The sequence below is a fragment of the Rana temporaria genome, chromosome 1 (genome assembly GCF_905171775.1).
Source record: "Rana temporaria chromosome 1, aRanTem1.1, whole genome shotgun sequence".
Classification (NCBI taxonomy): Eukaryota; Metazoa; Chordata; class Amphibia; order Anura; family Ranidae; genus Rana; species Rana temporaria.
The window spans coordinates 374,788,783-374,860,871 of record NC_053489.1 but is presented as its reverse complement, the minus strand read 5'-3'; the positions used below and the strand labels follow the sequence as shown (position 1 = coordinate 374,860,871).

Genomic DNA, 72,089 nt, shown 5'->3' with positions numbered 1-72,089 from the left:
ACCATTCCCCGGTACAGCTTTCCTTGGACTTGAATAAAGCATGTCTCCCTATGCATTGGAAATTGAACCCCTTTTGGTTCCAATTGTTTACTGATACAGAGAGCATGCGGATGCAGATCCAATACTTTTTGGACGATAATAAATCATCAGCTGCGCCTTGAGTGGTATGGGACACGCTAAAAGCCTTTATTAGGGGGATGTGCATAAAAGAGGAATAGGCAGTGGGCCCATGAGGCTGAGAGGGTGGTGGAGAAAGCAGAGGAGCTGTACTTGTTGGATCCCACGCCTGAACATGGGAGGAAATGGACAGATGCACAAAAACTTTATCGCACTATTCATTTACAGCAAGCTGACAACAAGAGATTTTTTACATCTCTTTGAGGAGGGGGAAAAAACTGGCCACATGTTGGCAATGATAGCAATGATAGCTAGGTCACAGCAGCCACCTCAAGTGGTACACAGTATTACGACATCAACACAACTGACTGTTATGGACACGCCCTCTATATTGAAGGAGTTTTACACCTTCTACCAAGACTTATATTCTTCTAAAGTGACATACCAAGTAGATGACATGACACGTTTTTTGGAGTCTATTACACTCCCCCAACTTAAGGAGACTGACAGGGAGCGTCTTAATGCACCTTTTACCCTTGAAGAATTCCAGATTGGGTTGGCCACCTTCCCAAATTCAAAAGCCCCGGGAAATGACGGATTGCCAATTGAATTCTACAAAAAGTTTGGTGGAGTGCTCCTACCGGAGCTACTACATACGCTTAAAAACGCACTTGACTTAGACTCCCTGCCTAGATCTATGTATGAAGCTGTAGTGGTAGTAATATTGAAACCAGGGAAGGAACCTGACAAGCCCGATTCATATAGACCTATCTCACTGTTAAACACAGATCTGAAACTCCTCACTAAAGTGATTGCCACACGTCTCTCGGCGGTAGTGACTGCACTGGTGCACTCGGACCAGTCCGGTTTCATACCAAACAGATCCACGGCAAATAACTTGCGACAACTTTTTCTTGATATGCAGATCCCTATCGACAACCCAGGACATAGAGATATACTCTCGTTAGACGCCGCTAAGGCTTTTGATAGCGTGGAGTGGGAGTATCTGTGGAAAGTGTTGGAGAAGTTAAATTTGGCTGAGGGTGTTATTTCTTGGATTAAATTACTGTATAAAGCACCAAAAGCGTGTATATGGATAAATAATACCCTTTCACCCACCTTTGATTTACATAGGGGAACGAGGCAGGGCTGCCCCCTGTCCCCCTTGCTTTTCGCCCTGGCCATAGAGCCCCTGGCGGTGGCTATAAGGGGGAACTTAGACATACAGGGGTTTAGGCGGGGAGAACTAGAAGATAAATTGTCACTATATGCAGACGATGCGCTGTTGTTTCTGGGCGACACGTCTGCATCTCTGACCCATCTTATGGAACTGGTTCATACCTCTGGAACTTTTTCCGGTTTTAAAATTAACTGGGATAAGTCTACTCTTCTTCCACTGGATCCGCTCCTGGGACCTTTGCCGCAGATTGCTGAACAGATTAAAGTGGTGGATAAATTTAAGTATTTAGGTATTATTCAGGAAAAAAACAACTAGTTGGATCAGGTTGCCGCTGTCCGGGCGCTGTAACTTGATCAAAATGATCTGGAACTCTCAGTTACTCTATGTGCTCCACAATGCCCCCACCTGGATTCCTGCCCAAGTATTTAAGAGATGTAATACCATATACAGTGCATTAATATAGAGGAAACAGGTCCCAATAATTAAATTAGAAACTTTACAGGAGATGAAGGATTCGGGAGGTCTAGCAGTACCGAACCCATTTTATTATTTTGTTGCGGCACAGCTACAACATCTGGCAGGATGGTTGTGTCCAGAGCCCTCGGACCCCATTAGAAATATAGGCCCAGATTCTCAAAGAAGTTACGCCGGCGTATCTCGAGATGCGCGGCGTAAGTGTATATATAAGCCGGCGTATCTATGCGCCGTACCCACAGAACCAGATACGCCTGAAAATAGGCTTCTTCCGTCCGATGTAACTTTTCTACGCCGGCGTAGCGTGGGCGCATATTTACGCTGGGCGCATCTGGCACTTACATTGATTTTGTATTCAAATATGCAAATGAGGGCGATACGCTGATTCCCGAACGTACGTACTCCCGACGCAGGCTACGCGCGGTGCGCGTAAGCTGTACGTCCGGCCTAAAGTTACTCCTCATAAAGCAGGGGTAACTTTGCACCAGACATGTGCAGGTCAGCTGGAGAGCAGCTTCAGAAGCACCGTTACGGACGAGCTGAGCAACCACACTTGCAGGACAACACATCCGTATGCCAACATGCCAGGGGCAGGCATGGTCATAGCACTACAAGTGTGTGCCCAGGCGCGTAGAAGGAGGAGGGCACAGGAGAGAATATACTGAACGCGCATGAACGTCTTTGGCATGGGGGATTCGGAGGTGTATCGCATCTTCGGATTCAACACTGATGCCATCCTGGAATTAGCCACAACCCTGCATGTTGACATCACCAGCCAGACACACCGCTCTCATGCAGTGCAGCCACTGGTCAAGGTACTGGCAACACTGCATTTCCTCGCCAGTGGATCTTATCAGCGTACAAGTGGAGTTGTGGCTGGGATGTCACAAACCAGCATGAGCAGATGTGTGCACCAGGTTGTCCCCGCAATCCTCAGATGCATGTCCCACCACATCATCAGACCCACCCAGGAGCACCTGCGGAATAAGGCAATGGCGGATTTTGTCAGAATTGCAGGATTCCCATGCACCGTGGGGGCCATTGATTGCACCCATGTGGCACTACGCCCCCCCCCCCCGTGCCACGAGCACATATACCGCAATCGGAAGCACTGGCATTCCATCAACGTACAGGTGATAGACGATGCCTCATATGGCACGTCCGTGGCCAAACACCCAGGGGCCAGCCACGACAGCTACATATACCGTCAAAGCACCATCCCAACAGAATTTGAACAGAACATGTACGGGGACAGCTGGCTGGTTGGTGAGTGACATGGGTGTCAGGCATGACTGTCCGACCCCATGATGCAGACATCACGAGGGGCACATGCATGACTAACATCCTCCTGTCTTTTCCCTTCCAGGTGACTCTGCATCTGCACTTGGACCCCATCTCATGACTCCATTCCGGAACCCCCAAACCAGAGGAGAGAGCAAATACAATGATGCACACATACGTACCGTGCAGTGGTGTAACGCACATTTGGCATCCTGAAGTCCCGTTTCCGATGCCTGGATAAGTCTCTGTTGTATTCCCCAAACTTTGTGTGCCAGATCATCGGTGCATGTTGCATTCTGCACAACTTTGCTGAGAGAAAGGGCCTGGAGATTGAGATACGTGATGACCTGACCCCCGAACCAGACATTCCCCCCCTGCCCGAGGCTACCCCGTCTGCTGAGGGAACAGCAGTCAGGAGAAGCCTCGTGGAACGCATCTTTGCACGTTAAAAACACACATTCATCATGGCACAAGGAGAATGCACGCATGCACACCACTGTGGTCCCTAGCTCACACACACCACATCCACATCACATTGGATTAGCCCAAGTCCACCATGCAGTACTTGGGAGCAGCAAGGCCACGCCAAGGCTCCAATTATGTGGCTGACCATTCATACCACATTCACACGGTCGTGGGGATAACTTCTCCCCAACGACCGAGGGTGACACCCCTTTGCTGGCATGTCACCCCCACATTCACACACCAGTCACACTATAATCTGCACACCTCACCGTGTACAGTAATTGTAAAATAAAAACTCATGACCTGAGGAAAAATAAACAAACCTCATGACCTGAGCAAAAATAAACAAAAACGCTCTTCACCAGAGCAAAAAAAAGGCAAAACCAAAAAATCAGTTGCCCTGTCATGGGCCAAGCCTGCTGCCATGGCCACGGCCACGGCTCCATAACTGCCTGGTAGAAGGCTCAGGTGGGGGGGCATCAGTAGGAGGAGCATCCCCTGGTCTCTCCCAGGCTGGAGGCCTGCCCTCTAAAGCCACGGCAATGCAGGTGAGGATTGAATTTGTCTCTGCCTGCACCAGCCGCGACTGCCTCCCCTCCACCTCAATGGCAGCTGTGTTGCCCTGTACGGCCTCAGTCAGGGACCTCACCTCTGCCACGAGGGTAGCCGTTGTGGCCTGCAGCTCCCCCAGGCAGGTGATCACAGCTGCAGTGTTGCCAGACACATCTTGCAGGGCGTCATTGATGTGGCCCGTGGAGGCCAGGCTGTCTACCACTCGCCTCATCTCCACGGCCATCTCACCCATATGGCGGGTCTGAGAGTCCTGGGCCCTGGTTAAATGTTCCGGAAGGAACTCAGGAACCCCCCTGGTCTTCCTGGTTGCCTTCCTGGGGCCAGGAGAGGCTTGAGGCCTGGCATAGGGGGAGGCACTTGAGGGAGTAGGTGTGATGGGGATGGATCCTGAGGGGCTGGATGAGATGGGGCTTAACGTCCGCAATGGATCAGCCGAGAGGGAGGACTCTTCCAAATACAGGCACACCTCCTCACCCATATGGAGCGCATCCTCCTCAACCACCTCTTCAGTGGAGGTCTGGGCACCACTCCCCTCCACCAATGCCTCTTGGCTTCCCAGGGGGTCAGGGGCATAATGCTCAGGGGATGAAGGTGTGGGACGGGCAGAGGCACCAGATGGCCCAGCTCCCTCCTGGACATCTGCAGATGACACAAAACATTCACATGTTGGTGGACCCACACACTTGTCACATGTTCCCTTGCACCCCCTCACATGCTACACACCAGATAGGAGAAAAAACACACTTACCCGTCCTCAAGGCCGTCTCAACTGAGTCATAGCCCTCCACTCCCTCCACTTGCTCCCTCTCAAGGCACAGGGCAACCACCTGCTCCTCAGGAGTCAGCCTAACAGTAGAGGCTGGTCCACCTCCAGTGGCGCTTTCATGCCTCCTCATCTTGCCCAGGTTCTTCCTTGACCTTCCTGCGCAGGTCATTCATTTTTTTGACAATGTCCTTGGGCCTCCTCACCTCATTCCCAAGGGCATTGACCTGGGTGGTTATCCGCATCAGGATCTCATCCCTCTTCCCCTTGCTGGTGTCCTTACTTTGTGCCCCATGGAGGCGAGCATCATATCTCTCCATGGCCGATATTATAATGGCTCTCTCCTCTGGGGAGAAGTTTTTCTTCCTACTACCACTACGACGAGCAGACATGGCACTCGACGGGCGCATGTCTGGGCGTATTTATGCCCTGGGCGTAAACGGTGGGCCGGCGTATCTCAGGGTTTACCCCGGGCCGAAGTTGTGAGCATGCGCAGAGGGGCGCGGGACATACGATCACGTCACGGCGCATGCACCGTTCGTTCGGCCCTTCATTTGCATGGGGTCGCGCTTCATTTAAATGGATCACGCCCACTTCCTTCCTACTTTGAATTACGCCGGCTTACGCCAACGAATTTACGCTACGCAGGCACAAAATTGGACGCATTTGCTATGAGAATACGGACCTTACCTCTCTATGTTATGTCGGCGTAACGCATATGAGATTCACTACGCCTCCATAAAAATGCGCCGATCTACGTGAATCTGGGCCATAGTGTGTACCCAGGTAACTGGAGATAACTTGGTGGAATGTATAGAGGCGGGGGAACTGGGGGCGATGGACCAGTACCCCACATTTATACTTATAGATAAGATTTGAAATAAAACTAAACAGCATCTGCAATACATGGGATACACTAGTTGGTCAGGTAATTGGAAGAACAGTACAGGCATACACCACTTTTAAGTACACAACGGGACCAGAGCATGTATGTAAAACGAAAATGTACTTAAAGTGAAACAATACCCTTTTTCACTTCTAGGGCGTAGTGGGGGGTCAGGGACTGTAGTGGGGGTGTCAAGAGCTGTAGTTGAGGTGTCAGGGGCACACTGGAACAGGGTGGGGTATGCTCTCGGAACTTCAGCTCCTTCTACTGCAGCTGCAAAATGTCCGTACAGTACTTGTAAGGCACTTTACATACCTCAGGGTTTACCCCGGGCGAAGTTGTGAGCATACGCAGGTATGTCCTTACTCGCGAGTGTATGTAAAGTGAGTGTACTTAAAGCGGGGTATGCCTGTAATTACCTAGAACTTACCAAACTACAACATTTTTCCAAAAGAGACGGGGAGTAAAGTATATTTCTCAATTATACTGTGGAGGTGTACTCAGGGATTTCCAGTCCCTGCGTGCGGAATTTGATTTGCCCAATACGTCTTTTTTTCAGTACTTACAACTACGACACGCTATTTTGGTGCAGGCTACAACGTCCACATGGGAGCTCACCAGACCGGTAATGCTTAAGAAGTTAACTATGGTGCCCTCCAGGAAAGGACAAATTTCGTCCTTGTATAGTTCCCTTCTTGGTCACGTCTCTCTAAGGCGATGACTTTGAAGTGTAGAGATGGCTGGGGGGACGACATAGGATATATTTCTGATGAGGAGTGGAATGCAATACTGGGTAATGTTCTCAAGGTAACGCTGTCATCAACTTAGCAGCTTACCCAGCTTTTTATTATTCACCGTACATATCGTACATCTGAAAAGTTGCATAAATGGCGCAGAAGAGATGACCCATTTTGCCCCCGCTGTCTAGTGGACAATGGGAATCTTGTGCATATCCTGTGGAGGTGTCCGAAGCTGCAGCGCTATTGGGCTGCGTTGGTGGCCACTGTCAATAGCATATGGAATCTTCAACTACAGTAGGTGTTTGTGATATTGTGTTTTTAGCACGACAGCATCGCGCTGATTCTCGGCGACGTGGTGCCGAGATCTCGCCGACATCTCGCACTCACTGGAATAGTGACAGCACATCCCAGCAAGCCCGTCATAGAAGCGACGGGAGATCCGACTTGGATTCCCGCCAATTCTACACGTGTGCGGCGTTTGTTATGAATCCTGAAGGGGAAGTCCCCGCCGGATTTTAAATAAAAATCCGGCATGGGTCCCCCCTCAGGAGCATACCGGGCCCTTAGGTCTGTTATGGGTTGTAAGGAGAGCCCCCCTTCGCCGAAAAAACGGCTAAGGGGTCCCCCTACAATCCATACCAGACCCGTATCCAAAGCACGCTACCCGGCCAGCCAGGAAGGGAGTGGGGACGAGCGAGCGCCCCCCCCCCCTCCTGAGCCGTACCAGGCTGCATGCCCTCAACATGGGGGGGTTGGGTGCTCTGGGGCAGGGGGGCGCACTGCGGCCCCCCCACCTCAGAGCACCCTGTCCCCATGTTGATGAGGACAGGGCCCCTTCCCGACAACCCTGGCCGTTGGTTGTCGGGGTATGCGGGCGGGAGGCTTATCGGAATCTGGGAGCCCCCTTTAATAAGGGGGCCCCCAGATACCGGCCCCCCACCCTAAGTGAATGAGTATGGGGTACATCGTACCCCTACCCATTCACCTGCAAGAAAAGTGGTAAAAACACAAATAAACCACACAGTGTATTAAAATATTTTATTTTTCTGCTCCGGAGGCCGCCCCCTGTCTTCTTTATTAGCTCTTTTACCAGGGGGAGCTTCTTCATTGACGTCTTCGGGTGGGTGGGGGCCGCCGTCTGGTTCTCTTCCACCGCCAGGGGGGGTGGCTTTTAAAAAAGCCCCCACCCCCCCGGCGGGTTTCCTCCGGCGTCTTCGGCGGGGCTCTTCTTCTTCCGCTATCCCGACGGGTCTTCTCCGCTATCCGGGGGGTCTCGCCGCTCTCCGCTGTTGACTCGGCGCACCCCGGTTCTTCGTCTCGCAGTCCGGTCCCTTCTTCCGTGCTGTACGTCTTCTTCCGTGCTGTGAGTTCTTCTTCCGCGCTGTGACGTCATGTTCTTCACTTCTCTTCTTCTCCCGATGTTGACACGCCGGTCCTCCTCGCTGAAATGACGGATGCGCGCCTTGCATCGGACCTATATAGGCCTCACAGTCCCATCATGCTCTGTACCTACCCATGTGATACCTACCCGCCGGGGGGGTGGGGGCTTTTTTAAAAGCCACCCCCCCCGGCGGTGGAAGAGAACCAGACGGCGGCCCCCACCCACCCGAAGACGTCAAAGAAGAAGCTCCCCCTGGTAAAAGAGCTAATAAAGAAGACAGGGGGCGGCCTCCGGAGCAGAAAAATAAAATATTTTAATACACTGTGTGGTTTATTTGTGTTTTTACCACTTTTCTTGCAGGTGAATGGGTAGGGGTACGATGTACCCCATACTCATTCACTTAGGGTGGGGGGCCGGTATCTGGGGGCCCCCTTATTAAAGGGGGCTCCCAGATTCCGATAAGCCTCCCGCCCGCATACCCCGACAACCAACGGCCAGGGTTGTCGGGAAGGGGCCCTGTCCTCATCAACATGGGGACAGGGTGCTCTGAGGTGGGGGGGCCGCAGTGCGCCCCCCTGCCCCAGAGCACCCAACCCCCCCATGTTGAGGGCATGCAGCCTGGTACGGCTCAGGAGGGGGGGGGGGCGCTCGCTCGTCCCCACTCCCTTCCTGGCTGGCCGTGTAGCGTGCTTTGGATACGGGTCTGGTATGGATTGTAGGGGGACCCCCTACGCCGTTTTTTCGCCGTAGGGGGGCTCTCCTTACAACCCATAACAGACCTAAGGGCCCGGTATGCTCCTGAGGGGGGACCCATGCCGGATTTTTATTTAAAATCCGGCGGGGACTTCCCCCTCAGGATTCATAACAAACGCCGCACACGTGTAGAATTGGCGGCAATCCAAGTCGGATCTCCCGTCGCTTCTATGACGGCTCTGTCTCCATCGCGGCAAGTCAGCTCGGCGCTGGCTCCCGCGATGGGGCTCGAAGGTGCTCAATCTCGCCGAGAAAGAGAGCGAGATTGACACAAAATCGGGTTCACCTACTGTACCTATAGATAGGGATGAGCCGAACATACCCGGGTTCGGTTCGCACCAGAATGTTCGAACAGACCGTCCGTTCGCACGAACATTTAGAACCCCATAGAAGTCTATGGGACTCGAATGTTCGAATTCAAAAGTGCTCATTTTAAAGTCCAATATGCAAGTTATTGATGGAACATGTCTTTGAGAACCCGGGTCTTGTCCCAGGGAACATGTATCAATGGAAAAAAAAGTTTTAAAAACTGAAGTTTTTTCTTGAGCAGCGATTTTAATGATGCTTAATGTGAAAAAAAAAAAAATCCTTTTAAATATGGTACCTGCTGGGTGTCTATAGTAGTGGCACGTGTTTAGAAATGTCCCTGCACAACATGAGATTACTCTCAGAAAAAAGTAATTTAATACTGCTAGCGGCTTTAATGTAATGGTTGGTCCCTGCAATATGGATAAAAATCATTGAAAAAAATAGCATGAGTTTCCCCGCCACCACTCCCACCCAGGTCATTACAAGACCCAGTGCCGATCCTGACCTCCCTGGGGCCCTAAGCAAAATGACATGGCACATTAAAAATGAGAATCGCTGACGACAGTGACATGTCACATTAAAGAAAGTTGAGAAGCAGGGGGAGGGGGTGTTCTGCTGTCGGAAATGACTCAGCCAGCGAGTTTAGAAGCGGGGTGAGGGGGCGAAAATGACTTCTCACCAGGCGGGGCCTCTAGTAATTTGGGGGGCCCTTTGCAGCTTTGCGGGACCCTAAGCGGCTTGCATAGTGAGCCTATAGCGAGGATCGGCCCTGACAAGACCGTTTGGCCCTATATACTTTGAACAGCAATATACAGGCATTGCAAACAAGATAAGGACTGTAGGTTTCTTAAGTAGAATCAGAACCATATCATACTTTGTCATACCTGCATATTGCACAATTTCCTAAAGAGACCCTCAACAAACTACATGACACTTGTGCCTGATGAGGCCACTGATGTTCCAGTGGTGGTGGCCCGTGAGACTGTCCATACAGGCTTGGCCCCCCAAAGTGCACGTGCTGTGTGGCAACAATATGTCAATTATTTTAGGGGTGGGTGGGGGTGACCATTACAATGCCAGATCTTGGCTCAATAAATTATTTTTTTGGGAAAGTAAAATTCTAGAAAAAAGGGGGGTTGCCATCTGGGGCCCCCTTTGAACAAATTCTGTGAATAACTCCTGTTCTCTGAAGGCCTCCATTATTTCTGCAAGTCAAAATTTTGCAAAAAAAAACTAATGTCAGTCAAGCCTTAGCTTTCTCTCCATATCTAACCCACAAACTCATCCACTGATCATAAAGTCCAAAAATCAAGTTTCGTATCGTCATATTGCACGATCGTTTTTCCGACGTTTTCTACTGACCGTGAATGACGTTCTCATTCACACAATATCCCTTTATACACTGCGCATGTGAGAAGCTCCGCACGTTGCCACGCCGATGACGATCGTTTGAGTGATTGACACGCCCCTTTTCAGTCGTTCAATGCAAGAGTCAAAAGAAATGATGGAGGGAAGACAGCAAGCTGCAACCAGGCAGGAGAGAGGCCAGGCACACCCCAGGAGGAGCAGGAGTTACAAAGCCACCAACATGAGCTTCGAAGAGATGGTAGAGATGGTGGCTGTTCTTAAAAAGGAGGACTACGACAGCAAAAAAGGGCCTTACAAGAACCCCAATAAAAAGAAGGCCCAGATCATGGAGAAGGTGCAGAGGACTCTCCATGCAAAATTCGGGGTGCAGAGGTCCAAGGAGCAGCTGCGGAAGCGATGGTCTGGTTTGCCAATTGCGTCGAGCCACCGCAGCTCCCCAATTGTTCATTGTATTTAAGATCTTCTTATGTGAGACCAATTTTTTATTGAATGTAGATGTGTTATTACCTAGATTTCAATAATCCGACTTAAGTCATTATACAGTAAAAAGAGAGTATGCTCAGCGCAGAAGTTGATTACACATATGGACTCAGTAGCACAATGGTTGGCATGGCCGATCCTCCCTATGCTATGCAAGCCGCTTAGGGCCCCGCAAAGCTGCGAAGGGCCCCCCAAATAACTAGAGGCCCCACCTAGTAAGAAGTAATTTTCGCCCCCTCACCCTGCTTCTCAACTTGCTGACTGCATGGGAGAAGAGGCAATAAGTCAGCACCCCTTGCTTCTCAATGTAATGTAAGATGTCATTTCCGACAGCACAACACCCCCTCCCCCCACTTCTCAACTTTCTTTAATGTGACATGTCACTGTTGTCGGCGCCCCCCGCTTCTCATTTTTAATGTGCCATGTCATTTAGCTTCGAGCCCCAGGGAGGTCATGATCGGCACTGAGTGTTGGTCACAAGAACAACCTAGTTAGCGTGTCACACAGAGGTGATCCAGTGTATACTTGTTGTTTTTCCATGTAGGAAACTTGTCCAAAGATAGAGAAATGCAGCAGCTTCGGTAATGGATAAAATCCAGTGTTAAGCTTAGAAGGATTGTAAAAGCAGACAATTGTACCACACTTTTTAAAAAGTGCTTTCAGGCCTCTAATCTTTTTGATTCATCTATCCCTTTTTTTTACAATCTCATAGGCCGCAATCAAGCTGCATCAATGGAGCAGACCAACCCCACACACAGCCAAGCCCCACCCTCGCCGGATGTACAGGAAGTGCAAAATGCCACCACAACAGGTCAGTGTCATACAGCACAGCTTCAGGTAATACATGTAGGCCTGCATAATTTTAATACATGTTTTTTCACTAATTTCAGGTGTACGAGCTGTTGGTGGTGACTTCCAGTGCCCAGGTGCTCATTGGGGAGATAATGTCCTGCAGGGCACAAATAGAGGACACAAACATCGCCCTGGAGAAGATCATAAGGAACAATAGGAAGGTGGACCAAAACCTCAAGAATATTCTTGATGTTCTGGGGAGGGTTTAAAAAATAAATAAATAAAATAAATAAATAAAATAAATAAATGGAAAATATATATATATATAAAGATATAAAAAATAAATAAAAAATGACACATTTTAAGTGTGATACAATAAATATTTTTGGATACTAAACAATGTCTGGCTTCTTATTATATCAATGCTGCCTAAAAGAACAAATCTAGATTTGTGGTGTTTCCATTGACAATGATGAGTATTTAGTAAAGGAAAATAAACATGACACTATGAGAACGTAGGAGAAAGCTAGAATGAACTCAAATTAGAAAAGAAGCAAACCAAGAAAATTACTAGAACAGGGGCAGAAAAATTGGGCCTTAGTCACTGGTGCCGGTGTCACAACACTGCAACCCCTCACAGATACTGTAATTGGAGCTCAGCAAAGAGACACATGCTAAGTATTGCATTTAAAATTGTTATTAGACGCCCCTGTTAAACAGGGTCAGAAACATTGGGCCTTAGTCACATCACAACACTGCAACCCCTCAGATACTTCAATTGGAGCGCATAAAAGAGCCACATGCAAAGTATTGCATTAAAAATTGTTATTAGATGCCCCTGTTAAACAGGGGCAGAAACATTGGGCCTTAGGCACTGGTGGCGGAGCCCAGAACCAAAAATGTTCTTAATAGCTATGAGCAAGATCAGTGAGGAGGAAAAGGATATTCAATCAGCAGCATAACAGGACAGTCACTCAGCATCAGTCTTGACCACTGGGCACTTAAACCCCCTTCCTAACCATATCAATTTTCAGCTTTCCGTGCTCTCACAATTTGAATGACAATTACATTTGAATGTCATATAACATTGTACCCGTCTGAAATTTTTGTCCTTTTTTTCACACAAATAGAGCTTTCTTTTGGTGGTATTTGATCACCTCTGCGTTTTTTATTTTTTGCGCTATAAATGAAAAAAGACTGAAAATTCTGTAAAAATAAAAAAAATATATAGTTTATGCGATATTAGCGGGTTATTTCTCACACACAGCATATGCATACTACAAATTACACCCCAAAACACATTCTGCTATTCCTCCTGAGTATGGCGATACCACACATGTGAGACTTTTACACAGCGTGGCCACATAGAAAAGCCCAACATGCAGGGAACACCATCAGGCGTTCTGGAGCACCCAGGCCAATTCTGACATTTCTCTCCTACATGTAAAAATCATCATTTACTTGCTAAAAAATTACATTGAACCCCCAAACATTATATATGCTTTTTTTTTTTTTTAAAGACCCTAGAGAATACAATGGCGGTTGTTGCAACTTTTTATCTTGCACGGTATTTTTGCAGCAATTTTTTGAACGCGTGTTTTTAAAAAAAAAATGTTTTGTGCTTAAAAAAAAAAGAAAAATCAGTAAAGATAGCCCAATGTTTTTGCATAGTATGAAAGATGAAGCTACGCTGAGTAAATAGATACCTAACATGTCACCCTTCAAAATTGCACACGCTCGTGGAATTGTACCAAACTTCACTACTTCAAAATCCCCATAGGTGACGTATTGCAAGGTATTGGGGTATTGTGGAGTATTGAGGTTATTGCGGATTATGGGGGGTATTGCACAATATGGGGGGTATTGCAGAGTGTGGGGGGGTATTGCAGAGTGTGGGGGGGTATTGCAGAGTGTAGGGGGTATTGCAGACAGTATTGCAGAGTGTGGTGGGGTATTGTAGAGTGTAGGGGGTATTGCAGACAGTATGGAGGGGGGGGGTATTGCAGAAGGTGGGGGGGTATTGCAGAGTGTGGGGGGGTATTGCAGAGTGTGGGGGGGGTATTGTAGAGTGTAGGGGGTATTGCAGACAGTATGGGGGATATTGCAGAGTATGGGGGGTAATATTGCAGAGTATTGTGCAGGGAGGGATGGCTGGATCTGTGACTGCATTTGTCACAGATCCAGCCCACAGTGCTGCTGCTGCCACCCGCTTCCCCCCTCTCTCCTCTCGCACTGTACCGATCGGTACAGAGAGGAGAGGGAGGAACCGGCGTCATTACATGACGCGGGTTTGTTTACAAGTGATCGCTCCGTCATTTGAAGGAGCGATCACGTGGTAAACGACCGCTATCAGCGGCAATTTAAAGCGATCCGTGATGCGCCGGGTCTTCTAGACCCAGCGATCACGGATGATTCCGGGAGCGCACCCCAGGGGGCGTGCGAGTGAAGGATTCTGGGAGGACATCCCAGGGACGTCCTCCCAGAATAACTCCACCGCGCTGTAGCAGTATTTTCGCTATGGCGCGGTGGGAAAGTGGTTAATGTAATGCTTGGTCCCTGCAATATGGATAAAAATCATTGAAAAAAATAGCATGAGTTTCCCCGCCACCACTCCCCCCAGGTCATTACACAAGACCCAGTGGCGATCCTTACCTCCCTGGGGCCCCAAGCAAAATCACATGGCACATTAAAAATGAGAATCGGGGGGGGGGGGGGGGCGCTGACGACAGTGACAGGTCACATTAAAGAAAGTTGAGAAGCAGGGGAAGGGGGTGTTCTGCTGTCGGAAATGACTTAGCCAGCGAGTTTAGAAGCGGGGTGAGGGGGCGAAAATGACTTCTTACTAGGCGGGGCCTCTAGTACTTTGGGGCCCTTCACGTCTCTGCGGGGCCCTAAGCGGCTTGCATAGTGAGCCTATAGTAAGAATTGGCCCTGACAAGACCCTTTTTCCCTATATACTTTGAACAGCAGTATACAGGCGGTGCAAACAAGATAGGGACTGCAGGTTTCTTAAGTAGAATCAGAGCCATGTCATACTTTGCTCCTGCATATTGCACAATTTCCTAAAGAGACCCTGAACAAACTACATGACACTTGTGCCTGATGAGGCCACTGATGTTCCATGGTGGTGGGCCGTGAGACTGTCCATACAGGCTTTGCCCTCCAAAGTGCACGTGCTGTGTGGCAACAATATGTCGATTATTTTAGGGGTGGGGGGGGGCATTACAATGCCAGATCTTGGCACAATAAATTATTTTTTTGGGAAAGTAAAATTACAGCGAAAAGGGGGGTTGCCATCCGTGGCCTCCTTTTAACAAATACTGTGAAGAACTCCTGTTCTATGAAGGCCTCCATTATTTCTGCTAGTCAAAATTTAGCCAAAAACAATAATGTCAGTCAAGCCTTAGCTTTCTACCCATATCTAACCCACAAACTCATCCAATGATCATAAAGTCCAAAAATCAAGTTTCGTATCGTAGTACTGCACGATCGTTTTCCCGACATATTCTACCGACTGCGAACGACGTTCTAACTCACCCAATATCCCTTTATACACTGCGCATGCGGGAAGCTCCGCATGTATCCCCACCTATGACGATCATTCTAGCAATTGGCACGCCCCTTTTCGGTCGCTCAATGCACTTCACTGAAGACATGATGGAGGAGACTCAGAGCCAGGAAGCTGCAACCTCAAGTGAGGAGAGAGGCCAGGCAGACACCAGCAGAAGGAGCAGTAAACCAGCCACCAGACTGAACTTTGAGGAGATGGTGGAGATGGTAGAAATTCTTGAGGAGTATGACTATGATGGCCAACTAGGGCCTTACAGCCAACCTAAGAAGGTAAAGGGCCAGATTATCGAGAAGGTGCGGAGGACTCTCCATGAGAAATTCGGGGTGCAGAGGTCAAGCGATCAGTTAAGAAAGAAGTGGTGTGACATGAAAAGGAGAAATCCAGAGCAGCTAGAGAGAATTCAAAAAGTCCTCATAAGACGTAAGTAATTTTCATGTGTACTCTGAGTATTTATTTTTATTATTTTGCGGCATTTGTGGTTTTTATTTCAGGTTGTGTATATATATGGTTCAAAAATAGATGTTTCAAGGTTCATGTTTGTGGGCATAATATTTGGTTGGTCATTCCATTTAAGTTCTTTTTATGTGACAACAATGTTTTATTGAATGTACAGTAGATGTGTTATTAACTAGATTTAAATAATCCAACTCACGTCAATATACAGTAAAAGGAGAGTATGCTCAGCGCAGAAGTTGATTACACATATAGACTCAGTAGCACAATGGTTGGCATGGCCAATCCGCCCTATAGGCTCACTATGCGAGCCGCTTAGGGCCCCTCAAAGCTGTGAAGTGCCCCCCAAATAACTAGTGTCCCAACCTGGTAAGAAGTCATTTTGGCCCCCTCACCCCTCTTCTCAACTCGCTGGCTGCATGGGAGAAGAGGCAATAAGTCAGCAACCCTTCCTTCTCAATTTAATGTAAGATGTCATTTCCGAAAGCAGAACACCCCCTCCCCCCCACTTCTCAACTTTCTTTAATGTGACATGTCACTGTCGTCAGCGGCCCCCGCTTCTCTTTTTTCATGTGCTATGTCATTTTGCTTCTGGCCCCAGGGAGGTCATGATTGGCACTGAGTGTTGGCCACAAGAACAACCCAGTTAGGGTGTCACACAGAGGTGATCCAGTGTATACTTGTTGTTTTTCCATGTAGGAAACTTGGCCAAAGATAGAGAAATGCAGCAGCTTTGGTAATGGATAAAACCCTAAATCATGGGTCTTCAAACTACGGCCCTCCAGTTGTTCAGGAACTACAATTCCCATCATGCCTAGTCATGTCTGTGAATGTCAGTGCATTACAAGGCCTCATGGGATGTGTAGTTCTACAACAGCGGGAGGGCCGTAGTTTGAGGATCCCTGCCCCAAATGATTATTTAGTTTGGGGTTTAGTAAAGGCAAAGCCACTCTGCAGTACAAGCGTAGTCACTGAAAATCAGAGAGGAAGCACTGATGGTTTTAACATCCAATCCTGTAGAAGCAAAGTTGTTTTGTTTTCTTCCTTGCTTGTCCACTTGTAGTGCAAAGTGGATTTGCCTTTAGTAAATGGACCCCAAAGTCCAAGATCCCTAATAAATTGGGGTGTACACAGCAAAATGCTAGAGTGCAATTTACATAATGGGAAACTATTTAGATTGATCTCTGTGTCCCCATGAAAAGATATTAGTAAGGATTTCCCCTCACTTCCTGTTTGGCTATGTGACAGGAAGTGAATGAATTTGAATTAGAAAGGGTGAAGACACCTCACAAATGTTGTCACTATCAGGGGTGCAGACATCCCCAAAAAATGAGCAGATAATACTTATTTGCAAATTACAAATTTTTTAGTTAACAACACACATTCATACATATTAGCAACGCTGTATCCTGGCCTATTGGCATGGTTATATTTTCTTAGGCCTCTCAATAAAACTCTCTGAAATTTGTGCTTAAACTAGAACTATAATCAACACTTTTTATTTTCTTTAATTTTGGATAGAGTGAGGGAGGGTTATAGGCCCTGTCAGTTTATTTTGTATTATCTGTGTCCAATTGGGGAGATTTGCCTTCACTTCCTGCCCCATAGCCAAACAGGAAGTGAGAGAAAAACTATGCAAATTAAGGCAATCCAGTAACCCCCTCCCCCCCAGAACTAGTGTGTGGGTCCCCTGAAAATTCCTGGGCGGGTCATACAAAAACAGGGTGTGGCCTTGACAAGAAGGAGTGGGTAATTTTTCTATTAGGAGGTGCAGAAATGTAGTCAGGCCTAGGGCAGCACAAATCCTAAATATACTACTGCATATTAGGGCTTATTTATACCGGATCCGATTTACAGCATGTTTTTATATTGTGCTGTAATACAGGGAGAACATGCAAACTCCAGGCAGATGGTGTCACGGGCAGGATTCGAACCAGCGACCCTTTTGCTGCTAGGTCAGAGTGCTATACACTTCACCACTGTGCTGAACGAACATGATTGCAGCTGAAAGCATGAGATTTTTTATTTTTTTTCCAATACCATGCTTTCCAGCCTTATTGACCCCGCCTCTCTCCATAAAGAGGACCTGTCACACACTAGTCCTATTACAAGGGATGTTTACATTCCTTGTAATAGGACTAAAAGTGATCCAAAATAAAAAAAAGGGACAGAAAAGTGCAAAAAGAAAAATATTAGGTAAAAAATAAATAAATAAATGTCCCTGTCCCTAGTAGCTCGCACTCAGAAGCGAATATGCATGTAAGTCCCGCCCACATATGTAAACACCATTCAAACCACACATGTGAGGTATTGACGCGTGCATTAGAGCGAGAGCAATAATTCTAGCCCTAGACCTCCTCTGTAACTCTGAACTGGTAACCTGTAAAAAAAAATCAAGCATCGCCTATGGATATTTTTATGTCCCGAAGTTTGGCGCCATTCCATGAGTGTGTGCAATATTAAAGCATGACAAGTTAGGTATCTATTTACTCGGTGTAACATCATCTTTCACATTATCCATAAAAATTGGGCTAACTTTACTGTTTTGTTATTTTTTAATTCATGAACCGTTTTTTGGGCCAAAAAAAAAAGGCGTTAGAAAAATTATTGCACAAATACCCTTGGAAATCAAATAAAAAATGACCGCCACTTTATTCCCTAGGGTGTCTGCTAAAAAATTATATATATAATGTTTGGGGGTCCTGAGTAATTTGCCAGGAACAAAATATAATTTTTACATGAAGGAGAGAAGTGCCAGAATAGGTGCGGTATGGAAGTGGTTAAAGTGAAATAATAAAAGTGAAATATTCCTTTAAATTTCATACAGGGGGGGAGGGGGGATACACGCATGTTTCCCGTGCTTAGAACTGTCCCTGTACAAGATGTCATTTCTGAAGTGAAAAAAAAAGTAATTTAAAAGTACTCATGGCTATAAAGAATACAGTCATTGCTCATTAAAAATAAAAAAATGTATGGGGGTCCCCCCAAATTAAATTACCAGGCCCTTCAGGTCTGGAATGGATATTAAGGGGAACCCCGCCGTAAAAACAAAAAAATGGTGTGGGGTCCCCCCAAATATCCATACCAGGCCCTTCAGGTCTGGTGTGGATTTTAAGGGGAACTCCACCCCAAATTAAAAAAAAATGGCGTGGAGTCCCCCTAAAAATCCACACCAGACCCTTATCCGAGCACGTTAACCTGGCCGGCTGCAGAAAAGAGGGGGGACAGAGTGCGCCCCCCCTCTCCTGAACCGCACCAGGCCACATGCCCTCAACATGGGGAGGATGTCCCCATGTTGATGGGGATAAGGGCCTCATCCCCACAACCCTTGCCCGGTGGTTGTGGGGGTCTGCGGGCGGAGGGCTTATCAGAATCTGGAAGACCCCTGTACCTCTACCATTTCACCCAAAAAAATTTACAGTAGCCGGTTTTTGACAAATCTTTTAATAAAATCTTCTTTCCACCGGTTCCTTCTTCTTCTTTCATTCGGGTTTCTTCCTCTGCTTCTTTCTTGGGTCTTCTCGTCCACATCTTGATCGACGTCTTCTCCCATCTTCTTCTCTGTCCGTCGACCTTCTCGTCCCGCATCTTCTTGATCTTCTGGGCGCTGAGCTTGAAATTGAAGAGCCCGCCGTGTTCCCGCTCCTGGGACCCGCCCCCCTCTGACGCCACAGGTAAACTCATATGAAAGTCTGCGTGTGGTATATGTGCGTCAGAGGGGGGCGGGGTCACATGAGCGTCACACGGCGGGAACTTCAATTGGAAGCTCGTCCGCATAGTGCGGTGGCTTCTTCTTCTCCGGACGGCGCGCTTGAAATTGAATTCCCCCGCCGTGTGACGCTCTGTGACCCCGCCCCCCTCTGACGCACATGACTTTCTAAGGAGTTTACTTGTGGCGTCAGAGGGGGGCGGGTCCCAGGAGCGGTCCCAGGAGCGGCTAATTTCAATTTCAAGCGCTGCGTCCGGGGAAGAAAAAGATGTGGACGAGAAGGCTGAAGGACGGACAGAGAAGACAGGAGAAGACACCGGGCAAGATGTGGACGAGAAGGCTGAAGGACGGACGGAGAAGATAGGAGAAGACGTCGGGCAAGATCCCAGGAGGAGAAGACCCAAGAAAGAAGCAGAGTAAGAAACCTGAATGAAAGAAGAAAAGAAGATTTTATTAAAAGATTTGTCAAAAACCGGCTACTGTCATTTTTAACACTTTAGAATCTTTTTTGGGGTGAAATGGTAGAGGTACAATGTACCCCATTACCATTTCACATAGGGGGGGGCAGGATCTGGGGGTCCCCTTTGTTAAAGGGGTCTTCCAGATTCTGATAAGCCCCCCAACCGCAGACCCCCACAACCACCGGTCAAGGGTTGTGGGGATGAGGCCCTTCCTCCCCATGTTGAGGGCATGTGGCCTGGTGCGGTTCAGGAGAGGGGGGCCGCACTCTGTCCCCCCCTCTTTTCTGCGGCCGGCCAGGTTAACGTGCTCGGATAAGGGTCTGGTGTGGATTTTTAGGGGGACTCCACGCCATTTTTTTTTAATTTGGGGTGGAGTTCCCCTTAAAATCCACACTAGACCTGAAGGGCCTGGTATGGATATTTGCGGGGAACCGCACGTCTTTTTTTTTTTGTTTTTACGGCGGGGTTCCCCTTAATATCCATTCCAGACCTGAAGGTCCCAGTAATTTAATTTGGGGGACCCCCTACACATTTTTTGTTTTTGTTTTATGAATGAATCCTCTCTGAATTGTCAGAGCCGACAATTCATTATAGCCACGTGTGAATTTTAAATGACTTTTTTTCCTTCTGAATGTCATTTTGTGCAGGGACAGTTCTAAGTGCGGGAAAAATGCGCTATTTCACATGCTGACTTTACACCCCCCCTAGGTACGAAATTTAAAGGAATATTTCACTTTTATTGTTTCACTTTAAGCATTAATAAATTCACTGCTCCTGAAAAAACAGCTGTTTTAAAAAATAAAAAAAGCATTGATACATGTTTCCTGGGGCAGGACTGAGGTCCCCAAACACTTTTTAGGACAAAACTTGCAGATTAGCCTTTAAAATTAACACGTTTGATTTCTCCCATAACTAATTAAGGCATGAACCAGCGCAGCGCACTGACAATAGTAAATCAGCCCCCGTGTCTCTATCTCTCTCTCTCTCTCTCTAACTGTCTGTCTAACTTGTCTTTAAAAAAGCCGGAACACACAACACGAGGCCGCCGTGCAGGCTGCCTTTTATAGTGTGGGGCGTGTACTAATCCCCCTGAGCCATAATTGGCCAAAGCCACCCTGGCTTTGGTCAATTATGGCTCTTCGTTTTTTGCGCGCTGTGATTGGCCAAGCATGCGGGACATACAGCATGCTTGGCCAATCATCAGCGCTGAACGCCGCAGTGAATTATGGGACGTTTTGCGTCACTCGAATTTGGCGCAAACGACCCGTTTTGTTCGAGTTTCGTCAAACGATCGAACGACCGATGTTCGAGTCGAACATACGTTCGTATCGAACACGAAGCTCATCCCTACCTATAGACCCTGAATGAATGAATAACTTATATAGCGCAGCACATGCGAACCAAATCGCCTCTGGGCGCTTACTAAACTTTGTTTGCTGGGGTGGTTAGATGAAGAACTGTATATGCCACACACCTCTACTGCTATTCTAAGGGCTTTGTTTTTGGCCATGAAACTTATTGCCAAGAAATGGTTGTCCGTAACGGCCCCCACACACACAGGGGCAGATTCAGATAGATTTGCGGATCTTTAGATCTGCGTAATCTATCTGATTTTCGACCCGCCGGTCCAATTTTGCGAGGCAAGTGCATGATTCACCAAGCACTTACCTCGAAAATTGCACAGTCGGATCGTAACTCCCCCGGCGGAATTCAAATCACCGTGTCGCCGGTGAAATTTGCCAGTGCGCATGCTCCAAATGACGTCGCTAGGACGTCAATGTTTTCGGCGGCTACGTAAATTCAGGCCATCTGTATTCCCGATCGACTTACGCAAACGACGTAAAAATTTGAATCTCGGCGCGGGAACGACGGCCATACTTAACATTAGCTACCCCTCATATAGTCATATAGCAGGGGTAACTATCTGCCGGAAAAAGCCGGACGCAAACGACGTTAAAAAAAAGCGACGGGCGGGCGTTCGGTTCTCCTCATTTGCATATCCGACGCGTAAAAAACTGCGACGACACCTAGCGAAGGGAGATCTATGCGGAACTGATTCTTATGAATCAGTCGCATAGATCCGACCATCATCCGATGGCGCAGAGATACGACGGCGGATCAGGAGATCCGCCGTCGTATCCCCTTGATGAATCTGCCCCATTGAGTGGATTGAGTGGATTATATTGGTAAATGATTCTCTCGTTAGGGAACAACTTACGTATAAGCTTCGGGGTAGCCCTGGGAAGTTTGAGAATATATGGGGTCCCTGGCTGGATACCCCAGGTTTGGCGCCATTGCGGCTGGCGCAAAATAGAATTCTCGGCGACAGAGTTGTAGCGGCTAATATGCTGGTTTAGAATGGGCAGGGGAGAAGGGAGGGAGCTACCTGTGTTTTCGAGTGGGATAGAAAAACATATGAAGAGGACACTTGATGATTGGATATAATGGAAGCACCAAATGTAGTGCTGAAGAATATACTGTAAATGTATTGTATTGAATTGTCTGTGTAGTCAAAGATACGTGAATTCTGTTTCGCAATATATTTTGTAACGCATTTTAAAGAGGGGGAAAAAAAAAAGTCTGAAGGTGTTTTCTATGTCTGAATTTCAATAAAAAAAAACTATCTGATTAAAAAAACTCCCTTTTGGTCCAACTTTGGATTCCACCCTTCATTTCTCCCCAATTCAATTCCTGAGATATCTGTTTCAGCCGTTCAGGAGCACATAACTTCCATTCAGTTGAATTTCCGGAAGCTTCAGGAGATGATGCAGCAGGCTCAGGAGGACCACAAGAAGTTTTACGACAAAGGGAGGAAGGAGTGCCCGGTTTTTGAAGTTTGGTTGTCAGCCACCAACCTCAGGTTGCACATTCCCTCACGGAAGTTGGGTCCGAGGTTCATTGGGCCTTTCAAAATTAAGCAGAAGATCAACGCTGTAGCCTTTGAATTAGCTCTGCCTAATTCTTATAGGAGTCACCCTGTCTTCCATGTTTCTTTGCTGAAGCCTGTTCCTCCCGATTCCTTCCAGGGAGAGAAGAACCTCCACCCTCACCAGTTGAGATTGAAGGAGAGTTGGAGTTTGAAGTGGAATCCATTCTGGGTTGCAGGAAAAGAGGGAGGCAACTCCAATACCTGATTAAATGGAAGGGGTACCCCCCTGGAAGACAATTCATGGGAACCCTCGAGAAATTGACATGCTCCACGGTTAATTCGAGCCTTCCATCAGGAACACCCAGAATTGATGTCCAGTTTGGGCGTCTGGAGTCCACCCCTTGGGGGGGGTGTCATAGGATTGGCATCTCTAACCGCCGAGAAGCGCTAAGGCGCATGCCCATGCGTGGGTCTGCGGGACGGCCAGTGCACGGGTGCGCGCACAAGCGCATCCACGTGCACCAATCAGAGCCCGGTCCTGCCTACTTAAACCAGCCCCAGTCTCATGACGGGTTGCTGGTTTGTTGTCAGCTCCTGGTTGTTGAACCTTCCTGAACCTGTACTTGATCTCATTGTGACCCGGATTGACCCGACAGCTCTGCTCTCTCCTGTACCCGACCCGGCTTGTCTCACTGGATCTGCTGCTATCTCCAACCCCTGACCTCTGGCTTGTACTCGGACTTTGTTACCTTCTCCTATCCCAGACCTCTGGCTTGCATCCCGGACCTGCTTACAGTCTCAGCCTTGAAACTTGCTCTCAGTGCCTGAAGCTTCTCTGATCCCTGATCCACAGCCTGTTCCAGTTACCTCCTATCTACTGAGCTTGCTAACCAACACCTCCTGATCTGCTATCAACTCTCAGCCTGTTGCTGGTAACCGGTGCCTCTTTGCGCCCTTCCCCGCTGTCTCACCTCCAGGGGGCGGAGTGTGCAGAGTCGCAAAGGTGAGCCACTCTCGGCATCTCGGTCTCGGTGAGTACTCTTCTGACAAAACCACATGGATGAGTTCTTGCTGGAAAAAAACTATTTAAGCAACAGACAGCATGGATTCTTGAAAGACAGAAGTTGTCAGACAAACCTGATTTCCTTTTATGAAGAGGTAAGTAAAACCCTGGACAGAGGCGTAGCTGTGGACGTGATATACTTGGATTTTGCAAAAGCGTTCGATACAGTTCCCCACACACGGCTCATGTGTAAGGTAAAGTCTACAGGATTGGATATATCAGCTTGTAAATGGATAGAAAACTGGCTGAAAGACAGAATTCAGAGAGTCGTGGTTAATGATTAATACTCTGAATGGTCAAAGGTTATCAGTGGTGTACCCCAAGGTTCAGTGCTGGGACCCTTACTTTTTAATATCTTTAAAAATGATATTGGGTCTGAGATCAAAAGTAACATTTCTGTCTTTGCAGATGACACCAAGCTATGCAGTGGAATAACGCCAATTTACAAGCCGACCTCAATGCTCTGTCTAATTGGGCGACTAAGTGGCAGATGAGGTTTAATGTTGATAAATGTAAAGTTATGCACTTGGGGGCTAAGAATATGCATGCATCATACATATTAGGGGGAGTACAACTGGGGGGATCCGTAGTGGAGAAGGATCTGGGGGTTTTAGTTGACCATAAGCTGGGGTTTCCAAAGCGAGCAAAGTCCTTTCTTGTATTAAGAGAGGTATGGACTCCAGAGAGAGAGAGATAATTTTGCCCCTGTACAAATCATTAGTAAGACCTCATCCGGAATATGCAGTCCAATTTTGGGCACCAGTTCTCAAAAAGGACACCAGGGAACTGGAGAAAGTGCAGAGAAGGGCAACCAAACTGATAAGAGGCATGGAGGAGCTCAGCTATGAGGAAAGATTAGAAGAACTAAATGTATTCACTCTTGAGAAGAGGAGAATTAGGGGGGATATGATCCACATGTACAAATATATAATAGGTCCATATAGTGAACTTGGTGTTGAGTAGGGATGAGCTTCGCGTTCGACTCAAACCCATGTTCGACTCGAACATTGGCTGTTCGATTGTTCGTCGAAATTCGAACAAAACAGGTCGTTCGCGCCAAATTCGAGTGACGCGTCAGGGCCCATAATTTACTGTGGCATTGCGCGCTGATGATTGGCCAAGCATGCACTATGACCCGCATGCTTGGCCAATCACAGCGCGCAAAAAACGGAGAGCCATAATTGGCCAATTGGCCAGGGTGGCTTTGGCCAATTATGGCTCAGGGCTTTTGCACACGCCCCACACTATAAAAGGCAGCCTGCAAGGCGGCCTTGTGTAGTGTGTTGCGGCATTGTTAATGAGAAGATCAGTCCTATAGAGAGAGAGAGAGACAGTGGCGCATATTTACGCGGGCGTAGCGTATTTTTTTTACACTACGCCGGCGCAGCGCGGAGAGGCATGCAGTGTATTCAGAAAGCCATTACTCCCCATGATGCGCCAGCGTAACGTATTTTCGAAGGCGTAGACGAGCGGAAGCTGTAGAAGATTGGGTGTCCTGTGTTAGCCAGTCAACTATGTTCTCAGAACTTTTCGAATTCAGGGTATGTGGCCTCTGAACCCTGGGCATTATTCTAGGGCCAAAGGGAATCACAGCACCACTGTAACGGATTATGGACTATTCTGCCTGGACATTGATAATAATTGCAGGATCTTGAGAGACTACAAGATGTTGGTTAATTGTGACCCCAACCAGTCAATATTCTATGACTCAGTCTAGTGACATGCTAATTGCGTCAGGGCCTGGGAGACAGTCCATTGTCCTTGTATAAAGGTGTTGTAATGGACAGGTGTTAATCCCAGGTCTGCTCTCAGAACTATAATTATGCATGCTAAAAACTGTTTATGTGTGATAACACTGTCTCTGTATGCGGAGACGAAACGTCTGCCTAAGAGACGGAGTGGGTGAAGGTTTTGTTGTTATTAATTAAAGAATGTTTAGTAATTAGCCTTAGTGTGTGATGAGGGGGGGAGTGTCATTTGTTTCTGTACAGTTGTAACCAGTTATAAGGAGGAAAAATGTGGAAAATAAAGTCAGTCTGCTTGACTCTGCAAACGTAGCACGTCTCGTTTCTTGGAAGGGCGTTCGATGGGATATACCGGCGGTACTTGCATATCGCAGCTTGCCAGGGAAAAGGACGTCTCCAACGGCTGATACCCCTCACTACCAGTGGGTAGCCGTTACATTGGTTGGCAGCAGTGGGATGGTCCTTTTATCCAAAGAGCAAGTGCTGAATGGAGTCGCAGTACGCCAGGCTGAAAAGATCCACACTGAAAGATTTATTAGAGAGTCGTGGTAGGAGCGCCAGCAACAGACCACGGAGGGAGCTGATAGCTGAACTGCTGGAGCTGGACGAAATGGATGGATCCATGGAAGGAACGGAGCCCCTTCCCCCGGTCAGCGAAGAAGATGTAATTACTGGGATTGTACAGCGGAGATTATCCTTGTATCCAGAAACGTCCGTGGAACTAATCAACCAGCTGTTTCGGGAAGCAAGGGAAGAGATACAAACTAAGAGGGGACAAGAACTGGAACTAGTAAGAGCGAGACAGCCCATTACACCTGCAGTTCCTACTCCCCCACCTGCTGCTACAGGAAAGAAAATACCGTTCACTGCATTTAAAGCTTTTGCAGAAAGTGAGGAGGAAATCGATGGATATTTGGCGGACTTTGAGAGGCAGTGCTCACTACACCAGGTACCACCAGACCAATGGGTCACTATTTTGTCGGGGAAATTATCTGGCAAAGCCAATGAAGCCTTTCGGGCTCTCGCTCCAGAGGATATTTTACAATATCAGCAAGTTAAAAAGGCGCTGCTAACCCGATATGCCGTAACGCCAGAAGCCTACCGCCGGCGCTTCCGGGAGTCCAAGAAGAAGGCTGTGGACTCCCACATGGAATGGGCCAACCAGTTACAAAGGGTGGCATCCCTTTGGGTCCAAGGGTGCAAGGCCAACACCGGGGAGGAAGTATTGCAGCTGTTCCTAATGGAACATTTCTTCCAAGACCTGGCCGCAGACATACAAGACTGGGTACGAGATCGCCGTCCCGCTAACTTAAACAAGGCGGCTCGGCTAGCAGATGAGTACGCGGAGACAAGGAAAGTAAGCCAGGGTACTATGCGGCTGGCTCAGAAGGTAGAACCGCGTACTCCAACCGTCACCCCACGCCCAGAGTTTCGGGCTCCAGTCCCACCACGTCCTCGGGGGCCTAGCAACTACCCCCGGGATTCGCCTAGGGTGACGTGCCATCACTGCAGCGACACGGGACATATTGCTCGTTATTGCCCTTTGAGAGCTACAAATAACAATTGGAGACGCACAACACCCAACACAGAGGTCACTCCATCACGTCCCTCTGCGGCCCACTGCCTGGAGACCGAGGGGGGCCCTGAGGAATGTCTGGGAATTTGGTATGAGGCAGACCCAATACAAGCGGCCTCTCCGGATAACCGTCAGCATCACCGTCAGGAGGTACGAGTGAATGGACAAGTAGCACAAGGCCTAAGAGATTCCGGTAGGCAATAGGAGAGGTAACTGTCAGCGCAGATACAAAGTACATATATGGGTAGGAGTATGGTGATTAGTCCATTGGAAATAGTAGTAACAGGCAGTTCAATGGTTAAAAGTGATGTGGCTGTTCAATGGCGGCTGCTGTCCTCAGAGAGCTGACTCTGTGGTAAACAAAAAAGGGGTAGAGAAAGGAAGCGCCACCTAAGTGCAGTATTAAAGAGGTTCTTTTAATGACACATTGTAAAAAACACACTTACAAGAAGGTAAGGAAAGAAGGCTCATCTGTAACATCCTGTAGTCCTCATCCCGGATCCATGGGCTGCTTTAGAAGTGAAGAAAGCAGATTGTGTGGAGTCTTCAGGCATGTCCTGTGGCCTTCAGGATGTAGTCTGTTCCAGCCTCACAGGTCACGTGACAGGTCACGTGATTACTTCCCAGGAACACTTCCGGGAGGAGGGTCAAACAGGGAGAACAAAGGCTGATTGGGCCAATGCCCAATCAGCCTTTGTTCTCCCTGTTTGACCCTCCTCCCGGAAGTGTTCCTGGGAAGTAATCACGTGACCTGTCACGTGACCTGTGAGGCTGGAACAGACTACATCCTGAAGGCCACAGGACATGCCTGAAGACTCCACACAATCTGCTTTCTTCACTTCTAAAGCAGCCCATGGATCCGGGATGAGGACTACAGGATGTTACAGATGAGCCTTCTTTCCTTACCTTCTTGTAAGTGTGTTTTTTACAATGTGTCATTAAAAGAACCTCTTTAATACTGCACTTAGGTGGCGCTTCCTTTCTCTACCCCTTTTTTCTAAGAGATTCCGGGACTACTATCACTCTGATTCAAAAACATCTGGTAAAGCCAGAGAACGTGTCCACTCGCACAGTTGCCGTCCGGGTCGCAGGGGGTGCTGTATTTCGCGTACCCACCACCCGGGTGCACTTAGACTGGGGAGCCGGGTCAGGAAAGACCACAGTTGGTATCATGGACAACCTACCTGCCAAGGTGGTGCTGGGCAACGACATTGGCCCTCTGACTTCGGCTTATTTACCTACACCTGCTGCTGCTTGTGCCGTGACCACCCGCGTTGCTGGAATCAACCCACTTGCTGCTGAGAACCGGGTAAGACTACCTTCCCCGACATGTACTGTAGATCTGGCACAATATCACAGTCTAAAATGGGAATGTGACAAGTTGGCCAGTGAGAAATCAGAGATGCAACGACACTATGTCACGTATTATGAGATGTCCCGTGGCTTGAACATTGAAATGCACAAACAGGCGGAAATTGTCAAAAGATTAAATGGGATTTGCATCCAGGTGGTGCCGTATCTGTCCCAAGAGCATCAGCAACAGGTTTTGGGAGCCATTGAGAGAGCAAAGCAAGTGACTGTTCCAGAATTGAATTCTATTCTTCACCGTCACCATCAGCTACCGACCTGGTAAGCCAATGGGAAGGCCGACGGACTGTCCAGGCAAACGGAACTTTTACCCTAACAGCAGACCGGACATCCCCAAGTTGACCCGAAAAGGATCAATCCGGGTCTGCCGGAGTGTTCCACAAAAGGGGGTCAGTGTAACGGATTATGGACTATTCTGCCTGGACATTGATAATAATTGCAGGATCTTGAGAGACTACAAGATGTTGGTTAATTGTGACCCCAACCAGTCAATATTCTATGACTCAGTCTAGTGACATGCTAATTGCGTCAGGGCCTGGGAGACAGTCTATTGTCCTTGTATAAAGGTGTTGTAATGGACAGGTGTTAATCCCAGGTCTGCTCTCAGAACTATAATTATGCATGCTAAAAACTGTTTATGTGTGATAACACTGTCTCTGTATGCGGAGACGAAACGTCTGCCTAAGAGACGGAGTGGGTGAAGGTTTTATTGTTATTAATTAAAGAATGTTTAGTAATTAGCCTTAGTGTGTGATGAGTGGGGGAGTGTCATTTGTTTCTGTACAGTTGTAACCAGATATAAGGAGGAAAAATGTGGAAAATAAAGTCAGTCTGCTTGACTCTGCAAACGTAGCACGTCTCGTTTCTTGGAAGGGCGTTCGATGGGATATACCGGCGGTACTTGCATATCGCAGCTTGCCAGGGAAAAGGACGTCTCCAACGGCTGATACCCCTCACTACCAGTGGGTAGCCGTTACAACCACGACCATGATAGCCCCTGCGGAGTGGCCTGCCTCTGCCAGTCATTTTTTTTTATTTGTTTAGTTGTACTATGCGTGCAAGCTACTGTGACACCAGATATGAGTGGCACTGTGCACTGGCAGAAGTTGGCAGAGTAGACGCTGTAGGCCTGACACACGCCTGCAGACAACTAACTGCTATTCTATTGCAGTCAAAATTGTGTTTTTTCTTTTTAAATGTAATCTACTATGCCACCAGATATATGAGTTGTGGCACAGTATACACTATGAGCCTGACACACGCTGGCAACTGACTATTGCAGTAAATTTTTTGGGGTTTTTAAATGTTATGTACTGTGCCACCAAGATAGATGAGTGGTGGGTGGCACTGGGCACAGTGTACGCTGTACCCCTGACACACGCTGGCAGCCAGGCAATTGACTACAATTATATTGCAGTAATAATTTATTTTTATTTTTTTAAATATTATGTACTGTGCCACCAAGATAGATGAGTGGTGGGTGGCACTGAGCACAGTGTACGCTGTACCCCTGACACACGCTGGCAGCCAGGCAACTGACTACTATTATATTGCAGTAATATTTTTTTTTTAAATGTTATGTACTGTGCCACCAAGATAGATGAGTGGTGGGTGGCACTGGGCACAGTGTACACTGTACCCCTGACACATGCTGGCAACCAGGCAACTGACTACTATTATGTTGCAGTAATACATATTTTTTTTAAATGTTATGTACTGTGCCACCAAGATAGATGAGTGGTGGGTGGCACTGGGCACAGTGTATGCTGTTCCCCTGACACACGCTGGCAGCCAGGCAACTGACTACTATTCTATTGCAGTAAAACAATTTTGTTTTTTAAATGTTATCTACTGTGCCACCAAGATAGATGAGTGGTGGGTGGCACTGGGCACAGTGTACGCTGTACCCCTGACACACGCTGCCAGCCAGGCAACTGACTACTATTCTATTGCAGTAAAACATTTTTTTTTAATGTTATCTACTGTGCCACCAAGATAGATGAGTGGTGGGTGGCACTGGGCACAGTGTACGCTGTGATCCTGACACACACGCTGCCTAGCAGGCAACTGCAATTAGATTACAGAGAAAAAAAAAAGCAGGCTGATATACCAGCCCCAAAAAGGACTTTTTGGGGTGCTGTCCTTACAGCAGAGATCAGATGAGTCTTTCAGGACTGGAGTGGACACTGAAAACACTAGCCTAGCTATAGATTTGCCTATAAATTCAGCAGCAGCAACACTCTCCCTCCTCTCACTAAGAATGCAGGTTCAGAATGAATCTAAAATGGTTGCTGCCCGGGGGCGTGGCCTGGAGCGGTATGGGATAGGACGCTAGGTTGCTGAGCTCCGCCGGCCGAATATCCTATCAACTAAATCCTGGGATTTTACAAACGCCTTTTCACGCTGAAAACCTCCAGCAAGCCTCGGACACCCCAGCGGTCATGGCCCCACCAAAAACGGCCAAGTCGGCGGGTCCTAAGATCGAACAATACCTCCGTCAGGAGAAGGACCCCCCGGGGCAAGATGGCGGCGCCACGAGGACGGACGAGACGGCGGCTAGTGCAGACATGGCCAAGGTGCTGCTGGCTATTACATCTTGCCAGGAGGCGGTAGCGACGTGCCAAGCCACCCTCACGACTAAGATCGAGGAAGTGAAGGTGGATGTTTCCCTGGTGAGGCAGGACATCCAGAAGCTGAGAGACAGGGTGGTGGAGGCAGAGGTGAGACTGGGCACAGTGGAGGACTCCCTCCCCCCCCCTACAGCACTCCTCGGAAGCCATGCAACTGCAGATAAACCAACTGCTACAGAAGCAAGATGACCTCGAAAACAGAACCCGCAGGTGTAACCTGCGGTTCATTGGTCTTCCTGAGGGGGTTGAGGGGAGAGCTCCGCAAGACTTCCTTGAAAAACTACTGAAGGACACCTACGGCAACGCGGCCTTTTCCCCCATGTTCACAGTGGAGCACGCCCATCGAATGTCAGGCAGGCCTCCGACGCCTGGAGCACCCCCCCGCACGTTCATCGCAAAGCTCTTAAATTACAGAGATAGAGACACTGTACTCCGTCTGAGCAGAGAAAAGGGCAACATCCCTTTTGATAATAAAATGGTGGCTGTCTTCCCGGATTTCTCGGCCGAGGTCCAGCGCAGGAGGAAGACTTTTATGGAAGCTAAAAGGCGTCTGCGTGTCAAACACATCAAATACGCCATGCTTTTTCCAGCTCACCTACGTGTGGAGGGAGATGATCGTGCATACTTTTTTGATGATCCGGAGGAGGTTCTGACCTGGCTGGAGAGACAGGAGAGGCGCAGATAAGTACTGACTTCCCCCTCCTTGCCCTTCTTTTGCCTTTGCTGTCCCCCCTTCTGTGATATCCCACGGTTGCCGCTGGTGCCTTGGCCCCCGCGGGATATGTTGAGTGCCATACTGGAAATCCTTGGGCCCCCCCTGTCTACTATCCTGCCGGGGGGTGCCCCCCCGCACCTCCTTTTACATTAGTCTTCTGGGGGGTGATCGGGGGCTCCGGGTGGCATTGTGACTTTGCTCTGTGATATCCGGAGCCCCGCAACGCATGGTGTTTTCCCCCCTATTGTGTGACCCCACTCTGGAGGATGCGGAGCGCATTGGACTTGGCCTCTCCCTACTTCATGATACTAGGCCTCCCGCTGGGGGACTGTGTTGTCCGGGGATCCGGGCGGGGGGGCAGGTCTCTAACATTGTACATATACCATTGAAACCCCTTTTCTCCTACGTGCCCCCCCTTTCATACTTTGGAGGACATTTCTTACATCCCCACTATGGACTCTCCTTCCCCCGGCGGAGGGAGGTGAAAAGCTCACGGGCTTACAGCGGACGGCGGACGCGGTCCTGTTCTGTACCGCAATGCGCAGCGATTTTTTCGCCCCAAGTACGGCAACCCACAAACAAGCCTGGGGAGACACCGCCGCGCGGTCCCACCTAGGGAAACTCAGATGGTCGCCGCATGGGACCGTGTCGGTGGCCCCCTATTGTGTATCCTTACTGATCTGCATGCTAGATGTGTTACGGGTGCTGCAGTTGCCATGTTGGCGGTTTAGGGTTCAAGCCCGCACCAGTTGGGGACAGTGCAGGGCAGGGAGGGGGGTGGGATGGGAGCAATGGTTATGTGTTACTGTTTTGTTTTTTTCTTTTTCTTTGCTTTTCTTATCAATGTATATTCTGTTTGAGCAAGACGAATACAGGGGGTGTTTAGGAGTACTGTCACTGTTATACAGGAAGGTGTGGCTGGGTGGCTGTAGAATGATGGCCGGGAATCCTGGGGTTTCCTATTTTGCATGCCTCGTCCCTTGGCCAAGCTAAAGTTATTGACTTGGAATGTCCGTGGGATGAGGGACCCGATCAAGCGTTCGGCGGTCTTCACGGTGCTCAAAAAACAACGGGCAGACATTGTAGCTTTGGTAGAGACACATGCAGAGGGCCTGGCCCAGAGAGCACTGGGGCGGCCTTGGGTGGGCTGGGGATTTCACTCGGTCCACACATCCCACTCCAGGGGGGTCTCCCTGTTAATTGCTAAAACAGTTAATTTTGAACTGCAGGATTCAGTGATAGACCCAGTGGGCAGATATATTTTCCTAAAAGCAAAAGTGTATGGGGACCCGCTCTTACTGATGGCATTCTATGTTCCACCTCCGTTCCACTCTACAATACTGATATCTGGTTTTGACTTTATGGCCCTGCATGTAGGCGTACCGGCGATTTGGCTGGGGGACTTTAATGAGGTACTGGACCCCTCCCTGGACAGGTTGACGGGGGCTCGGACCGGGCAGGCAGAAACACGACCCACGAGATTCGCGAAGGCTTCTGGCGGATTTCAATCTGGTAGACACATGGAGATACAACCACCCCATGGATAGGGCATACTCCTGCTTCTCGGCCACACACCACTCGATGTCCCGCATCGACTTAATACTAGCATCTACGTCCCTTGTCCCTAGGTTGAGAGGCGCAGGCTTTTCCCCCCGATCCCTCTCAGATCACTGCCCATGTTGGACGGAACTGTCACTGCCCCGGGCCCATCCGCCGCCTGCTTGGCGGCTAAACCCCTTCTGGCTGACCCTGCTCCCGGGAGATGCGGACCTGGCGTCGGAGTGGGAGCGTTTCTTTTCCGACAACTCCGGGTCTGCGTCCCCTCGGGCTGTTTGGGAGGCCTTTAAATTGCATGCCCGCATGACAATCTCAGCCCACATAAATACCCTCAAGACCGGTTCTGCTGAGGCGTTGAACAGGGCCTCAGACCTTGCCCTAGCCAAGGAGAGAGAATGCATCACTAACCCGACAGCTGAACTAGCCGCTGACCTTAAGCTATACACCAGGGTAGTAGATCAGTTGCAGTACAAAAAGTCAAAACAGAAGCTCTTTTTTCTCAAACAACGGACATTTGAACACGGAGAGAGAGCGGGGAAACTACTAGCGTACTTAATACACTGTGAGGAAAGACCCCCAGTGGTGATTTCCCTGCGCACTCCAGAGGGAGATTTGGTGAGTGACCCAGAACGGGTGGCTGACATGTTCCGCAAATTTTTTTCCTCCCTATATGACACGGTTGCCCCTGAAGGGGACTCCTTGGCAGAAGAGTTTCTGACGGATTTGCGGGTCCCCTGCCTGACCACCTCGCAAGCACAGGCCTTGGAGGAACCACTAAGGGCAGAGGAGATTTCCGCTGCACTGGCTGGCCTCCCAAGGTCCAAAGCGCCGGGATCCGACGGTCTACCGGCGGAATTTTATACCACGTACGCTGACATACTGGTGCCCAGACTCCTTGCCCTCTACGGCTCCATTTTTGACGGCTCCGAGCTCTCGCCCTCAATGAGGGAAGCGACTATAGTTTTGATTCCCAAGCCAGGGAAGGACCCACACCTACCGGAGTCATACCGCCCCATCTCCTTGCTACAAGTAGATATCAAGATTCTGGCTAAGGTGCTATAAGCGCGCCTCAACTCAGTGATCCTTTCCCTGGTGCACACTGACCAGGCGGGGTTCATGCCAGGGCGGAATACCTCCTTTAACCTCAGGAGACTATTCATCAACCTTCAGGCCCAACATGACAATTCCGGCTCTAGAATAGTGGTCGCCCTGGACACAGCCAAGGCGTTTGACTCGGTGGAATGGCGGTACCTCTGGAGATGCCTCGCGGTGTTCGGACTGGGCCCCAAATTTATCCAGTGGGTGAAGCTACTTTACCAGGCACCAGTGGCTAGAGTCCTAGCCAATGGATGGCCCTCGGCTCGATTCCCTTTACGGAGGGGCACGCGCCAGGGCTGCCCCCTGTCGCCGTTGCTATATGCGCTGGCGGCGTAGCCCCTGGCAATAGCCATACGAGCACACCCAGGTATAACAGGATTGCGGAGGGGCGGGGTGGAGGAAAGAATTAGCACCTACGCGGACGACACGCTTTTGTACCTAGACGACTCTACTGACTCTCTCCGTGGTTCTGGCCCTGATAGAGCGCTTCGGCGCCTTCTCGGGTCTCCGAATCAACTGGGACAAGTCCCAAATACTCCCTCTTGATAGCTACCCGGTGAGTGCGGATAGGGCCCTCCTCCCTTTGCAGAGAGTTGCCGAAATTAAATATCTGGGGGTCCGAGCCACCAGAGACCCGGCAGACTATGTCCCACTGAATGTCACGCCACTGTACGACATGATTAAACAGAGGACCCAGGCCTGGGCTTGACTCCCACTGGGAGTCATGGGCCGTATAAATCTTGTGAAAATGGTCTTATTGCCTAAGATCTTGTACATGGTGTGGCACTCACCGGTCTATCTGGTACTCAGATGTTTTAGACTGATGGAAACTCTCCTTAAACCATTTGTTTGGGGTGCCGCGAGACATAAACTCCCCTAGCATAGACTTAAGAACCCGACCGACCTGGCCGGCCTGGCACTGCCCGACTTAAATGCGTATTATTTGGCTGCCCAGCTGTCACAGCTTTTCCACGTAGACAAGGTGGACAGGACTCGGTTCCTTCGCCTTCTGTGCCCAGCATGGACCCAACCGACAGAAGACCCCTTAGTAGTAATAGCGGGGGGACTAGACCGTCAGGGGACCGACATTCCCTCCTGTTCCACTACGGGAGGGTGTGGAGTGTGGTCTCGACCAGACTTGCCATCTCGTCCCTGCATGGCTACACCTCCCTGTGGCACAACGCTGCCCTCCCGGAGATGGAGCTCATTCGGGATTCTACAGTATGGAGCTCTAGGGGAATATACACTCTGACGCACATCACCAGAGGCGGCAAACTGAAATCTTTTGACGTATTGCAAGCTGAATACAACTTACCTGACCATATGCTATTTCGATACGCACAGCTCCGACACGCCTTTCGGGCCCAGTTCCCACAGGACAACTTAGTGTTGGCTGACAACCCTCTTATGGCAGCAATTAAATACCCCGACCCCAAGAAGTTGATCACTCAGTTCCACACCATGATTACACTGCCGAGCGCGACAGTGTCGGCCTATGCCCTGAAACCTAGGTGGGAGCGGGAGGTGGGCTCCATGGAGGATGATGAATGGAGCGATGCTCTGGATGCCTGTAAGCTCGTGTCCCCAAAACTATCGGATCGCCTTACACAAACCTTTATTATCAACAGGTCCTCAGAGTTTCCAAATACAGAAGGGACTTCCCTGCCACTTGCCCAATGTGCGGCCAGAACACGGGTACCTTCTTTCACCTAATATGGGAATGTACTAAGATCCAGGCCTTCTGGGAACAGGTGGTGAAATTCCTGCACGATAAGATGGGGTCCCCCATTACCCTGCAGCCGAAGCCATGCCTGCTGGGAATCTTTCCAAATGCTGAATTGAACAAGTTCGTCAAAATATTTTTGCATGAAACACTCTTTGCAGCCCGGAAGGTCATAGCGAGGGTGTGGATGAGACCAGACCCCCCGGAGCTCTCTCACTGGCTGGTGGAGGTCAACACGGTCCTACCATACAAAAAACTGGTTTATTCACACAGGGGCTGTCCCCAAAAGTACGAGAAAATATGGGATAAATGGCTGAAGTCGCATGCAACCTGTGTGTAGGGATTTCTGAGGGATGCGGAGGGATATATTGCCCGGGGTGGAACCAGGAGGAGGAGGTAGGGACTCGGGGGTGGCTAGTTAGCCTGTCTGTCAGCAGTGGGTCGCAGCATCAGAGAGCCCCAGAGTACACACCAATGCATTCTCTGTATTCCCTTACTGTTTTGTTCATGTGTTTCTCCGAGAATTTTCTTAACTTACTGTGAAATATACGCTGCATGTATACCCTGTATGATGAAGTTTTGCTCAATAAATGAAAAAAAATGGTTGCTGCCCGAGAGGTGGGAGGGTCAGGGAGGGAGGGTATGCTGCTGATTGGCTGGAATGTGTCTGCTGACTGTGAGGTAGAGGGTCAAAGTTTGCTCAATGTTAATTAATAGGAGGCGGATCGAACATCGCATATGTTCGCGCGCATCGGCGAACGCGAACGCGCAAAAATCGCCGCAAATTATTCGCCGGCGAACAGTTCTGTACATCTCTACTAGGGATGAGCCGAACATACCCGGGTTCGGTTCGCACCAGAACGTTCGAACGCGCGAACATTTAGAACCCCATTGAAGTCTAAGGGACTCGAACGTTCGAATTCAAAAACGCTCATTTTAAAGACCAATATTCAATTTAATGTTGGAAAACATCGTTCAGAACCCGGGTCTTGCCCCAGGGAACATGTATCAATGGAATTTGTTTTTTTTAAAATGTCAGTTTTTCCGGAGCAGCGATTTTAATGATGCTTAAAGTGAAAAAAAAAAATGAAAAATTCCTTCAAATATCACACCTGCTGTGTGTCTATAGTAGTGGCACGTGTTTAGAAATGTCCCTGCACAACATGAAATTATTATAAGAACAAAGTAATTTAATACTGCTTACGCACGTGCTGTGTGGCAACAATATCTCGATTATTTTAGGGGTGGTGGGGGGGGCCATTATTTTTTTGTGAAAGCAAAATTGTAGAAAAAAGGGCACCTCTCAAACATACTGTAATTGGAGCGCAACAAAGAGCCATGTGCAAAGTATTGCATCAAAAATTGTTATTAGGCGCCCCTGTTACACTGGGGCAGAAAAATTAGGCCTTAGGTACAACACAACACTGCAACCCCTCCTAATATCTTTAATTGGAGTGCAACAAGGAGCCACGTGCAAAGTATTGCATCAAAAATTGTTATTAGGTGCCCCTGTTAAACAGGGGCAGAAAAATTAGGCCTTAGGCACTGGTGGCGGAGCACAGAAAAACAAAATTTCTTACTAGCTATCAGCAAGAAAAGTGAGGAGGAGAAGGATATTCCATCAGCAGCATAACAGGACAGTCACACATCAGCAGTCTCAAAGGGATCTGACATTTCAACAAAAAATTATTATTCAGTAACATCAGCATCAGGTGCTTGGTAGCTGGTGTTGATCCAAGCCTGATTCATTTTGATGAAGGTCAGTCGATCAACAGAGTCGGTGGAGAGGCGCACCCTGTGATCGGTCACAAAGCCTCCAGCAGCACTGAATGTGCGTTCTGAAAGAACACTGGATGCAGGGCAAGCCAGTAGCTCAATTGCGTACTGTGCAAGCTCTGGCCAGTGATCCATCCTCAAGACCCAGTAAGCCAGAGGATTTTCTGTGGGGAAGGTGTCCAAGTCGGATCTTGCCGCTAGGTATTCCCGGAACCATGTGATGAACGGATTTTCCCAAGTGGGGTTATTAGGCAGCTAGTGTAGAAGAATATAATACCATGTAGTAAAAAATTGCATTTATTCACATGTTGAAAGAATCGGACAAAAATGGGTAACACAGATGGATAGAACATGAGCTATGACAGGTGCACAGACAGCGTTTACATAGGTATATAATACAGTACACAAATAGTGTTTATACAGCCAAAAATGTGCATTGCAGTATAAACAATCTAACGAACGTTTCGACCTACAAGGTCTTCTTCAGAGAATTTGTGTAGCTGAAAGGGAACACATATTGATTAGACATCTCATGGTCATAATTTAAATTTGCATCTGCTTTTACAAAAACCTATAAAATAGGGGAGCAATATATGAAAAAGGGACAATTTGTTCTGCATTTTATGCAAACAGTATTAATAAATAGATTTGTACTCCTTTTACCTTAGTGGGGTGTCTCAATAATACTGCTGTGAACCGGAGAACAGCATCGGACGGCCCATTCAAAGATGATCCACATCCCAGGCGGTAGGTCGGATCTCCACGCCGAATGAGGCCCCTCGCTCGACACCACAAGGGGTCACCCCCAATAAAATTGGGCCAAAGATGGAAAAAAAACATACAAAAACCCAGGAGGGGTATGGGAATGGTTGCGGGAAAGGGAGAAGTTTAATAAAGAGGCCTGTAAGCAGAATAACGTAATTGGTACTCTGAATTGTATATTTATACACACACATACAGGCGTATATTACTGTAATGAAATGTTGTTATTAGAGCTCTAGAGTGGAAGGTAGAAATAAACTAAATGAACCGGCAATGGCTTAAAAGGATAAGAGGTAGGTGCTCAGGAGTGCTAGAATAAACGTTTAGAATAATGTATCTCTAGAATAAGGAAAACATGATTCTCCCTGAAAAACAAGAAAGAAAGAAAAGGGAGAAAAAAGGGGAAAAAAGGAAAAAGAAAGACAGAAACCAGGGGGGGGGAAGGAAGGGGAAAAGAAAAGTGAAAAGAGAGAAAAAATAATAATAATAAATGGGGAGAAGAAAAAGACGGGAGTAGTGACAAAGGCGGGTGAAAAGTGAAACAGTGAAAGAGGTGCAATGGGAATCAAGTGCAAAGGGAAATAGTAAGGAGAAAGAAGAAAGAAAAAAAGGAAAAAGAAAGGAGAAAAAAGGAGAAACAGTGAAAGGGATGAAACAGTGAAGGGGGTTGCGGTGGGGATCAAGTGTAAAGGGAAATGATGAGAAGGAAAAGAAGGAAAGAGGGGAAGAGGGAAAAAGAGAAAGAAGAAAAGAAAAAGGAAAAAGATGAAGAAAGTAAGAGAAAAAGAAAAAGGAAAAAGCGAAGGCCGGAAGGACCGGAAGAAAGAAAAACAAGGAAGGAAAAAGGGGGGAGAGAAAAAAAAAATGTGAAAGAAAAAATATGTGTGTGGGTGGGGGGAAAAGAAGAAAGAGACGATGTTATGTGAATAGGTAAAAAGTGTGAATAAACAAAGAAACAATGGGGAGTGAAAGTTGTGAATGAGTGAAAAGGGCATATGATTAGATATTGAAAAGTGATGAAATGAAAGAAAGGAAATGAATAAATAAACACAGGTGAAGTGGGATGTGATGTAGCAAAGAGGGGGGGGGGGAGGGCAAAGGTGAAGGAAAGGTTGAAGTGATGGTGAACAAACAGGGAAGGGGGGAGGGAGGGAGAGAGTGATGAGACTAGGGAAATAGGAAAAGGAAAGGGACAAGAAAAAGAAGAAAGGGAGATGAACAATGTGCCACAGATAAAGGGGGGGAAGAGAGAAAAAGGAAAAAGGGAATAAGGTGGACAACGAAAAAGGAAGGGGGAAAAAATGGGACAATGTGGTGAGAAGTGAGAAGTGCAGTGAGAAAAGTGACTGAGCAACAATAAACAGTGAATGAACAATAGCAGAATAATATGAAACAGTCCAGAGAGATTGAGAAGAAAAAGGATGGGGAGAACAGTACCTTTAAAATGTAGAGCAAATGTTCAATGATTTAAAAGAAAAGCTTCCTGAGCAGGGATAACAGTTTCTGATCAAAATGCTGCTGATGTATAAATAACAGCAGTAACAGACCATATATTCATGAGACATATGTTACTGGGCCCCCGCTATTCTTCATATTACCACACATCCTGTTCTTTTAGAACAATACTTTACACAATCGCTACACATGTAGTACACATGCATATAGGGCAGAAATATGATAGCAATGTTGTTTGGATTATATATATGTGTGCTGTGATATGGTCACCTCCGTTTACGTAATTCTGTGTAATACAATGCGGAACTGCATTTCTTGATGATTCGTGTTGGCTCTCATGCTCTTTAAATTATATTTACATTTTAATAATTATTTGGATTCCTTCCTTATATTACTCCATTTGTTTTGCTTTTTTGCCTTTTGTTTTCTGTCTCATTGCTGTGTGGCCTGGAGGGCGCCTTTGGCGGCCTATCATGGATGCACTTTCCACTCCAGGCATTTCTCGTCACCATTCCCTTTGATCCTCCCGCCCACCGCCCAGCAGGGTGAGATTTTAGCGCAAGTCTTGCGCTATAGCATTTCCCCACATGGTGGCGACAGTGCACTGCTGCCTCATGTGTGGGGAATGCACTCTCCCCCTGCTGGTGGCATGTGCGCACCGCCTCTACACCTAGTGGCAAGCACCGCGCGTGCGTGGCTGGTCCGCGCGCACGCGGTGACGTCACACCGTTGCACGGGGTGCTGGAGGCGGCGGCTGATGCCGACGCCGTTGGCGTGCGCACACGCCGAGGAGGCCACCGCCGCCATCGACCTGGTCTTCCACCAGGTACGCTTTTGGGACCCCTACCCACCTGGGAGGGTGGGGGGTTTTCTTGTGTATGGTTGATTAGGCAGGGGGGGCGGATCGGGACCAATTTGGCCCTCCTGGTCCCATCCCCCCTAATTAGGCCAGGTGTCCTACTTATATCCCTGCCCTTTTTGCTTTCTTGGAAGGATCACTTTGGACCTCCAAGCACAGCATGTTGTTTGCTCTTGTGCTCTAGGTAAGCCAGGTTTGCCTACTATCAAACCTCTCCTTTGGCTAACTATTTTTTGGCTCTCTTATTTGATGACTCTAAAAAATTATTTTTATTATAGAGGGAACCACTCTGTCCGTTACTGCTGTTATTTATACATCAGCAGCATTTTTATCAGAAACTGTTATCCCTGCTCAGGAAGCTTTTCTTTTAAATCATTGAACATTTGCTCTACATAGTTACATAGTTAGTCAGGTTGAAAAAAGACACAAGTCCATCCAGTTCAACCTCAAAAAAATAAACAAACAAAATAAAAAACACAATACAATCCCATACACCCAACTCCATACCCACAGTTGATCCAGAGGAAGGCAAAAAACCCCAGCAGAGCATGATCCAATTTGCTACAGCAGGGGAAAAAATTCCTTCCTGATCCCCCGAGAGGCAATCGGATTTACCCTGGATCAACTTAACCTACAAATCTTAGTACTCAGTTATTTTATGTACATTTAGGAAAGAATCCAGGCCTTTCTTAAAGCAATCTACTGAGCTGGCCAGAACCACCTCTGGAGGGAGTCTGTTCCACATTTTCACAGCTCTTACTGTGAAAAAACCTTTCCGTATTTGGAGGTGAAATCTCTTTTCCTCTAGACGTAAAGAGTGCCCCCTTGTCCTCAGTGATGACCGTAAAGTGAATAACTCAACACCAAGTACACTGTATGGACCTCTTATATATGTGTACATGTTGATCATATCCCCCCTAATTCTCCTCTTCTCAAGAGTGAATAGATTTAGTTCTTCTAATCTTTCCTCATAGCTGAGCTCCTCCATGCCTCTTATCAGTTTGGTTGCTCTTCTCTGCACTTTCTCCAGTTCTCCGATATCCTTTTTGAGAACTGGTGCCCAAAACTGAACTGCATATTCCAGATGAGGTCTTACTAATGATTTGTACAGGGGCAAAATTATATCTCTGTCTCTGGAGTCCATACCTCTCTTAATACAAGAAGGGACTTTGCTCGCTTTGGAAACCGCAGCTTGGCATTGCATGCCATTATTGAGCTTATGATCAACTAAAACCCCCAGATCCTTCTCCACTACAGATCCCCCCAGTTGTACTCCCCCTAGTATGTATGATGCATGCATATTCTTAGCCCCCAAGTGCATAACTTTACATTTATCAACATTAAACCTCATCTGCCACTCAGTCGCCCAATTGGACAGAGCATTGAGGTCGGCTTGTAAATTGGAGACATCCTGCAAGGACGTTATTTTAAAGGTACTGTTCTCCCCATCCTTTTTCTTCTCAATCTCTCTGGACTGTTTCATATTATTCTGCTATTGTTCATTCACTGTTTATTGTTGCTCAGTCACTTTTCTCACTGCACTTCTCACTTCTCACCACATTGTCCCATTTTTTTCCCCCTTCCTTTTTCGTTGTCCACCTTATTCCCCTTTTCCTTTTTCTCTCTTCCCCCCCTTTATCTGTGGCACATTGTTCATCTCCCTTTCTTCTTTTTCTTTTCCCTTTCCTTTTCCTATTTCCCTAGTCTCATCACTCTCTCTCTCTCCCTCCCCCCCTTCCCTGTTTGTTCACCATCACTTCAACCTTTCCTTCACCTTTCCCCCCCCCCCCCTCTTTGCTACATCACATCCCACTTCACCTGTGTTTATTTATTCATTTCCTTTCTTTCATTTCATCACTTTTCAATATCTAATCATATGCCCTTTTCACTCATTCACAACTTTCACTCCCCATTGTTTCTTTGTTTATTCACACTTTTTTCCTATTCACATAACATCGTCTCTTTCTTCTTTTCCCCCCACCCACACACATATTTTTTCTTTCACATTTTTTTTTTTCTCCCCCCTTTTTCCTTCCTTGTTTTTCTTTCTTCCGGTCCTTCCGGCCTTCGCTTTTTCCTTTTTCTTTTTCTCTTACTTTCTTCATCTTTTTCCTTTTTCTTTTCTTCTTTCTCTTTTTCCCTCTTCCCCTCTTTCCTTCTTTTCCTTCTCATCATTTCCCTTTACACTTGATCCCCACCGCAACCCCCTTCACTGTTTCATCCCTTTCACTGTTTCTCCTTTTTTCTCCTTTCTTTTTCCTTTTTTTCTTTCTTCTTTCTCCTTACTATTTCCCTTTGCACTTGATTCCCATTGCACCTCTTTCACTGTTTCACTTTTCACCCGCCTTTGTCACTACTCCCGTCTTTTTCTTCTCCCCATTTATTATTATTATTTTTTCTCTCTTTTCCCCTTCCTTCCCCCCCCCCCCTGGTTTCTGTCTTTCTTTTTCCTTTTTTCCCCTTTTTTCTCCCTTTTCTTTCATTCTTGTTTTTCAGGGAGAATCATGTTTTCCTTATTCTAGAGATACATTATTCTAAACGTTTATTCTAGCACTCCTGAGCACCAGGGGCTTAACTAGAAATCACAGGGCCCCATAGCAAAATGTTGTATGGGGCCCCCCTCCCTCCAAAAAAAATGAACTAATGTCATTGAACAACACATTACTACACTCATGTGGCACAGTACCCAAGCAACAGCTTATATTAATTTTGAACAGCAAAACAAAAATTGAAATAACCATATAATAAATAAAAAAAGAAAAAAATAGTTTGGGTGCAACGTCCCACGACTGCACAATTGTCAGTTAAAGCGACGCAGTGCCGAATCACAAAACGTGCTCTGGTCAGGAAGGGGGGAGGATTCTTCTGGGGATGAAGTGGTTAAAATGACTAGGCTAGCATACTTCAGTAAATCCTGACAAATACCGTACATATGATTCACATAGTGGGAATGACACAGTATTTGAAATCTTCAATACGTTTGTAGAGAGATAAATGTATGACGTTTACCATTGCCACTAGATTGCAGAGATTACTGCTTATTTTTTTATTTTTTTTGCCATTTTTTCTACAAGGACAAAAATAAAAATTCTCACTCGAATACAGGGTTTTTCTCCCCCCACAGGACACCTTATGGATACATCAAACTGGCAATGTTAGCAATCTAATCACAAACCTGTAATTCTGTGAACAACAATTTCTTATTGTGAACAGTATTGCAGCTTTTATGTTCATTTAGGTCAACCGAAGATCAGTAAGGGCTCTCCACAGCACACTGAGTCACCTACCTTAGCAGCCTCAGCCTTAAGTTGGTGTGCGGTCACAGCAGGGCAGGCACTGGCAGTCAGAGGAGCCGAGGAGAGCCGTGCGGCGGCCGAATTGTAATTCCCGCCGTGGAGCCTGCAGCACTTATGATGGATGTCACACGTCCCGCCATTGGCGCTGCAGACTCCAGAAGGCGGGGCAGCATCCGAGCACATTTTTAGCTCCGAGCGTCTGGGAGTCAGGACCATCTGATGCCGAAAGTGTCCGAAAGTGGCCGAGTGCCGCCAGCGCCGAGTACGGCACTCGGCCGTACTCGGTAACACTCGGCGCTGACGGCACTCGGCCGCACTCGGCAACCTTCGGCATCAGATGGTCCTGACTCCCAGACGCTCGGGACTAACAATGTACTCAGATGCGGCAAACACTCTGGGCTTTTTCTTCATCCTCACCGGGCCCCAGTGCCGGCTCAAGACAATGTGCTGCCTGGTACCAAGAATGAAATGCTGCCCCCCCCCAAAAAAAGAGTGGGAGCAGCCAGGTGGAGGGAAGGACAGAGTGGGAGCAGCCAGGTGGAGTGGAGGACAGAGTGGGAGCAGCCAGGTGGAGTGGAGGACAGAGTGGGAGCAGCCGGGTGGAGTGGAGGACAGAGTGGGAGCAGCCGGGTGGAGTGGAGGACAGAGTGGGAGCAGCCGGGTGGAGTGGAGGACAGAGTGGGAGCAGCCGGGTGGAGTGGAGGACAGAGTGGGAGCAGCCAGGTGGAGGGGAGGACAGAGTGGGAGCAGCCAGGTGGAGTGGAGGACAGAGTGGGAGAAGCCGGGTGGGGGGGGAGGACAGATTGGGAGAAGCCGGGTGGGGTGAAGGACAGAGTGGGGGCAGTCGGGTCGAGTGGAGGACAGAGTGGGAGCAGCCAGGTGGAGGGGAGGACAGAGTGAGAGCAGCCAGGTGGAGGGGAGGACAGAGTGGGAGCAGCCAGGTGGAGTGGAGGACAGAGTGGGAGAAGCCGGGTGGGGGGAGGACAGATTGGGAGAAGCTGGGTGGGGGGAAGGACAGAGTGGGGGCAGCCGGGTGGAGTGGAGGACAGAGTGGAAGCAGCCGGGTGGAGTGGAGGACAGAGTGAGAGCAGCCGGGTGGAGTGGAGGACAGAGTGGGAGCAGCCGGGTGGAGTGGAGGACAGAGTGGGAGCAGCCGGGTGGAGTGGAGGACAGAGTGGGAGAAGCCAGGGGGGGGAAGGAGAGATTGGGAGAAGCCGTGTCGGGGGGAGGACAGAGTGGGAGCAGCCGGGTGGAGGGGAGGACAGAGTGGGAGCAGCCGTGTCGGGGGGAGGACAGAGTGGGAGCAGCCAGGTGGAGGGGAGGACAGAGTGGGAGCAGCCGGGTGGAGGGGAGGAAAGAGGGGGAGCAGCCGGGTGGGGGGAGGACAGAGTGGGAGCAGCCGGGTGGGGGGGAGGACAGAGTGGGAGCAGCCGGGTGGGGGGGAGGACAGAGTGGGAGCAGCCGGGTGGGGGGGAGGACAGAGTGGGAGCAGCCGGGTGGGGGGAGGACAGAGTGGGAGAAGCCGGGTGGGGTGAAGGACAGAGTGGGGGCAGTCGGGTCGAGTGGAGGACAGAGTGGGAGCAGCCAGGTGGAGGGGAGGACAGAGTGAGAGCAGCCAGGTGGAGGGGAGGACAGAGTGGGAGCAGCCAGGTGGAGTGGAGGACAGAGTGGGAGAAGCCGGGTGGGGGGAGGACAGATTGGGAGAAGCTGGGTGGGGGGAAGGACAGAGTGGGGGCAGCCGGGTGGAGTGGAGGACAGAGTGGAAGCAGCCAGGTGGAGTGGAGGACAGAGTGGGAGCAGCCGGGTGGAGTGGAGGACAGAGTGGGAGCAGCCGGGTGGAGTGGAGGACAGAGTGGGAGCAGCCGGGTGGAGTGGAGGACAGAGTGGGAGCAGCCGGGTGGAGTGGAGGACAGAGTGGGAGCAGCCGGGTGGAGTGGAGGACAGAGTGGGAGCAGCCGGGTGGAGTGGAGGACAGAGTGGGAGAAGCCAGGGGGGGGAAGGAGAGATTGGGAGAAGCCGGGTGGGGGGGAGGACAGAGTGGGAGCAGCCGGGTGGAGGGGAGGACAGAGTGGGAGCAGCCAGGTGGGGGGAGCAGTGCTTTAACTGGGCCGGAACACGGCGGTACTCAGTACCACCACTTCCAAAAATGGCCCTGGAGAGTACCAGCACCTCTCTGTGCGCCCAGTACGTGGGTTTCCTGTACCGGAACGCAGCCCCAGGCCAGGAATATGATGATCAGTGGCGGAACTACCGCCATAGCGACCCACGTGGGCGCTATGGGGCCCGCAGCCGAGTGGGGCCCGCTGATGGGGATGCCACTGTGCCCATTGTCACCACTGTGCTCCATGATGCCACTGTGCCCATTGTCACCACTGTGCCCCATGATGCCACTGTGCCCCATGATGCCATGATGTTAAGTAGCTCTTTCTACAGTAGCTCTTTTTCAGGGTACTTTCTAAGGGTATTTTCATGTTCAGTATTGGGGGGGGGGAGCACCGGTGCCTAATAGAGTACCGGCACCTCTTTTGGCCCACTTAAAGCACTGGGGGGGAGGACAGAGTGGGAGCAGCCAGGTGGGGGGGAGGACAGAGTGGGAGCAGCCGGGTGGAGGGGAGGACAGAGTGGGAGCAGCCGGGTGGAGTGGAGGACAGAGTGGGAGCAGCCGGGTGGAGTGGAGGACAGAGTGGGAGAAGCCAGGGGGGGAAGGAGAGATTGGGAGAAGCCGGGTGGGGGGGAGGACAGAGTGGGAGCAGCCGGGTGGAGGGTAGGACAGAGTGGGAGCAGCCGGGTGGGGGGGAGGACAGAGTGGGAGCAGCCGGGTGGAGGGGAGGACAGAGTGGGAGCAGCCGGGTGGGGGGGAGGACAGAGTGGGAGCAGCCGGGTGGGGGGGAGGACAGAGTGGGAGCAGCCGGGTGGGGGGGAGGACAGAGTGGGAGCAGCCGGGTGGGGGGAGGACAGAGTGGGAGCAGCCGGGTGGGGAGGACAGAGTGGGAGCAGCCAGGTGGGGAGGAGGACAGAGTGGGAGCAGCCAGGTGGGGAGGACAGAGTGGGAGCAGCCAGGTGGAGGGGAGGACAGAGTGGGAGCAGCCGGGTGGAGTGGAGGACAGAGTGGGAGCAGCCGGGTGGAGTGGAGGACAGAGTGGGAGCAGCCAGGTGGAGTGGAGGACAGAGTGGTAGCAGCCAGGTGGAGTGGAGGACAGAGTGGGAGCAGCCAGGGGGGGGGAAGGAGAGATTGGGAGAAGCCGGGTGGGGGGGAGGACAGAGTGGGAGCAGCCGGGTGGGGAGGACAGAGTGGCAGCAGCCAGGTGGGGAGGAGGACGGAGTGGGAGCAGCCAGGTGGGTTGGACAGAGTGGGAGCAGCCAGGTGGAGGGGAGGACAGAATGGGAGCAGCCGGGTGGAGTGGAGGACAGAGTGGGAGCAGCCGGGTGGAGTGGAGGACAGAGTGGGAGCAGCCAGGTGGAGTGGAGGACAGAGTGGGAGCAGCCAGGTGGAGTGGAGGACAGAGTGGGAGCAGCCAGGGGGGGGGGAGGAGAGATTGGGAGAAGCCGGGTGGGGGGAGGACAGAGTGGGAGCAGCCGGGTGGAGGGGAGGACAGAGTGGGAGCAGCCGGGTGGGGGGGAGGACAGAGTGGGAGCAGCCGGGTGGGGGGGAGGACAGAGTGGGAGAAGCCGGGTGGGGGGGAGGACAGAGTGGGAGCAGCCAGGTGGGGAGGAGGACAGAGTGGGAGCAGCCAGGTGGGGAGGACAGAGTGGGAGCAGCCAGGTGGAGGGGAGGACAGAGTGGGAGCAGGCGGGTGGAGTGGAGGACAGAGTGGGAGCAGCCGGGTGGAGTGGAGGACAGAGTGGGAGCAGCCAGGTGGAGTGGAGGACAGAGTGGGAGCAGCCAGGTGGAGTGGAGGACAGAGTGGGAGCAGCCAGTGATAAAGTCCTGTATCTCTATGGAAGCCCCCCCCCCCCCAGTTAAGTTCTTACCTTGCCTAGTAAAATCACTGTCACTTTCTCTCTGGCTCCCTCCACCCTACAGCCTCATGGTTCCTCTTCTCTTCTTAAGTTATCACAGTCTGCCTCTCTCCTCCTCCCGCTCGGCATGTTGGGGGCTGCAGGGCTGCATCCTAGGCCTGCTGGCATCATGGACTATCTATCCCATAATGCTCTCTTCTTAGTTTCCCAGCTGCTCGGTTTAAAGAGGAGAAGGAGGGGTGGAAATCCCCCGCAGCTGCGGCTCTCTCCCTTTACAGAGCCTGTCAGCAACGGCTCATGGGGGGGGGTCTGCATCCCCCGCTCTGATCCACCCCTGGCTCAGGCTTGGCTCACACTGTCACGGGCTCAGGGCTGACACTCCTAACAGATCTCACGCTGGAAGATGAAGGAGGTGTGCGGAGCAACTTATTGGCGCGGAGGCTGAGGCTCTGAATGCTGGGGCGGCCGTGTCCTCTGATGTCACTGGTTGCTAGGCGCTGGTCGGCAAGCTTTTCTGGCAACCAGTGCAGGAGGCAGCGCACCGCCGACAAGCATTCGCTCTGCTCTGCCCCTGCTTACTGATCTACGGAGTCCGAGTAGTCTACTCCATCGGGTCCCATGGTAGGGCCGGCTCTGCCGGGCCCCACTCGGCTGCGGGCCCCATAGCGCCCGCGTGGGTTGCTATGGCGGTAGTTCCGCCACTGCTGAGCACCTACCTCTTATCCTTTTAAGCCATTGCCGGTTCATTTAGTTTATTTCTACCTTCCACTCTAGAGCTCTAATAACAACATTTTATTAATATACGCCTGTATGTGTGTGTATAAATATACAATTCAGTACCAATTACTTTATTCTGCTTACAGGCCTCTTTATTAAACTTCTCCCTTTCCCGCAACCATTCCCATACCCCTCCTGGGTTTTTGTATGTTTTTTTCCATCTTTGGCCCAATTTTATTGGGGGTGACCCCTTGTGGTGTCGAGCGAGGGGCCTCATTCGGCGTGGAGATCCGACCTACCGCCTGGGATGTGGATCATCTTTGAATGGGCCGTCCGATGCTGTTCTCCGGTTCACAGCAGTATTATTGAGACACCCCACTAAGGTAAAAGGAGTACAAATCTATTTATTAATACTGTTTGCATAAAATGCAGAACAAATTGTCCCTTTTTCATATATTGCTCCCCTATTTTATAGGTTTTTGTAAAAGCAGACGCAAATTCCAAAAATGTACCTTTTACTATTTAAATTATGACCATGAGATGTCTAATCAATATGTGTTCCCTTTCAGCTACACAAATTCTCTGAAGAAGACCTTGTAGGTCGAAACGTTCGTTAGATTGTTTATACTGCAATGCACATTTTTGGCTGTATCAACACTATTTGTGTACTGTATTATATACCTATGTAAACGCTGTCTGTGCACCTGTCATAGCTCATGTTCTATCCATCTGTGTTACCCATTTTTGTCCGATTCTTTTAACATGTGAATAAATAAAAAATGTTACTACATGGTATTATATTCTTCTACACTAGCTGCCTAATAACCCAACTTGGGAAAATCCGTTCATCATTGATATCGGGGTGAGCAGCCACTTTCTCTCCACTTCAGTATTTTGTCCCTTTTATTCCCGGACCATGTAAACCAGACGCTGGCGATGGTTGCTGGAACCGGTCAGACCTTGGGGCTGCGGATTAAAAAATTGTCTGAACGCATCGGTCAGACGGCCACCTTCTCCACAGCTCCTTCTCTGACTCACCGAAGCCTCAGCAAGACGTTGTCCAGGGCCAGGTTTTGGCCATGCAGCGTAGGTTTGCAGAGGCATTCGGGGCAAAGTCCTCTGGGTCACTGAGGACGACAGGATCCGCAGCCACCTCATCCCAGCCACATAAAAGTCCATGTGTTCCTTGGGACTGTAAATTATTCCTTGAAGACTGCTGCTGTTGATGCTGAGTGCTAGGCTCCACCTCCATGCTGCTGATACAATCCTCCTCTTCCTCCTCCTCCTCATCCTCCTCCTCCTCTTCCTGTGTTCTAGGTGGGCAAGCAGGAACAGTGTCTGGATAAAGGGGGCCTTGAGAGGTAAGGAAGTCCTCCTCTTCCTCCCTCTGTTCTGCCTCAAGGGCCCTGTCCATTATTCCACGTAGGGTGTGCTCCAACATGTGAATAAGCGGGACAGTCTCACTGATGCATGCACTGTCACTGCTCACCATCCTCGTGGCCTCCTCAAATGGTGACAGGACAGTGCATGCATCCCTGATCAAGGCCCACTGGCGTGGTGAAAAAAAACCAAGCTCCCCTGAGCCAGTTCTGCTGCCATATTGGCACAGGTACTCATTGATGGCCCTCTGCTGCGTGTGCAGCCGCTGCAGCATGGCCAACGTAGAGTTCCATCTGGTGGGCATGTCACAGATTAGGCGGTACTTGGGCAGGTTGTATTCCCTCTGGAGGTCTGTCAGCCGAGCAGTGGCATTATATGACCTCCGGAAATGCACACAGACTTTCCTGGCCTGCTTCAGGACATCCTGTAAGCCCGGGTACCTGCCCAAGAACCGCTGCACCACCAAATTGAGAACATGCGCAAAACAGGGCACATGGGTGAGTTTTCCCTGTCGCAGGGCAGAGAGGAGGTTGGTGCCATTATCGCTGACCACCATTCCAGGCTTCAGCTGGCGTGGCGTCAACCACCTCTGAGCCTGCCCCTGCAGAGCTGAAAGAACCTCTTCCCCAGTGTGGCTCCTGTCTCCCAAGCACACCAGCTCTAGCACCGCATGGCATCTCTTGGCCTGCATTCCTGCCCCTCGTACGCCTACGGAGCACGGCTGGTTCTGAGCAAACATCACCACAGGAAGAGGCCACAGAGGAAGAAGAAGAGGAGGGGGTGGAGGAGAGAGGTGTGTCACAAGCAGTAGTCGTTTTTTGGAGGCGTGGTGGCAGAACAACCTCCAAAACTACTGTACCTTGCCCTGCGTCCTTCCCAGCTGCCAGCAGAGTCACCCAATGGGCCGTAAAAGACAGGTAACGTCCCTGTCCATGCCTGCTGGACCATGAGTCAGCGGTAAGATGCACCTTACCACTGACCGTCCTGTCCAGCGAGGCATGGACATTGCCTTCCACATGCCGGTAGAGAGCCGGAATCGCCTTCCGTGAGAAAAAGTGGCGTTTGGGTACTTGCCACTGAGGTACTGCACATTCCACAAACTCAAGGGGGCAGAATCTGCCAACTGAAAAGGTAACAGTTGAAGTGCTAGTAATTTTGCTAAGCTAGCATTCAACCGCTGGGCATGAGGATGGCTGGGAGTGTACTTTTTTCGGCGCTGCAGCAGCTGGGGCAGGGAAATTTGTCTGGTACTATCAGTAGATTGCCCGCATGTACTACCACTACTAGGTTGTGACACACCTATTTCTACAACTTCAGTGCAGGCTTCAGAGAGGACTGGGGGTCTAGTGGGGTTGGAGGTCACAGAAGGGCAAGGGGAGGTACGCTTTGGTCTTTGGTGTGGGTCTTTCTGGTATGCTTGCCAACTGTCACGGAAGCATGAATCAGACGTACAACAACAGATAAATGAAATAGGAAGGCTTTATTAAAAACCAAACAGCAAGGTTAAAGTCCAAATGGATGATCAAACAGTAAGCAGAGTCTTCCACCGGAGCCAGGGATCAGGAGCCAGAAGGATAGTCCGAACAAAGCCAGGGATCAGGAGCCAGAAGGGTAGTCCGAACGAAACCAGGGATCGGGAGCCAGAAGGATAGTCCGTGGAAGCCGGGTCGGTAACCAAAAGCAGCAGCACAATCTCAGGAGCATGTGTATACAAGAGGACCAAGCAGGGAAATGAAGCAACAGACCTCCTATATATATGCAAGGCATCCAGCTCCTCCCAGTGGGAAGGAGGAGCCGCAGGGTGTGGTAAGTTTTATAAGAAGCCCAGGAACCAATATGGCCGCCAGCACATGTCAGATGAAAGAAGCCTGCAGAGAGGTAAGACCATGACAGTACCTCCCCCTCAAGGGCCCCTCCTCCGCGGCGCAAAAAACGGTTTCTGGGGGAAGCGCGCGTGGAAGGCTCGGAGCAAGGCAGGAGCATGGATATCTGCGGAGGGAACCCAGGAACGTTCCTCTGGACCATAACCACGCCAGTGGACCAAAAACTGCACCCGACCGCGGACCAATTGTGAGTCCAGGATATCGCTCACCTCATATTCTTCATGATCGCCCACCTGGACCGGACGAGGCTGAGGAACCGAGGAGGTGAAGCGATTGCACACCAGTGGTTTCAACAGGGAAACGTGAAACACATTGGAGACCCGCATACCAGGTGGGAGCGCAAGGGCATAGGCAACCGGGTTTACCCTGCGAAGCACTCGGAAGGGACCAACAAAGCGAGGAGCCAGCTTGGGAGTGGGCACTCGAAGGTTGAGGTTGCGAGTGGACAACCATACGCGGTCTCCGACCTGGTAGGAAGGAGCAGGTGCCCATCTGCGATCAGCCTGGAGTTTCTGAGGCTGCGCAGAGACCTCAAGGGACCTCTGGATCTGTACCCAAGAAGCACGTAGAGCGGAAAGGTGATCCTCCACAGCCGGAATATCCTGGGGAGAGAATGACTCCGGTAACACGACAGGTTGGAACCCATAATTGGCCATGAAGGGAGACGTCCCAGAGGAAGAGTTCACCGCTGTGTTCCTGGCAAACTCAGCCCATGGCAGAAGGTCAACCCAATTGTCTTGATGATCGGAGACATAGCAACGAAGGAATTGCTCCAGGGCCTGATTGGACCGTTCTGCGGCCCCATTGGACTGAGGGTGGTAGGCCGAGGAGAAGGAGAGTTAAATCCCCAACTGGGAGCAAAAGGCGCGCCAGAACCTGGACACAAACTGACTTCCCCGATCCGACACTATCTCCTTGGGCAAACCGTGCAACCGGAAGACCTCCCTGGCGAAAACCGTGACCAACTCTTGTGCAGAGGGTAATTTCTTGAGAGGAACACAGTGGCACATTTTGGAAAACCGATCCACAATCATGAGAATGACCGTATTGCCTCGGGATGCAGGAAGGTCCACAATGAAGTCCATCCCAAGGTGTGACCATGGGCGCTCCCCAGTGGCGTTGGGTTGCAGAAGGCCCAACGGAAGGTGCCGAGGGGACTTACTCTGGGCACAAACAGAGCATGCCGCTACATATGCGGCGATGTCAGAACGTAGAGAAGGCCACCAGAACAAACGTGAAACAGCCCAGGACAGCTGATTCTTTCCAGGATGCCCCGCGGTCCTGGAGTTATGGTAGGTTCGCAACAACCGAGTGCGCAACTCCTCAGGCACAAAACATCTGCCGTTGGGTCTCCCAGAGGGAGCACCAGATTGGGCCGCCAAAATCTGCTCTCCAAGGGGAGAGGTCAGGCTGGTGCGAATGGCGGCCAGGATCTGATTAGGAGGTATGACCGAAGTCGGTATTGATTCCTCCCTGGACAGCTCGGAGTATTGACATGATAAGGCATCCGTCCTGACGTTTTTGGAACCGGGTAGGTAGGAGACCACATAATTAAAACGTGACAGGAACAGAGCCCATCTGGCCTGACGGGGTGTCAATCTCTTGGCCTCAGAAAGGTAAGTCAGATTCTTGTGGTCTGTCAGGATGAGAACCGGAACCACCGAACCCTCGAGCAAATGCCTCCACTCTTTGAGAGCCTGCACGATGGCCAACAACTCTCTGTCACCAATCTGGTAGTTGCACTCCGCGGGAGACAGTTTCCGGGAGTAAAACCCACAGGGAAGCAGAGGACCCTCTGGTGTCCGACGCTGAGACAGAAGGGCGCCTACTCCCGTCTCAGACGCGTCCACCTCGAGAACAAAGGGCAACCCAGGGTTGGGATGAGACAGTATTGGAGCCGACACAAAGGCAGATTTTAGAGCCTCAAAAGCCCGGATGGCCTCGGCCGGCCAGACCTGGGAATTACAGCCCTTCCTGGTCAGATCCGTGAGAGGCTTGGCCAGCATGGAGAAGTCCCTGATGAACTTCCGATAATAATTGGCGAAGCCCAAAAAGCGCTGCAGGGAACGAAGACCACTGGGCTGGGGCCACTGTAAGACAGCCGAAACCTTCTCAGGGTCCATGGAGAACCCCTCCGCGGAAATGATGTAACCTAAGAAGGTTACCTGGGACCAGTGAAATTCGCATTTCTCAAGCTTACCGAACCGCTTGTTCTCTCGTAACCGTTGCAACACTCGCTTGACATCCAGAATGTGGGCCTCCATGGATTCAGAATATACCAAGATGTCATCCAAATAGACCACCACACACTGCTGCAACAGGTCACGGAAAACATCGTTGATGAATTCCTGAAAGACTGCGGGCGCATTGCACAACCCAAAGGGCATAACCAAGGATTCATAATGACCGGTCCTGGTGTTGAACGCGGTCTTCCACTCGTCACCAGCCTTGATCCTTACCAGGTTATATGCCGCCCTCAGGTCGAGTTTGGTAAAGACCGTGGCCCCTTTCAGGCTATCAAACAACTAGGAAATCAAGGGTATCGGGTATGCGTTCTTGATCGTGATGCGATTAAGGCCCCTATAGTCGATGCAAGGCCTCAACTCTCCGCCCTTCTTTTTCACAAAGAAAAATCCAGCCCCTGCCGGGGACGAGGAATTGCGAATGTGACCACGGGAAAGCGCCTCCTTCACGTACTCCTCCATGGCCTCATTCTCCGCAACCGACAGTGGATAGACCCTGCCACGAGGAGGAACGGCACCAGGTTGTAAATCTATGGCACAATCGTAAGGGCGATGCGGGGGTAGGAACCCAGCGCGCACCTTATCGAATACATCCCGGTACCCCTTGTATTCAGGAGGCAACACAGAGTCCGAGGAGGTACACAACAACTTGACAGGCCCATGGATGCAACTAGCCCCACACTGTGGTGACCACGAGAGGATCTCGGCTGATCTCCAATCGAAAGTCGTATTATGCTTCTGGAGCCAGGGGTACCCCAAGACCACCGAGTAGTGTGGAGACGAAATGACCTGAAGGCAGGCCGACTCCCTGTGAACGGCCCCAATGGCTATCCCCACTGGAAGGGTCTCATGAGTCACGTGCGACGGCTGGAGGGGTCTGCCGTCTATCGCCTCGAGAACCAGTCCACCAACGCCTGGGTCGTCACCGAGCCCCCGACCCAGGAGAGAACAATGGTGATCAGTGGTTTATCAGCATGGGAAACCGGGGATGAAGAGACTCCACCCAAGATCTGCCCCCGACAGGATCTCAGGTGCGAGCGTTTCCCGGACGGTTCGGACATGCCAACCGAAAATGCCCACCGAGACCACAGTACATGCATCGGCCCTCGCGTCTCCGGAATGCCCTCTCCCCCTCGGACAGGCGGGCAAACCCCAGCTGCATGGGTTCACCCCCAGGCAAGTCAACTCCAGGAGGCGTGGGAGGAGAGGGAGGCACGGGTGGGACAGCAAACGTAGGCGCCAATCTGTTAGGAGACCTCCGCAGGCTCTCCTTAAAGGAAGGTCTCTCCCTGAGTCTGGTGTCAATCAATATCAGGAAAGAAATAAGAGCCTCGAGCTCCACTGGTAGGTCCTTAGCCGCAACCTCATCCTTCAAGGCATCCGAGAGACCATGGGAGAAAGCAGCGACCAGAGCCTCATTATTCCAGCCCACCTCTGCTGCCAGGGTACGAAACTCAATGGCGTATTCGGCTACCGATCGTGAACCCTGTCTGACGGACATAAGGAGCTTCGCAGCAGAGGCAGAGCGAGCCGGTACACCGAATATCTTCCGAAGAGAAGCAACAAAACCGGAAAACTCGGCAACCACCGGATTGTTGTTCTCCCATAAGGCCTTGTCCGAGAGCAGCGAGATCAAGAAGCCCACCTTTGATCTCTCAGTGGGAAAGGCATGTGGCAGCAACTCAAAATAAATGCCCACTTGGTTAAGGAAACCTCGGCACTGAGTTGTCTCTCCCCCAAAGCGCTGCGGAAGGGGGGCAGAACCGGTCATACCCCGAGACACCGCAGGCGCAACAACAGGTGTCGGGGTAGACTCTGGCGCAACAACCGGAGCGGCAGTAGGAGCGGACCCAGGAGCGACAACCGGCCTATCGGCAATGGGAGCGAGATGAGCCGTGCGTGCAAGCAGGGTTTGCAACGTCTGAGCGAACTGACCCAGCAGGCGATCCTGCTGATCCAGTCTGGCAACCAGCATGGGTAGCGAAGGTGGCCCTGTACCGTCAGAATTCATGGCTTGGTCCTAATGTCACGGAAGCATGAATCAGACGTACAACAACAGATAAATGAAATAGGAAGGCTTTATTAAAAACCAAACAGCAAGGTTAAAGTCCAAACGGATGATCAAACAGTAAGCAGAGTCTTCCACCGGAGCCAGGGATCAGGAGCCAGAAGGATAGTCCGAACAAAGCCAGGGATCAGGAGCCAGAAGGGTAGTCCGAACGAAGCCAGGGATCGGGAGCCAGAAGGATAGTCCGTGGAAGCCGGGTCGGTAACCAAAAGCAGCAGCACAATCTCAGGAGCTTGTGTATACAAGAGGACCAAGCAGGGAAATGAAGCAACAGACCTCCTATATATATGCAAGGCATCCAGCTCCTCCCAGTGGGAAGGAGGAGCCGCAGGGTGTGGTAAGTTATAAGAAGCCCAGGAACCAATATGGCCGCCAGCACATGTCAGATGAAAGAAGCCTGCAGAGAGGTAAGACCATGACACCAACGAGCTGCATGGCAGCTCGACATATGTCTGGACAAGCATGTGGTGCCCAAGCGGGTGATGTTTTGGCTACGCGAGATACGCTTGAGACATATGTTGCAAACAGCAAAGGTACGATCTGATGGACATGTTTCAAAAAAGGCCCACACCAAAGAACTTTTGCTGTACCGTTGAGACACAGCAGCGCCACGTAATGCAGTTGGTGTGCTGCCCTTAAGCTGACCCCTGGAGGGCATCCTGCCTATTTGGAGATGTGCCTGTGCTTCGTCCTCCACCTCCTCCTCCTCTTACTCCTCTTCCTCCTCCTCTCTCCTATCAGGCACCCAGGTAGAGTCAGTGACCTCATCATCCCCTCCCTCCTCACCATCACTGTCGACAACCTGGCAGTATGCTCCAGCTGGGGGAACATCACTCCCAGATTGTTGTCCCTCTCGGCCACCCCCTCTCCCTGGGCTCACATCAATGCCTTCCTCTATCTGTGTTCCGTCATCGGAGTCTTCAAAACGCTGCGCATCTTCATGCAGCATGTACCCAACACTGTGTTGAAACAGTTCGGGGGACTCCTCAGGAGGACACGGTGGGATTAGGGAAGGATTGTGTGATGCCATTGTGCAGAGGGAAGAGGACACCTTGGCAGCTGCTTTGCCAGACAAACTATGATCAGTCTGTGTGAGAGAGGATGAGGAGGATGAGGATGGCTTGGTCATCCACTCTACTAATTTCTCTGCATGTTGAGGCTTAACACGGCCAGCTCCCGAAAAGAAGGACGAGCGACCACGGCCACGTGCTGAAGAGGATGCACCACATCCACCACCAGCGTTACCTATAGATGCAGAGCCTGGTTGCCCTCGTGACTCTCTGCCTCTCTTTGTCCTTCCAGCCATATTTATGCGTTCAGGTGCTATGTAACAAAACAGACGCAGTCACACCAACTGCGTTCAGGTGTTAGTAAACTGCACACAAGCAGTAAGAGCGACTGCGTTCAGGTGCTACGTAACAAAACAGGCGCAGTCACACCGACTGAGTTCAGGTGTTAGTAAACTGCACACACGCAGTAAGAGCGACTGCGTTTAGGTGCTATATAACAAAATAGTCGCAGTCACACCGACTGCGTTCAGGTGTTAGTAAACTGCACACACGCATTAAGAGCGACTGCGTTCAGGTGCTATGTAACAAAATAGTCGCAGTCACACCGACTGCGTTCAGGTGTTAGTAAACTGCACACACGCAGTAAGAGCAACTGCATTCAGGTGCTATGTAACAAAATAGTCGCAGTCACACCGACTGCGTTCAGGTGTTAGTAAACCGCACACATACAGTAAGAGCGACTGCGTTCAGGTGCTATATAACAAAATAGTCGCAGTCACACCGACTGCGTTCAGGTGTTAGTAAACCGCACACACGCAGTAAGAGTGACTGCGTTCAGGTGCTATGTAACAAAATAGTCGCAGTCACACCGACTGCGTTCAGGTGTTAGTAAACTGCACACACGCAGTAAGAGCGACTGCGTTCAGGTGCTATATAACAAAATAGTCGCAGTCACACCGACTGCGTTCAGGTGTTAGTAAACTGCACACACGCAGTAAGAGCGACTGCGTTCAGGTGCTATGTAACAAAATAGTCGCAGTCACACCGACTGCGTTCAGGTGTTAGTAAACCGCACACATACAGTAAGAGCGACTGCGTTCAGGTGCTATATAACAAAATAGTCGCAGTCACACCGACTGCGTTCAGGTGTTAGTAAACCGCACACACGCAGTAAGAGTGACTGCGTTCAGGTGCTATGTAACAAAATAGTCGCAGTCACACCGACTGCGTTCAGGTGTTAGTAAACTGCACACACACAGTAAGAGCGACTGCGTTCAGGTGCTATGTAACAAAATAGTCGCAGTCACACCGACTGCGTTCAGGTGTTAGTAAACTGCACACACGCAGTAAGAGCGACTGCGTTCAGGTGCTATGTAACAAAATAGTCGTAGTCACACCGACTGCGTTCAGGTGTTAGTAAACTGCACACACGCAGTAAGAGCGACTGCGTTCAGGTGCTATGTAACAAAATAGTCGCAGTCACACCGACTGCGTTCAGGTGTTAGTAAACTGCACACACGCAGTAAGAGCGACTGCGTTCAGGTGCTATGTAACAAAATAGTCGCAGTGACACCGACTGCGTTCAGGTGTTAGTAAACTGCACACACGCAGTAAGAGCGACTGCGTTCAGGTGCTATGTAACACCACACACGCAGTGACACCAACTGCGTTTAGTTGCTATTAAACAGCACACACGCAGTAAGAGCGACTGCGTTTCTGTGCAATTCAATAGCCCACTTGCATTAACAGTGACTGCGTTTCTGTGCAAATAAATTGCACACGTGCAGTAACAGGTAATGCTGTATGTGCAATTAACTAGCACACCTTGAATAACACGGAGTACTACGTTTAAGCTAATCCCTAATGCAGGCAATACAACACGTTAGAGCGCTGCATGAAGAACAATCTCCTGCCTGACAGATACTAATAGCAGATCTAGCTGAGCTATACAGTTTATAAATATATTGACAACTCCTAGGGATGTGAATATATTCTCTACAAACTGTAGATTAAACTATACTGACTAGCCTTCCTGCTCTATCTATCTATCTATCTATCTATCTATCTATCTATCTATCTATCTATCTATCTATCTATCTGGTAGAAAAGACACTGTGGGGCTGATTTACCAAGCCTTTACTCCATGACTCATGGAGCAAAAGCAGGAGTAGCAGCCGTTTTGACATTTACTAAAGAAATACGCTGCTAGTGCAGTGTATTTCCTTAGTTACTAAAGTGCTCAGTGCGCCCAGGAGAGGGCGCATTGTGCACCACTATAACCTGGCACACGGCACATTGAAATGTAAATTGCGGGGAATCTGGCGGGAGTTTATTAGGGGGGAGGTGGGGTGATGCGGGGGAAGTGAAGTGACATGTGTTTGAATGTGTTTGGCGGGCCGAATTGAAAGTGAAAGTGTTTTTTGGAAACCGATCCCCGTACGCTTACACAGTGCGCCTGAACCTCGGGAGGTTCATTTGCATACTGGGCATGCGTACAGGAAAATTTCAGGGATTTCCGTGCGCCTTGTCAGTACGCAGAGAAAATCTTGGTAAATACCAAGCGGCGTACCCGTGATTGCGCTGCGTGACGCTGCGCACGGGAATCTCCGAGCGGTTTTCAGCCTGCGCTGACCATGAAAGGGAACTCCGCGCCAAATTTCAAACTTGAAATCGGCGCGGGTCCCCCTCCAGGGGTACATTAGGCTCTTAGGCTTGGTCTGGAACGTGAGGGGTTAAACCCGCGCCGAAAATCGGCGCGGGGTTCCCCCCAGATCCAAACCAAGCCCTCATCCCAGGCACGCAGTCTGGCCGGACAGGAATGGGGGTGGGGACGAGCGAGCGGCCCCCCCTCCTGAGACAGGGAGGGGGGGCGCTCGAAAAGATATTAGTAGCTTGAAATTGAAGATCCCGCCGTGTTCCCGCTCCTGGGACCCGCCCCCTCTGACGCCACAGGTAAACTCATATGAAAGTCCGCGTGTGGTATATGTGCGTCAGAGGGGGGCGGGGTCACAGAGCGTCACATGGCGGGAACTTCAATTGGAGGCTTCTTCTTCTCCGGACGGCGCGCTTGAAATTGAATTCCCCCGCCGTGTGACGGTCTGTGACCCCGCCCCCCTCTGACGCACATGACTTTCTAAGGAGTTTACTTGTGGCGTCAGAGGGGGGCGGGTACCAGGAGCGGCACACGGCGGCCAATTCAAATTCAAGCGCTGCGTCCGGGGAAGAAAAAGAAGATGTGGACGAGAAGGCTGGCGGACCGAGAAGAAGACAGGAGAAGACACCGGGCAAGATGCGGACGAGAAGGCTGAAGGACGGACAGAGAAGACAGGAGAAGACACCGGGCAAGATGCGGACGAGAAGGCTGAAGGACGGACGGAGAAGACAGGAGAAGACACCGGGCAAGATGTGGACGAGAAGGCTGAAAGACGGACGGAGAAGATAGAAGAACACGTCGGGCAAGATGTGGACGAGAAGACCCAAGAAAGAAGCAGAGGAAGAAACCCGAATGAAAGAAGAAAAGAAGATTTTATTAAAAGATTTGTACCCCATTACCATTTCACATAGGGGGGGGCCAGGATCTGGGGGTCCCCTTTGTTAAAGGGGTCTTCCAGATTCTGATAAGCCTTCCGCCCGCAGACCCCCACAACCACTGGGCAAGGGTTGTGGGGATGAGGTCCTTGTCCCCATCAACATGGGGACATCCTCCCCATGTTGAGGGCATGTGGCCTGGTGCGGTTCAGGAGAGGGGGGGCCGCACTCTGTCCCCCCCTCTTTTCTGCGGCAGGCCAGGTCAACGTGCTCGGATAGGGGTCTGGTGTGGATTTTTAGGGGGACTCCACGCCATTTTTTTTTAAATTTGGGATGGAGTTCCCCTTAAAATCCACACCAGACCTGAAGGGCCTGGAATGGATATTTGCGGGGAACCGCACGCCATTTTTTTTTTGTTTTTACGGCGACCACTTGACAACTGGGCACTTAAACACCCTTAATAACCAGACCAATTTTCAGCTTTCGGTGCTCTCACGTTTTGAATGACAATAACTCAGTCATACAACACTGTAACCAAATGAAATTTTTGTCCTTTTTTCCCCACAAATAGAGCTTTCTTTTGGTGGTATTTGATCACCTCTGCGTTTTTTTTTTTTCGCTATTAATGAAAAAAGAACGAAAATTTTGTAAAAAAATGAATTTTTCTTCATTTCTATCATATCATTGTGTGAAAAAGAAATTTTTCCTCATACATTTGGCCTAAAATGCATACTGCTACATATTTTTGGTAAAAAAAAAAATGTGGTTATTATTTAGTCTGGGTGAAAGTTATAGGTACCAATTTCTGAAAATTGAACAATTTGATCACACCTGAAGTACTGACAGCTTCTCTCATTTCTTGAGACCCTAACAAGCCAATAAAGTACAAATACCCTCCAAATGACCCCTTTTTGGAAAGTAGACATTCCAAGGTAGTTAGTAAGAGTCATAGTTAGTTTTTTGAAGTTGTCATTTGTTCCCACAATTCTTTGCAAAATTAAGATTTATTTTTTATTTTATTTTTCATACCAATATTGTCATTATAACAGGTTATTTCTCTCACATGGCATGTATATTCCACAAATGACACCCCAAAATATATTCTGCTACTCCTCCTGAGTATGGCGATACCACATGAGTGAGACTTTTACACAGCGTGGCCACATACAGAGGCCCAACACCGAAGTAGCAACTTCAAGCATTCTAGGAGCATAAATTACACATCTAATCTCTCAACCACCTATTACACTTTTGAAGGCCCTGGAGCACCAGGACAATGGAAATGCCCACAAAGTGACCCCATTTTGGAAAGCTAACACCTCAATGTATAATCTATGAGGCATAATGAGTCTTTTGAACAGTTCATTTTTTGCAGATGTTTTTGGAAAATGTGGAAAAAAAAAATGAAAACGCATTTTTTTTACACAAAGTTGTCCATTTATAGGATATTTCCAACACATAGCATGTACATAGCAAAAATTACACCCCAAAATATATTCTGCTGCTCCTCCTGAGCATGGCGATACCACATGTGTGAGACTTTTACACAGCCTGGCCACATAGAGACCCAACATCCAAGAAGCACCATCAGGTGTTGTAGGGACACAATTTACACATCCAATTTCCTTACAATCTATCACATTTTTGAAGGCCCTTCATATTTCTAACACAGCATGTACATACCAAGAGTTACACCCTAAAATACATTCTGCTGAGTAATGGGTACAAAAAAAAGGATTACCTGTGTTTTTAGTAGTGCAATTGTCCACAGGAGGAGAGCCCTGATCCAGGCAGCAGGCAGGGACGTGGTCAGCGACAATGAATGGAATTGTCCAGGCAGCAGGCAGGAATGTTGTTCATAGTCGGTACAGGCAGGGATACTGTCCATATATAGTCCAGGGCCAGTGCAATTAGAAAAATTGCCAGCAGTGCCAAAATATTGGTCCTGGTAGTAAGGCCAGGAAAGAATGGGGACAGGGGTAGAGGCTTCTCCCACCCAAATCTCTTTGAAGCCTCCGGGCAACCAGACCCTAATCTGGGAATGAGAATACTAAAAAATTTGTTTTTTCATCCAGAAAAACAATTCTGGAGCCCCTCATGTGTGAGACCCCTGTGTTCCCACTAGCATAGCAGGGTGAAAGATCAATCCAAGGGGCAGGCAAAAAACGTGGTCAAACAGTCCAGGGTCAATTCCAGAGCAGGCAGAGGTAGGTACAGTTAAGCGTTAGGCAGAAGCGTGGTCGTATAACAAGCCAGGGTCAGTTCCAGAGAAAGCAGAGGTATTTTTAGCATTAGGCAAAATCGTGGTCATATAACAGTCCAGGGTCGGTTCCGGAGAAGGCAGAGGTATGTAGAGTGCAGTGGCATAAGGGGTGTGGAGGAAAATGACAGGGAATTTGAATTTTGTTTACCTAATAATTTTCAGTAGTATGGTAACGGCGGAAACATGCACCTAAACAGAGGCCTGGTTGGGAGGGACAATCGGGACAATAAACTGTGGTGTCTCTTCTGACTCCTCCTCTGGCGCACACCCGGCATTTCTTCTGACGGCTTGCGCCTGTTTTACGGGGGGGGATTTTGTCAGGAAAGTGCCGTTCGTGAAGTCTGCTCACGCAATCAGTGCAAAGAATTTCTGGTGGCATTTCAGGGAACAAAAGGGCGGTGATAACGTCTTCTTGGTAGAGCAGATATGGAACGGGATTCTGTGTTGCTTTTTTGTAGATAACATAAGAGTTATAGAAGGCCAAACTGAAAAAATAAATGGACACTTTTTTGTACCAGTGACGGGATTTTCGGGAGGGAAGATAGGGTTCAATCATCTGGTCATTGAAGTCTACGCCACCCATAAATAAATTGTAGTCGTAGACGCAAGATGGTTTCTGGACTGGGCCGCTTCTTTTGGGGACTTCCACGTAGGTGTCGTTGTGGATGGTGGTGAGCATGTGGACGTCTCGTCTGTCCCTCCACTTGACAACCAATAGCTCCTGGTTCCGCAAAGACATCGTCTCTCCTCGTCTCAGCTTTTGATTCACCAATTTTTGTGGGAAGCCCTTTCTGTTAATTCTTAGGCCCCGTACACACGACCAAACATGTATGCTGAAACTGGTCTGCGGGCCAGTTTCAGCAGACATGTTTGGTCATGTGTGGGCGCGAGCGGGCCGAATTCCAGCAAACATTTGCCCGCCGGGCCTTTTCCCAGCGGACAAATATTCCTGGACGTGTTTTAAAACCGTCCGCTGGAATCCTGCCCGCTCGGACATGTACGGTCGTCAGTACAGACCTACCGTACATGTCCAGGCGCCCGCCGTCCCTCGCATGCGTCGAATGACTTTGACGCATGCGTGGAAGCCTTTAAATGGCAGGCCCGCCCACGTCTCCGCGTCATCGCCGCGTCATCGTCGCGGCGACGACGCGGACACGCCCCGCGTAATGTTTACGCGCGGACTTCTGTACGATGGTGTGTACAACCATCGTACAGAAGCCCTCTGGCAGACATGTACGGTGAAAACGGTCCGACGGACCGCTTTCATCGTACATGTTTGTTCGTGTGTACCCGGCCTTACTGTGCCACATGCTGGGGTGTCTCTCCGGTAAACATTTCTAAACAGGGGCAAGCTGGTATAAAAATTGTCCACGTAAAGGTGGTATCCTTTTCCAAGGAGCGGATAGATAAGCTCCCAGACCACTTTTCCACTTGTTCCGATGTATTCGGGGCATTCGGGGGGATGCAGTTGGGATAAATAAAATAAAGAAAAACTGCGCTAATATGGAAATAGGTGCCAAGCTGCTACATACAAACAAACAAAGCCAGCAAGATGATAAACAAAAAATGTAGCGCTAACAAACTCAAAAATATATAGTACCAAGTAAGGTAACAGCTCTCATTGTGTAAGAGCATATATGTAAACCATTGGCATGGATGAAAGTAGCTCAAACAGTGCTCAATATACAAAAAAAAAAAAAAAAGAGTATTAAACTCTATATTTTGAAGATGAGTGAACATCAATGGAGTGATTGGTGCAGGAAAACAGGTGAGCTGCTATCCAGTGATTAAGATGCAACAGGTGTACATGTTGTCTGTAGAACCCCGTGAAGATCACAATCACATCAAGGTATGAAATGGGTAAAACACGCTTACCAGATGGTGTTGGACTCTACTACTGTACAGCAAAGAGTCAGCCAGACATTATGGTCTTTGGAAGCCGGGACCACTAAAAACCGGACTTAGATCATGTGCAGGACTGAAACTCCAATGGAATGGACAACAGGAACCAGCAGTGCTTGAATGATGTATTGCGTCAATGCCACAGGCTCTGAATACGATCTTTGGACCATCGATCAGGAGATGCAGGCAGAGGACGTAGCTAGAGCTCCAAAGAAGCCATAGGATGGATGATATAAAAATGGAAAAAGGAACTCCAATAGTGCAGGTCAATTAAAACCAAAAGGTTTATTTGTAAAAGTCATAAATATGACAAAGATAAAAGTGATCACGTTCAAGGGTAGCGATGTGGGGTGCTCAATGGCAATACCCGACGCGTTTCGGCTCAGTAAGCCTTCAACAGGGGCCCCTTACCCCTGTTGAAGGCTTACTTGGTACTTACTTACTTACCTTACTTGGTACTATATATTTTTGAGGATGCAGTTGGGAGTCCTTCCCTTCATATACAATAAAGGAGTAGATGTACCCCGTGTCTCGGTCACACAGTTTGTACATCTTCACCCCATATCGGGCCCTTTTGCTGGGGATAAACTGTTTGATGCCCAGCCTGCTGTGGAATTTCACAAGGGACTCGTCTATGGATATATTTTGTTGATGGGGTATATAACTGGGGGAATTTTTCAGATTTTTTTTTTAGAAGTGGCCGAATTTTAAATAATTTGTCAAAAGCAGGGTCATTTCGGGGAGGGCACTGGGTGTTGTCATTATAATGGAGGAACCGTAGAATCATGAAGTATCGGGATCTGGGCATACGGGATGAAAAGACTGGCATGTGGTGGATGGCTTTGGTAGACCAATAGGAGTACCCTTTGTTTTTTTTTGAGAGACCCATATTGAAGGTCAGGCCTAAGAATATTTTAAACTCCTCTACGGTCAGGTCTCTCCACTGAAAGGGGCGGGCATAGCTGGAATCAGAGTTGCTTACAATAAACTGCTGAGCGTAGAGGTTGCACTGGGCCACAATAGATGACAATAATTCTTCTGTAAAAACTAAATGAAAAAAATCAAGCATGTCAAAATTATCGGTGTTCACCTGTACACCTGGCTGGGCGGTGAAAGGGGGAATATTTGATGCTCCAGAATTCGAAGGCAGCCACAGGGGGTTTTGAAGGCCATAGGGAAGGCTGGCATGGCCCCTATCCCTTTGGGGCAGAGAGGACACCCTACTGGTGCCTGACCTTTGTTGCACTGCTTGCAGGGTGGACGGCACTGCTTGTGGGGTGGACGGCACTGCTTGCGGGGTGGACGGCACTGCTTGCGGGGTGGACGGCACTGCTCGCGAGGTGGACGGCACTGCTCGCGAGGTGGACGGCACTGCACTAGTAGTAGGCTGCTCCACGCCAGAACGCCTTCTTTTAACGGGCACAGGTTCCTCCTCTGATTCCGTATCAGACCCGCTTCCTGTTACGGGCTCATAGGCCAAATCCGAATCAAACAGAGACTCCTCGCAGCTCTCATCAGACGCGCATAGTTTCTGGAAGGCCTCCTCGGTGGTAAAAAAATGTTTTGCCATACTGGTGGCTAGTGAGGCTGGACTGCAGAACACTGGTGGGCACTGGTGGCACTGCAGTGGCGCAGGTGTAACTGATGGGCAAAGGTGACACTGGTGTGAACTGGTGTGGCTCTGGTTGCACTGCTGTGGCTCTGGGGTCACTGATTAGCAGGCGGCACTGGTGGGCACAGGCGGCACTGCAGTGGTGCAGGTGGAACTGGTGTGGCACTGGTGGGCACAGATGGCACTGGTGGGGCACAGATGGATGGCACTGGTGGGGCACAGGCAGCACTAATTAAGGCATGAACCAGCGCAGCGCACTGACAATAGTAAATCAGCCCCTGTGTCTCTATCTATCTCTCTCTCTCTAACTGTCTGACTGACTTCTCTAACAAAAGCCGGAACACACTACACGAGGCCGCCGTGCAGGCCTTTTATAGTGTGGGGCGTGTACTAATCCCCCTGAGCCATAATTGGCCAAAGCCACCCTGGCTTTGGCCAATTATGGCTCTTCGTTTTTTGCGCGCTGTGATTGGCCAAGCATGCGGGACATACAGCATGCTTGGCCAATCATCAGCGCTCAACGCCGCAGTGAATTATGGGACGTTTTGTGTCATTCAAATTTGGCGCGAACGACCCGTTTTGTTCGAGTTTCGACGAACGATCGAACGACCGATGTTCGAGTCGAACATACGTTCGTATCGAACGCGAAGCTCATCCCTAATCTCTACTAGTGTTTCATCTATTACAATTGTAGTATTACAAATACCGTGTGGATATGAACATACCTTCTGGGAGATACTATTGTGCTAAAGGTTGTTCGCAAAGGAGTACCTAAAGGGACAGCTACCTCTAAATCACTAGAGCAATATTTAGCTCACGTATGCAACTATTAATTCCTGAGCTATTTTGCCTCTCATATGTAACCATTACTACATCTACAATAATTAGCTCATGTCTGCAACTATATTAACCTGAGCTATACTGCCTCTCATATGCAAATATTATTATATCTACAATATTTACCTCAAGTATGCTGCTATAATTACCTGAGCTATATTGCCTCTCATACGCAAGTACTATTACTCAACTATAGTACCTTATAGGCCTTGTCCTAATTGTTTGAACATGTTCCCTCTAACTTTTCTATGCTAGGGGTTGATGCTATTTCATAGCATCTCCCTTAGGCCCCGTACACACGAGAGGATCGATCCGCTGAAATTTATCCGTGGACCAGTTTCAGTGGATAGATCCGCTGGTGTGTACTAGGCTTAAGTGGCCTAATACATCTCTACATGCTTAAGTTGATATGATGTAGAGAACCCCCAAACTCTTGTTGCTAGGAGTGACGCCTGGGGTCCCTTACTGATAATCACTTGCATGTAATGGTGTATTGGGATATTGACCTTGAGCTATAATTTTAAACGCTAATCTCTGGTCGCATGTTGTAATGCGTCCATGCTTAGTAGCTCAACGCCTTTCCTTATGTAACACAGAGATGATGTATAGATCCCCCAAACTCCTGTTGCGAGGAGTGAGGCCTGGGGCCTAATACTGAGCGGTCGCATTGAAATCCTTGCTAACCGCAGTTGTGGTTCACTCTGTTCACCAGTGCTGTTACATAAGGTGAGCTCAGCAAGGGCTTAATATTGCACACCTTCCACAACTGCTGGGTGAGCACAGCGGTAAACTGGGTTCCCTGGTCAGAGAGAATCTCCTTAGGGAACCCCACTCTGGTAATTTATTTATGAGTGAGTGGGAGGACAAGTGGGTGTATAATAACAGAAGAAAGGAATTGGTGTTCTACCAACGCTATATCGATGACCTATTTATTATCTGGCAGGGGTCAGAAGAGTCACTAAATGAATACTCCAAATGGCTGAACAGTAACAATAATAACATCAAGTTGGAATTCAATTGGGATAGACAACAGATACATTATCTGGATGTCATGGTAATAGAGGGACCTGATCAACTCTGCACTAAGGCATATTTTAAGGCTACAGATCGTAATAGCTACATCCCAGTACAAAGTGGTCATCATCCTCAATGGCTTTGTAATATTCCTAAGGGCCAGTTTATGCGCATACGACACAACTGTAACCAGGATTCAGACTATATATCTCGGTCTGCACTGATTAACCACTTAAGGACCGCCACACGATGATATACGTCGGCAGAATGGCACGGATGGGCACATGGACATATATATACGTCCCCTTTAAGAGCTTAGCTGTGGGTCTGAAGCTCCATGCCGCGGAACCCGTGGACCCGATCACCGCGGGTGTCCCGCAATTGGGTCACAGGAGCTGAAGAACAGGGAGAGGTGAGTGTAAACAAATAAACAAATAGCGCAACAAATCAAAACCGCAGAGGTGATCAAATACAACCAAAATAAAGCTCTATTTGTGGGAGAAAAAAGGACGCCAATTTTATTTGGGAGCCACGTCGCACGACCACGCAATTGTCAGTTAAAGCGACGCAGTGACGAATCGCAAATGGGGCGAGGTCCTTAACCTGCATATTGGTCCAGGTCTTAACCGGTTAAGCAACACTTTGTGGAAATAGGATATAGTGAACAACGGCTGGATAAATTGATAGAAGAAGTAGGCATGAGCTCACAAGAATCCATTTAATACCGCAAAGAAAAAACAAAAAATCTAATACATTAATGGGGTTTCATATCTGGTAATCATGAACAATAACGCAAAATAGATACCATTTTTAGAAGGCATTGGAATATTCTCACAATTGATAGAGTACTAAAGGCAGCATTACCTGACGTTCTACCTTTTATCTATAGAAGAACACATTTTTTTGGGGATCAGGTGGTCAAAAAGGTCCTGGACCCACCTAAGAAAATACAAATGTTCTGGGAAAGGACTGGATTTTATGCCTGTAGACGCTGCAAAGCATGCCAACAAGTGTCAACCCATTTGCAAGGCCTTACTAGGTTCATGTCTACTGCAAATGGAAAATAATTTAAAATAAAAGAGTGTATTACGTGTGCATCTACACATGTAATATATGCTTTAGAATGCCCGTGCGGGCTAATGCACATTGGCCGCACAAAAAGAACATTGGCTAAGAGGGTGTCTGAGCATATTTATAACATCACCATAGGATATAAAGATCACAGTGTTTCATTACACTTCAGGGAAAAACATAACAGGAACCCTATTGGTTTGAAAATCTGGGGAATAGACAAAGTGCACCAAAGATGGAGAGGTGCTAATATGGTGTGGGAAATTTCAAAATGTGAAACCCAATGGATATTTCTGACCAACACACTCAGTCCCAATGGATTAAATATAGACCTGGACCTCAACTGTTTTATCAGTTATTATTAACATTAGAATGAACCAGGATAGATAAAAGTGAAGTATAAGTGTATCAGGGTAATGTAGTAATAGCTGCTATTGATCACCTGGTATTACAGCGTAAAGATTTATACCACATACTCAGCTTAGATTTACTGCCGACAGACACTTTTTTCCCCGTCTGTAAATGTCCATGGTTGCGGGCATGTGCCAGTAAAAATAGCTGAGATCGGTTCGGCTTGGAACTGCGCATGCGCAGTTCCGGAGCTTGCCGAGCCAAGCATATGCTGTATTCAGCCGGCGGGGGCGGATTTCACAGAGGCTGTGCCGCGCGGCGCCGGCGAGTGATGTATTAGGACATCCCGCCAGGTGTGCGCGCGCCAGAATTTTAAATCTGTAACTAACCAGGAGGTCGGAGAAGCACAGCACTGGAGCAGGAGTCAGGACTTGGAGGCTGAGCAGCACGCGATGCGGTGGCGGAATGGAGGATAAAAGAAAAAATATGTAGCGCTAATATAAACACTTACAGAATAAATATGTGGAAAACCGTGGGTAAATGGAAGTTTACCACAGTGACGTGTGAATAAGTGTCCATCAATTGATAATTAAAACACCAAAAACATAAGTCCATCAGCAAAAGACATATAACCACATCAACCGACATGAAGGGGACATTCTGCACGGCTCAACAGGAGTAGTTGGAATACTCTTACCAGATACTGTGGATCTGCTTGTCAGCGACAACAGATCATAAACGCATGGAAGGACTCCACTCGAATCTGCTCAGCTGAACAAGGGCCCGATGGAAGACTCCACACAGGATATCCAGATGAATGGCTGTAGTCCTGGACTGGAACCTCACCATGGATAGATTCGCTCAGACTCAGTCGAAGACAAAGATGGAAGGTCTGCTTCCTCCAAAACGACAATCGGTAGTAGAAAAGTATTATCCACTCAAAGGATAAGGGGCACAATCATGGAGTATGAAAAACTTTGTCCAAGCAGGTCATGCAGGAGAAAGAAAATAAAACAATGCTCCGGATGGTGCAGGTAAAAAAGGATAAAGTTTTATTGTAATAAAACCAGATATACATAAAAGTGATTACTGAAAGCATAATAAGATAAAAGCAATATGGGGAGCAGGTGTACCAAGCCCGACGCGTTTCGTCCAACTGAACTTCAACTGGGGCAGTTCACTTTTCTACTACCGATTGTCGCTTTGGAGGAAGCAGACCTTCCATCTTTGTCTTCGACTCTGAGTCTGAGCGAATATATCCATGGTGAGGTTCCAGTCCAGGACTACAGCCATTCATCTGGATATCCTGTGTGGAGTCTTCTATCGGGCCCTCGTTCAGCTGAGCAGATTCGAGTGGAGTCCTTCCATGCGTTTATGATCTGTTGTTGCTGACAAGCAGATCCACAGTATCTGGTAAGAGTATTCCATCTACTCCTGTTGAGCCGTGCAGAATGTCCCCTTCATGACGGTTGATGTGGTTATATGTCTTTTGCTGATGGACTTATGTTTTTGGTGTTTTAATTATCAATTGATGGACACTTATTCACACGTCACTGTGGTATAATTCCATTTACCCACGGTTTTTCACTTATTTATTCTTTAAGTGTTTATATTAGCGCTACATATTTTTTCTACTATTCATCCAATTTTTGTCACATTCTTTATGTAGCTGCTCACTTTCCTGTTTCAAGATAAGCGCAGTTTTTTTCTCTTTTTCACATTTGGCGGAATGGAGGAGCCTGCTGCATCCAGGCAATACAAAGTTCACAGGGGAGTCAGGGATGGACAGAGTGACAGACAGCCCAGCCGACAGTGACATCAGGTGATAGTGGCAGAGGGGGATCCGATGGAGGCAGGGGGTGATGATGGCACCGCAGAGGGGGACAATGGAGGCAGGGGGAGATTTAAGGCAGGGAGTGATGGTGGCTGCGGTGGCACCGCAGAGGGGAATGGAAGCAGGGGGCAAGGGAGGCAGGGGAAGATTGGAGGCAGGGGGGGTTGG

The 72,089-nt window shown here is 49.2% G+C and overlaps 1 long non-coding RNA gene across 1 annotated transcript; it reads left to right on the top strand.

The window, feature by feature from the left end:
• Positions 1–41,035: 41,035 nt before the first annotated feature.
• LOC120924947 lies at positions 41,036–49,784 on the top strand. The gene is made up of 3 exons (XR_005746482.1): positions 41,036–41,136; positions 49,072–49,308; positions 49,495–49,784. It is a non-coding gene; the product is annotated as an uncharacterized LOC120924947 (long non-coding RNA).
• The last annotated feature ends 22,305 nt before the right edge of the window (positions 49,785–72,089 follow it).